The sequence below is a fragment of the Capsicum annuum genome, chromosome 5 (genome assembly GCF_002878395.1).
Source record: "Capsicum annuum cultivar UCD-10X-F1 chromosome 5, UCD10Xv1.1, whole genome shotgun sequence".
NCBI lineage: Eukaryota > Viridiplantae > Streptophyta > Magnoliopsida > Solanales > Solanaceae > Capsicum > Capsicum annuum.
Genome location: NC_061115.1, coordinates 155,115,597 through 155,187,685, shown reverse-complemented (window position 1 = coordinate 155,187,685; position 72,089 = coordinate 155,115,597).

The following is a 72,089-nucleotide window of genomic DNA, read 5'->3' as shown; positions in this document are numbered from 1 at the left end:
TTCCCGTTTTGTTGTCTTAGAAATAAGAATAAAATGTGAAATTGCTATCTCTTGAACATCATCCTAGAAATAGGGATGTTAGATTAAGGTTTTGGGTGGCTTTAGTTGGCAACACCCATGAGGTATTCGAAGGATCCATGAGTGACATTTTTGATGTTTTGTGGAAAAGCTAACATTGAAAACCTCTAACCTAGCCTACTCCCTCATGCACTAACTTGAATTGAATGTTATTTTCATATATCCACACATACTAAATTGCCCCTAGAAAAGCATAACCCCAAGATCCATTCTAAATTGATTATCCTCTAATTGATTTTAGCCTTAAATTAGTCTCTCAAAAGTTCAAGAATTGTCTTTACATTCGACAAGATTAAAAACCCCCCCAAACCATTTTGTATCATAGGTTTGACCCTAGCAAGTAACTTTTATTTCGAATTTGCTCAATCGTCACTCACATTATTCCTCGTGGATTCGACCCCGACTCTTAGCTGGGTGAATATATTGACAACGACCGTCTTGCACTTAAATTGACTTGTAAGTTAAGCGTTATCAATAATACATTCATATTCTACAAATTATAAATACGCCCATGGCTAAGTGCATGAAATCAAACAACTTATGAAAAAAATACATCAATAACAAAATAATAGGATAATTAAAACAAATACTTAATTAAAATAATTGTTGATATTATTTATTTATTTTTAAAATAAAATTACTTGTTATATATAAGTGGCTAGAAGCAGACAACTTTGTCGACATATTTGCTTCTAGCCAAGGGGCAATTTTCGAATTTCAAGTTATCCATCAAAGGACATTCTATTATATTAATTTGTGCTTTAAACCGAATTTATTGAAAAGCTTAATAAGTGAACCTTTTCACTTTTTGGACATGAAAACCAACCTATGTTTTATTTTCTACTTGTGCCCCGCTATAAACTTACTTTCTTATGCTGTGGGGCCATTTAATTTTCCAATTTCCTACCTTTCTCTTTTGATTTTTTGCTTTTGTCTGAACACACATCATATGTACACTTAATTTTATATGGCAATTCCTTTCTTTTTATCTTCTACAATATTTTGTCATTCAATTTTTCCTCTGAAATCCGTAAAGGGTAATTACTCCATTATATTATTTTATTAAAAATTATAATATTTTATCAAAAATGAAATATGACAATCGAAATTTTATCCATACCTCATAAATTAAGATAAAATAGAGTAATATATATCATATAAAACTTAAGTGAAAAATATTATAAATCACAATAATTAACAACAAAAATATCTATAAAGAAATGGTTGGCTCTCGAAATTCATTTTATGCCATATAAATTAGGACTTAAAGAATAGGTCAAACACATCGTCAGGTAACTAACTTGGCACGAACTTTCACTTTGGCACCTAAAGTCGACGTTGTTCATTTTAAGACCTCAACTAGCGTCTCGTTTGACACTTTTTGCATGATCAACAAAAATATATGTTGCGTGTATATTACATACGCTATGGTGTATAAAATGATCAATAATAATAGGACATTTGTCATTTTTATCAAAATAATTTTTAAATAATTAATTTAAATAAAAAATATTGTCAATAACCCTCCCCCATCCCCGCGACCAGATCATCTTCCCCAACACCACACCCCCAAACCATCTGTCGTCACCATCTACCCTCAAATTGTCTTCTCCAACCCTCCCCATCCCCCTTCCCCCTCCAAATTATCTTCTCCGACCCACCCACCCACCCCAAATCACGTGTTACAATAGCCCCCCCTAAAATATCATCTTCTCCAATCCACCGACCCCCTCCCCAAATCACTTGTAGAAACAACCCTCTCCCCCCCCCTTCAAAAATTTTACCTCCCCCAACCCCCCCCCCCCCCCCCCCCCCCAAATGTGTTTCTGTAAGTCCCGATGAGAAAAGAAGAGAAATTTGCAAATATATTTTAAGTACACGAATTTGAAATCAGAGAAATCTGGAAAAAAAGATGATGCAACAATAATAATGCAAAGTAAAATTTTCATTCCCACCCAACACCAAATTCTGCCTTTTTTTTAGCTTTTTTTTCTATTAAATTATTAATCTATTCATTTTTAATGCTTGAAATAGATGAGAAATGATTAAAAAAAGTGGTGCTTATTATCTAATCTTCACAAACCCTTAAATATGTTTTCTAAAGTGAATTTTGGATCTTATAATCTTATCTTCTAATTTACATAAAGATGCGTATTCAATTTTTAAATCTCTCTCAACAATTTTTACCATTAAATAAGTTTAGGATTGAGAAAAATGATGGATAAAAATGAGAAAGAAAGCATAAATTAATGGGGGTGAGTTAATATATTGTTTATGGGCCAACTTAGACGCCGCATCAGTCGAAAAAGCCTTCCACGCGCCTTCAGGTAAGTGAAATACGCGCGCCATGCCAACTGTGCAAAAACTACCAAAATGACACATCGGGATGCTAGTTTAGACGCTTAAAATGAAAAACGTCAATTTTAGGTGTCAAAGTGAAAGATTGTGCCAAATTAAGGGATTGTCAATGTGTTTGGCCAAAAGAATAACATATGTTATATCAAAATTTTGTAACAGTACTATAAATCATATATAATAGGTAACAATTTAAAATATTTTTAAAACATATAAAAATTTTAATTTACTCAAATTTTTATTTGTATCACATAAATTAAAACAGGAGAAGTAACATATATTAGGCTCGTACTGGTACGAGTTATGTGTCTAGTGTTTGAACAAACGGCTAGTATGTTCTCCAAACATATAAACAATATTTACATTTGAAATATTTCCTTTGGTTTCAATTTACTATTGCACTATTTGATTAAGAGAAAATACCCAATTACCTCCCTGAACTATGCTGAAAAAGACTGACACACCTCAACTTAAAGGGGGTCCTATTACCCCCCTAAACTAATTAAAAGTATCATTTTGATACCATTAGTGCCTACGTAGTGCCTATGTGGCACATACATGGCACACACGTGTACCTACATGGATACTTCAATGTGTTGTGTCACGTATGTGCCACATAGGCACCACGTAGGCACTAAGGGTGTCAAAATTATACTTTTAATTAGTTCAGGGGGATAATAGGGCCCCCTTTAAGTTGAGGTGTGTCATAGCCTTTTTGGGTATAATTCAGGGGGTAATTGGGTATTATCTCTTTGATTAATGACCACATCTTTGTAGCAATAATTGAACATTTGAATTGTGATACGATATCATTTTAAGTGATTATTTTTTATTTTAGTTTTTGAAATATATATTTGACAACTCTTTAGTTTCAATATCTTTAATTTAAGATCATAAAATTTAATTATTTTAAGAAAAACTTGTGACTATAAATATGGACACTTAAATTGGGATTCATGAGTAATATATTTACGGGTTGTTTGTGCAATGATTTTCGTAGTGATTTTTAAAATTTTTATGTGTTTGGATCATTTACCTTTGTTCGTAGTTACTTTATATCATTACGAGTTGCGGAACTGGTTTGCACAGTCCCCAATGTGTTCGAAAGTGATTTATACGAGTTTGTGATTTTAAATAGTCTCAAAGTGATTAGTTTGACTTTGGTAAACATTTGGTGATCTGAGCTTTGGTTAGTGATTCTGACAGTTTCATTATATCCAGAATGTCGATTTTAGATTAGCAGTGTAGTTAGTTTGAGCCCCGAGCCTTCATTTTGTATTTTGACTTATTAATCAAAAACTAGTTAAATATAACCTAAGAGGGGTTTTGAGGGCAATCTCATTGTAAAAAAAAACTCTTAACCAAAATCTGATAGTTTCATTGACTCTGAAAACATCAAGATTAGCTTAGTAACATTATTAGTTTGTCTTTATGGGGTCCCGAATAAATTCTGAGGGTTCATTCAAAGAGTTTTTAAGTATGAGTTTTGTTGGTTTCAGCTGTTTTATTGGTGCAACATCTTCATCTTTGCATTTGTGACCCCTCTTTTGCATTCACAAAGTTACAACTTGTTCCTTCATCGTGATAGTGGTTAACTTAATCGCAAAGAGTAATTGGTGTATAGGGTCAATTTCTTATTTGCGTTCATGGCCAGTGGCTTGCGTTTGTGAAGGTCTGGGTCGAGGCATCCTTTCGTTCGCAATCAAGGGTCCCCGTTCGTGAAGGATATTTAACCTAGACATGTAAATATTTTCATTTTGGCCCCAAATATTTTCCTCCATTATTAGACTTTGAGAGCTCGAAATGAGGCAATTTCAAAGAGGTTTTCGAGAATTATTTCATGGATATGTTTCTAAACCTTGAATTTATCATTTTCCATTATTTTCTTTGCTATATACCTTCAAAAATTTAATTTAAAACTTGATTTTAGGGTTTTTACTCGGTAAAGTATAAAATTAATTTTTCTTCGATCTAAGGTTCGATTTCAACTCATTTTCAGTTGGTTTTTCATATTTGGATTCCTCTTTATATGAGAAATATTATTCTAAAATAAAATCTTGACTTTACCCTTATATTTTTTTAAATGATTTTTGAAATGGGTTTTGAACCCCGAAAAATATATAGTCGAATATTATTAGACTTTTTTGACTTGTAGATGTCATATTTGAATAGATTAGTCATGTTTGGAAATGATTTGAGGGAGCAGACTTTTTGATTGATTCTTTGAACTGTGTTTGGCATTGTAGATCTTCTTTAAAGGCAAGTTAAGATGTACCTTTACTTTTTCTGAATTATTTATGTGATATATGCTTGTTTACGTGTATTTTATGAATCATTTAGAATTAAGGGTCTCGCTTAGATGAAATGGGGAGAATCTCCATGTGTAACAAAGCCTTTTTATGGATTGTAGACATATAATTGCTTATCTTAGTTAGTTTTATTACTTGTGAATACGCTTAGAATAGATTGTAGATAGATAACTTGTTGGTCTTAAATAAGTAGATAGTGAGTGCCTATTTAAGAGATTGGATCGTGTTTGGTGGACTTTATTATGTTGGTTGGGTCTTAGTGACCTTAGGTTATAATTATGTTACTATGGTTCTTTGATGAAATAATTGAGGTTTAGTGAATGTTTAGGGTATAAAGAAACTTGTAATAGTTGAGGTGATTGTCAGAGATCAGTATCTTGTATAGAGCATGTTGTTAACTAGAGTAGTTTTCCTTTTGGTTATTTAGCCTAATGATATCATCTTTAGGAAAGATGGATCTAATGTAAAGACAAGTTAGGTTTGGGTAAGTTTCGTTATATATTGTTGTTTAGATTGTTTACTATTTTTGTGTTGTCCATGCGTGAACTTATATGAATATTATTACTAATTTGAGAGATTACCATTATTGTGATGCCTAAGTGGGGGCTTAATTTGATATTATTAGTCTTAGTTGTGCATTAAATTGTCTAATTTATTATTGTATTTTTCAAGTGGGGTGTTGACTTATTTTTATAGGCCTTATTTGAGCATTATTTTCCCCTATCATTATAGTGATGACTGAGTGAGGGACTTGAGTTTTGAATGATATTATTAATGTCTCACAATGACTATTTATTTTAGTGGTGTCATGTGATAGCTCATATAATAAATTATTGACATATTGAGTTGATACTGAGCTCATGTATACCTATATTGAATTGATTATTATCTTCATACTGATTGGTCATTCCTCATTTCATTCATACATATTCATGGGATTCGTACCACTGAGAATTATTAATTTTGTAAGAAAATGAGACACTTTATAAAATACCTACACTAAAGGATGTACAGGTAGGGATGATTGAAAAATGCTAATTTTGTAAGAAAATGAGATATTTTATAAAATGTCTATATCGAGGGACATGCCGGTAGGGTTCGTTAATATATGATGTTGAAAGAAGTATATGGGTTGTGAACCCCCCCCCCCCAATGGGTCTTGTTTGACGTGCTGAGGCTCGAAAGGTGTATATGAAATATCCCACCATCATCACATCATTTGCATTGCATTGCATTTTTTGGTATGGTTAAATATTTTGTTGTTTATTTACTTTTGTATTGTATTACCATGATTGAACCTTGTTCTTGATATTGTGTATTGAGCATTTATTTCACTATATTACATTATGGTATACCATTTTTTGTATGATTTAGAGGTGAGATATTATGAGACGTGGGGTATGACTATGGCTTGATCTGAGAGACTATTATATCACATCTTTTGGTAGCATAATATACTCACATTTAAACACTCTCACTATTTTATCCCAGATTGTTGGTTAAACGTGTTGATTGAGCCTGATATACTTTGTTAGTAAGTGTAAGAACTCATAAAATTTTAACTATTTTATTTTTTACCTTCTCGCGTGCGTAATGCCAATTTTTGCTTGAATTATGGTTAGGGATGTTAAAAGGGTGTTTTGGAAAAGTTGTTAAATTTTTTGAGGGGGTTCGAGGTAATTTTAGGACCCTTAGGCAGTGAGGGTCTGAGATAATGGCGTGCCACAGAGGATAACTTATACGATAAGAGCATGGCACGAAGGCTACCCTCTACAATAGCGGCGTGCCATGCCGCTTTCATTTGGGGTGAGGGGATTTGGACTTTTCACCCCTTATACGACTACATAAAATAGGACCTTTTTCTTCTATTTTCAAAGATCAAATTCCATTCTTTCTCTCTTAAACTCAAACCCAAGAAAACTCAAGGGTTTCACAAAGGATTCAGTATTCAGGCTCTAAACTTCGAATTGTCTTGAATTTCGTATGTATTTCAGGCACGTTGCTGATCCCTAACTTGTATTTTTACATTGTGAAATTAATTTATTGGATATTCATGTGATTTAAATAATTGATTTAAAATTAGGGTTGAGGGTTTTTTATTGTTTTTGTTTGAATTACTTGTCCCATGTTTTAAATTAATTATTGATACTTTAAATTAATATTTTTGGGGCTGAATTGGTGCATTGTTTAAATGGTTGGAATGGGGGACATGGGTTTCCCTAAATTGATAAAATTTTGGCTTGATAGTGGCATTAACCTCAACCCACTTTATAATCTTGATTTTGAATATGGATAATTGCATGGTTTAACTTGTTTTTTATCCCATTGCATTGCATTAAAGAATAAATGGATATAAAAATAGATTTGGATGGCCTCGGTGGCCATGGCTTGGATTTTAAATGGAACATGAGAGTCAATTTAGTTTTATGGATTGATTTGGCATAACTATATGAGCTTGCAAGCATATTGGTATAGCGATACCAAGTCGTAAATGCCTTAATGAAAGACTCCTAGGTTAATAGTTAGTTATGTGTAAACTATTTTTAATTTGGGCTCAAAGGAAATTGTGTAGCTCAACATGAAGGTGTAGGTCCCGGACGGAACAATACTGGAAACCACATTTGCCAGTGTAGGGGGTCTATATGACTGTGTGCTTGGTGCACACATTATATATATTTTTTGGAAGAGCTATAACCTTTGTGTCTTTAGCCTTTCCTTGATTTTTCCCTGGGTTCATGTAGCTAACACGCACTAGGGCCCTTCCAATAGGGAGAGCTAGACCCATATATCCCATGGGTACCTTTAGGATGGAGCGAGCTACACAGTTTAGGTTAAATCTTTAACTCTCATGTCCATGGCCTTTGTATCTATCTCGACATCATATATATATTTATATGGATGTGGTGTATATATTTTATGAATGGATTTTGGTAATTTCATTATTTTATCTTTATCCCCTGAGTTACATATTAGTGCTCTCCCCACTGACTGTCTCTGGATATTGTACTATTTCATGATGTAGGGAAAAAGCTTTTCTATTACTCTTGTGCAGTGTTAGGTGGTTGAGTACTTATGTTGATCAGTTGTAAAGTAGTGAGCCTCCATCTTTTTGAAGGCCCAACCATTTCATATTTTCTGTATGGTCTTAGTATTTTATTTAGATTCTTTTAGTCATAGCCGGGGAAATGTCCCAACTCTAATCTGGTTGTAGAGTCTTTATGGATAAGTGTAGGTTGGATATTTGTTTTGATTCTTAGAACTATCTTTTGATTTATTTATCCATATTACTATTTTTGGTTGGTTTTTGCTATTTATGTTTATGTGCTCTTAAGACAAGGCTAAGGGGTGGTCTTTGGCCTACAGTGGGCTTGAGGTACCCATTACGGCTAGGCCTGGGTTTGGGTCATGACAAGATTGGAATTAGAGCACAATTCAGGGTCGTTGGGTGTCCCACAAAGTCGTGTCGAGTAGAGTCCCTTTTATGGGTGTGTAGCGCACCCCACTTCTAAAGAGAAGGCTACAAGGCATTTAGGAATGTTTTTCTTTCTTGTGTTCTATTCTCGGGCTATAGAGTCTAACTGCTATGAAACTCTTCTAACTCCTGGCTTACTCGCATTTCAAATTATGCCTCCTTGGAGATCTGACGATCATAGAAGATTTGTTAGAACCTCTATCCTACCTGGGAAAAATATGGAGGGAACTCACCTAATTTATGGAGTGCAGACCCAATCTAGTGTCCCTGCTCCTTATTGTGCCGCTCCACGTAGAGTTCTACTAATCCCTATTGGTTCTTCTCGATCTTCCTAGGTCAATGATACTTATGCTCAGTCACCTCAGGGAGATATCTCTAATGAGGAGTTCCGTTAGTCTTTTGACATACTTGCTTAGTTGGTGGCATCACAGTCCCGATGGTCTGATCATGGTGGTCCTGCTGTTAGTTTATCTAAGGTCACTCGGGTTGGATGGTTTATGAGGCTGAATCCCCCAACCTTTATAGTTTCTAAGGTTGAGGAGGATCCTCAAGGGTTTATTGATAAGATAGAGAAGATTTTTTAGGTTATACATGCTAATGCTTTAGAGAGTGTGGAGTTTGTTGCTTATCAGTTGAAAGATGTGGCTTATCAGTGGTATGCAGAGTGAGAACTGATAAGGGGTATTAATGTTGAAAAAATAGTGTGGGATGACTTTTTAGGTACTTTTCTTGATCACTTTTTCCTCAGGAGTTGAGGGAAACTAAGATTGAAAAGTGTATGAACTTGAAGAAGGGTAAGATGAGTGCTAAAAAGTATGCTCTGAAGTTTCAGTAGTTGGCCCATTATGCCCCAGAGTTCGTGTCTAATATAAGATCTAGAATGAGGAATTTTTCTTCTAGTTTTTTCGGTGATTTGGTGTCGGAGTGTAAAGCTACTATGTTGCATAATGATATAGACATATCTAGGATGGCGATTTATATACAACAAGTAAAGGATAAGAAAAAAAGTAGGTAGAGATGGAAGAGAGGCAGAGCAAGGTACAAATCATCAGAATAGTGGGAAAGATAGTAGATAGTGGACTAAGAGGAAGAATCAAGGAAATTTTTATTCGACGGCTAGTGCTCCTTATCCTAAGCCTTTAGATGATCATCATTTTTAGGCCAGCAGTGGTCCTAAGGCACAGAGTGCCCAGTTTCAGGTTAATGAGGCTTAGTCAGCCCCATCTTATCCTTCTTGCTATTTTTTAAGTAGTTTTACCATGGATATTATGAGGATGGAAGAAATCAGTGTTATAATTATGGTCAGATTGGTCATATGTAGTGAGATTGTCCTTCAACCAGAGTTGGCACTAGGGCTAATAAGGTCCCGATTTCTACTTTTTCATCTCTTGCACCTAAGGGCACCACTTAGGTATTGTAACTGACCAAAATTGTCTCTATTCTCTTACTACTCATTGAGAATCCAAGGCATCTCCTGATATTATCACGGTATGTTATAACTCTTCTCTCGTGATATTTATTGTTTGCTTGATCTGAGTTCTACTCTGTCTTATGTGACCCCTTATATGGCTGTACACTTTGGTTTTGGTCCTAAAAATATTTTTGACCCCTTTTCTGTGTCTACTCTGATAGGTGATTCTATTATTTCTAGAAAAATCTATTGAAGTATTGTGGTGTCTATCTTTTATAGGTAGTCAGTGGTGAATTTGATAGAACTTAATATGGTGGATTTTGATGTTATCTTAGGGATGGATTGGAATTATTCGTGTTACACTTCTCTGGATTGTAGGACCCGAAAGGTCAGTTTCTATTTTCCTAATAAACCAATGATTGATTGGGAAAAAAGTTCCTTTTTATCTAAAAGGAAGTTTATTTCCTATCTTAGTGCTCAGAAATTGGTTTCCAAAGGTTGTCTGTATAATCTAGTTTAGGTTAAAGATTCTAACTCTGAGAGTCCCTCTTTGCAATTTGTCCCTGTGGCTAATGAATTTCCTGAAGTTTTCCTAGTGATCTTCTTGGAATCCCTCCCAATAGGGAAACAGATTTTGGGATTGATCTTCTACCGGATACCTGTCCTATTTCTATTACTCCTTATAGAATAGCTCCAGCTAAATTAAAAAAGCTTAAGGGGTAGTTAAAGGATCTTCTTGATAAGGGTTTCATTCATCTTAGTGTTTCCCCATGGGGTACTTCTGTGCTTTTCACGTGAAAGAAAGATAGGTCTCTTCAAATGTGTATAGACTATCATTAGTTCACCAAGCCATGGAGAAGTTAAAGGTAATTATAGAACTACTTACTACTACTCAAAGTCGCCAAAAGTCTTATACAGATGAGAGGCGAAGGGATTTGGATTTTGAAGTAAGTGATTGGGTATTCTTGAAGGTGTCTCCTATGAAAGGAGTTAAGAGGTTTGGGAAGAAGGGGAAGCTCAATCCCTGTTATATTGGTCTATATTAGATTTTGAGGAGAATTGGTAATGTCGCATATGAGTTAGATTTACCAGTGAGCTTGGCTTCGATTCATCCTATTTTCTATATGTCTATGCTGAAAAAATGTGGGGTTAACCCTTCTTTAATAATGCTTATTGAGGATGTTGGTGTTATGGATTTGTTGTCTTGTGAGAAAGTCCCAGTTGAGATATTGGATACACAATTTCGTAGATTGAGGACCAAGGATGTAGCTTTAGTGAAGGTTCTTTGGAGAAATCAAAAGGTGGACGAAGCTACATAGAAAGCTGAAGAAGATATGAGAGCCAAGTACTCGCTCTTATTCACCATGTTGAATAAAAGTGCGTAAGGTATAAGTTTCATTTCCCTCTTGTCGCATTTCAAATTTGTCATTTGATTCTAATGTATTCTTGCTATTATCGTGCTAAAAATGTCCTAACTCATTATCCAGGGATGAATGCCATAAAATTTTAACTATTTTATTTTTGACCCTCCCAGCATGTGTAGTGTCAATTTTTGACTTGAATTATGCTTAGGGTTGTTAAGAGGGTGTTTTGGAATTTTTGGAGGGGGTTTGGAGTTATTTTGGGACCCCGAGGCATTGAGGGTCGATGATAGTAGTGTGCCATAGTGGATAACCTCCGTGATAAAGGCGTGGCTCAGAAGCTACCCTCCGTGATAGCAGCGTACCACGCTGCTACGTAAATTTCATCCAGCTTTATTTTTCTTCATTTAGGGTGAGGGGCTTTTGGACCTTTTACCCCTTGTACTACTTTTAAACATAAAAATGGACCCTTTGCATTCATTTTTCAAAGATCAAATTCCATTCTTTCTCTCTTAAACTCAAAACCTAATAAAACTTAAGGGTTTCACAAAGGATTTAACATTCAAGCTCCAAACTTTGAATTGTCTTCAATTCCTCATGTATTTTAGGCATGTTGTTCATCCCTAACTTATATTTTTACATTATGGCATTAATTTATTGGATATTCATATGATTTAAATGATGGGTTTGAAATTGGGGTTGAGGGTTTTTGATTGCTATTATTTGAACTACCTTTCCTATGTTTTAAATTAATTATTCATGCTTTAAATTAATATTTTTGGGACTGGATTGGTGCATTGTTTAAATGGTTGAAATGGGGGACATGTTTTTCCCCAAATTGATGAAATTTTGGCTTGATAATGGATTAACCTCAACCTACTTTGTAATCTTGATTTTGAATATGGATAATTGCATGGTTTAACTTGTCTTTGCACCAATTGCATTGCATTAAAGGACAAACAGATATAAAATGGATTTTGATGGTCTTAATGGACAAGGCTTGAATTTTAAATGGATCTTGGGAGTTAGTTTGGTTTTATGGATTGGTTTGTCATAATTATATGAGCTTTTAAGCATATTGGTATGATGATACCAAGTGGTAAATGTCTTAATGAAAGACTCCTGGATTAATGGTTGGTTATATGTATACTATTTTTAATTTGGTCTTAAAGAAAATTGTGTAGCTTGCCATGAAGGTGTAGGTCCCGAGGGACCAACACTGGAAATCACGTTTGCCAGCATTGGGGGTCCATGTGACCGTGTGCTTGCTGCACACATTATATATATATATATATATATATATATATATATATCACTATGTCCTTGGTGTCTTTATATTTTCCTTGATTTTTTCCTGTGTTCGTGCGGCTAACACGCATTGGGGCCCTTCTAGCAAGTGAAGCTGGATCCATACAGCCCATGGGTCCTTTTGAATGAAGCAAGCTACATAGCTCATGTTAAATCTTTCACTCTCATGTTCATGGCCCTTGTCCCTAACCTGGTATCCTATATACACATATATAAATATAGTGCATATATTTTATGACTGGATCTTAGTAATTGCATTATTTTATGCCTATCCATTGAGTTACATACCAATTCTCTCCCCACTGACCATCCCTAGACGCAGTATTGTTTCATGATGTACGGTCCGAGGGCTTTTCTATTTCTCCTATGCAGCGTTAGGTGGTTTAGTACTTCTGTTGATCAGCTATAAAGTGGTGAGCCTCCATCTTTAAGAAGGTATGGCATTTCATATTTTCAGTATTATCTTACTATTTTATTTTATATTCTTTTGGTCATAGTCAGGGGCATGTCCCAACTTAGTTGTTATTCTGATTGTAGAGGCGTTGTGGACAAGTGTGGGTTGGATATTTTCTTGGATTCTTTGAGCTATCTTTTGACTTATTTATCCATTTTACTATTTTTGGTTGGTTTTCGTTATTTATATTTATGTGCTCTTGAGGTAAGGCTAAGGGGGTGGTCCTGGCCCACGGTGAGCTTGAGATACCCATCACGGTTATGCTCGAGTTTGGGTCGTGGTAGTAAGTCTTCCTAAAAAATGATTCTCCTAAATTATTGATCATAAAATATTTAGTGTTGACTCATCTAGACTAACGTGGCTACCTTATATATTGGTAATCCTATTACCGTTGTGTTGGGATACCCTGTTTGGATGAAGTACCATATTATCGATTGTATTTAGAATGATGGGGAACCTTGGGTAATTGGGGTGGTGGTCCTCATCATCACTTTGAATTAAGATTGATTATCGATGATACTTGCTAAAAACATGTGTTTCATACTCACTCTTGCTTTTCTTTCCCTTTTCTTGTTTTTTGCACCCCGTGCAAGTATTGGACCCAATAGCAGTTTATAGATTATGTTTATTTGGTGTTGCAGAGATTGAGGTAGTGACTGGCAGATTTTGGAGATTACCCAAGTTTCTCCTATTTTATCTTGTGCTTATTTTGCATTTAAGATATTTTAGACTATTTGATATTGAAAGTGGTAAGAGGTGGGGTGAATTACTCTGTTTCTTTGATATTCGAGTTGCTTAGAAAAACTGTCGACTATGAAGCAGTAGTGAAAAGTTCAGAAAATAAAGTGTTGAAAAAGGAATGACACCAGATATTTATATTAGTTGGGACCTTTAATAGGTCTTACTCTTGTCCCCTTGGGTTGCAAAGGATTCTACTAGTTCTTTATTAATCAAATCAAACTACAAGACTTGAGTTAAGCTTTTTAGCTAAAACTCACACTATTTTCTTCTTTCTCAATTTTGATACAATGTCTCACCAACTATGTGTTTCTCTCCTCTCTTTTTGAATATACAGTAGTCCTCAAGAGAATACAATGCTAGAATAAAGTATATCAAACAACTAGAAAAGGTCGATACAAATATATATCTCTTCATTAATCTTCCATTGCTTGAATAGTAGTGGTTGGACTACTACTAGCCGTTGGAAAATCTGAATTAAAAGGCAACCCAAGAGATTTCTCCTTGGAAATGGGATATGAGAATTCTATTTTCAAGAATAATATTGAATCTATAATATATTAAAAGTGTAAAGACCCTTACAAAAGTGACTTGAACTTTCTGCCCTTCATTAAAAGCTTCTTCTTTAGACAGAACTATTTTTTCACTATTTTTTAATTTATTATTTAATTATTTTTATTATATTAACTAGACTTTCTAAAATATATGGTAGAAGAATTAATTAATACATTTCTTTCTACTAGACTTTTTAAACTATATGAGACTCCTAAAATATATGGTAGGAGAATTAATTAATATTTTTTCCTTTCTACTATTCAATTAAAAAAATACTCTTAAAATAGGACTCTATTATGGAAATACTTCTATAAATATTGAGTTATACGTTAAACTAGAGAACAAATCGGTTTGCCTATTGGGAGAATATAATAGGACTCTACTAAGGAAATACTTCAATAAATATTGAGATATACGTTAAACTACAGAACAAACCAGTTTTTCTATTGGGAGAATATAATTTATTCTAATCTAACTTGATTAGATTGCATGTCTAGATTGGTGGATGCTTGATTTTCTAATCGACCAGCAACTTCTTCACTATTTTTGTCAGCATAATAAAATTCAACATGTGTGTATATATATATCTTCTTTGTTTTCATTCAAAATCATTCTTTAGGGTCAAAATTTTCGCTCAGACAAGAATTAATTGAATCAAAATCGAAGCTTTGTGATCACTATTATATTTTTTTTATAGTTTACAGGTCGTAGATGAATGTCTGTTGGCTTTGAAGAATTTCTTGTGTAAAGGTTAGGTTTAATTGTATTGTTTTGATATCTTTATTATCTTATTATTTTATTTTATTTTACAGATGCTTTATGAATATGGATCATCTTTGAAATTTTTTTTTACGTAAAGGTTAGGTTTAGTTATATTATCATAATATCTCTATTAGTTTGTTATTTTGTGGTTGTTTACAGTTCGGAGATGTATCTCGATCGGCTTGTAGAATTTTTTGTGATAAAATTTAAGTTTAATTATATTTTTTGATATCACTTTTATCGTATTATTTTGTTACAGTTTACAGGTGATGGATAAATGTTGGTCGGCTTTGAGAAATTTTCTTATGTAAAGGTTAGGTTTAGTTGTATTATTTTGATATCTCTATTATCCTATTATTTTGTTATTGTTTACAGGTGATAGATGAGTGTCGGACGACTTTGAGAAAATTTTTATGCGTAAAGATTAGATTTAATTGTATTATTTTGATGTCTCTATCATTGTAATATTGTTTTGTTGCAGTTTACAGATGGTAGATGAATGTTTATCGACTTTTAAAAATATTTTTGGTAAAGATTAGGTTTTATAAATAATGCTCCATCTTTACATACTCAAAAGATATTAAATTTAATTATTATATTCATCTTTATTATTTAAACAAATATCCTATTTAGTGTAATGTTTGAATTCATTAGAGTGAGGTACACGCGCAAGGTGCGTACACCTAAATTAGTCATATTAATGATCCTAAACTACCCAAAATCCCCTTTCCATAGGAGCAGCAACTCATTTAATACAGGGTACAAGGTTTGGTACTCCTTTTCTTTGATGAAGAATGCTATAATTAATTCTTAGTAAAGGACATATTTCTTTTCCTTTTTGGCTGAATCTTAATAGATCTTCCTTTTTTATCTTTAGCCAAGAATCCTTGATTATTTCTTTTACCATATTCGTGCAAAGATGTCATTCATTAAAATCAAACATTATCAATCTCCCCATTTTTGATGGATGACAATATTTAAATAAATAATCTATTTGACCTCCCAGTTAAGTGCCAAAATGGTGGTTCCCCCTGAATTGTTGCATTCTGTTCACATAGTAGCTCCCCCTGAATTATTGCATTGTCCTATAGTCAACTACCTGTAGCCTTTTTCCCCCTTTGACAGTAATAAAAAAAGAAGAATCGCAAGCACATAAACAATGTCTTAGTAAGGAGATTGTTAAGAAGCAATAACAGGAGTAGGATTCTCAAAACAATGAAAGAAGTAGGTCAAATTTTGAGCAGTGGTATCCTTCAGAGTTGTGAACTAGGTGGTGATAACACTAGAGAGAGAGTCAGTAGTGGTCTAAATCTTGGCAAAAACTTTTGTGACCTTTTTGATAACCTGATCCAATCTTACCTTGAGACGAGCAACATTTGTACTTGTTTTCTTGCTAACATCTTTGATTTTATAAATATAAAAATGTGAGGAAAGAAGGAGATCTTCGATGGATTCTAGCTTTAAAACAATCTCAATTAGGCAGATGGAAACATTAAGTGAAGAAGGGATAGAAACAGGGAGAGAAAAGGACTTAAACTTAAGGGAAGATGGAGTACCAACAGAACCACCATTAGACTTGGGAACCCAATTATCATCAGCTAACACATGGCTCATACTGCCAAAAGCTTTGGTATTATAACATTGTTTAATAATCATTGAAGGAACAAACTCAAAAGGAATATTGCTTGCTTCCAAAATACGGGTAATGATAAGCCTGGCTTAATGGATCAAGAGTTGCTTTTATCATGTGATTTATAATAAATGAGAAGATATTTCCCTTACGCTCAGAGATGATATAGTAACCAACCAAGGTATTACACTGAGATTATGTGGATAGAAAACCACCACAGGGGATACGAGTAATAGCAACAATGTGTGCAATAACACAAATTTCAAAAGATAGAAACTTAGCAATAAGATCAGACGGTAATGAGTCAGAGTTATCAAGAGCAGTAGACCATTTAGCTTGCTCAAAAGAGACATAAAAATTAGAAGGCCAGTAGTTCTTAGAGAAAGTATAAAACCAGAGAAACTAATATCAAATAGAGCATTAAACATTGCACAGTCAATGAAAATTCTCTTACCCATAACAAGGCTTTTGAATTCACCAGCACAAAAAGAATGAAGATTAGCATAAAATAGTCTAATAAGAGATTCATAAGCATACTTTAGAGTGTTGAAAGAAATATTAGCCCATCCTTAAAAATCAAATAAGGGTTTAATATGACAATACAGAGACTCCAAAAGATCCAGATCTATTATTCTATCATGAAACACGAATAATTCCTCCATAGAGTGGAAAGGGGTTAGTTTAAAGGTCTCCCAAAATTAGTATTGACATTGAGAGAACTGTCAAAGTCAAATTTTACCTTTTTCTTAGACATTTACAGACATCAGGGGAAGAAGAACGCTTACCCAAAATAAAAACAGAAGATTCTAATGAGGATTAAAGGTTTTGATCGGAGACATCAGAGTCAAGAAGAACAGGAGAGTAGGCCTTTCCTTTTTCCTTAAAGTGAGAGATTTTCCTATTAGCAGAAGAAGGGGTTTTTGAATACTTATCCATCAGAGAAGAGATGAAAAGAAGTGAGTGAAAGAGATGGAGGATTCGAGAGAAATATAAAGGATAAGAAAAGAGAATATGGAAAGGAAGAGACGCCTAGAAAAAACAAAGAGTTGCCATAATTATTTTCCATAAATAGAATTTATTCCAGGCGACAAAAAAGAGGAAGTAAGAAAATACGCACACATCAATCAAATCAATCATTACTTAAAGGCACTTTTCACACAATCGAGAAATGAAGAAAATCGTTAAAAAGGTTTTGCAATAATACCAAGATATTTTATTACAAAATAAAATCTTTCCTCCAACAATAGTTTTGTACAAATATCTGGTAATTGAAATTCAGTGCTAACAAAATTTATCTCAATACCACCTTTTAAAACATGATATCTATAAGATCATGCTTAGTATCAATATGTTTTGCTCTAGAATGATGCACAAGATTTTTAGATAAACAAACAGCACTGGAATTAGCACACCAAATTTTCACAAGTTTAACAGAAATATCATAATCATTGAGTTGATGAATCATCCAAAGTGCACAATATAAGCTAATAGAAATATATTCAGACTCAGTAGTAGAGAGGGAAACACAGTTTTGTTTTTTTACTGCTCAAAGATATGAGGGAATTTCCTATAAGTTGGCATGAGCCATTAGTTCTTTTTCTATTACCCTTGCCACCTACATAATCTACATCTGAAAACCCCTTTAGTTTAAAAGTATTAGATTTAGGATACCAAAGTCCAAGGTGCACAATTCCAATCAAATATCTAATAATTCTCTTAAAAGTAGTCAGATGAGATTCTTTAGGAGCTAACTGAAATCTAATATATTTACAAACACTGAATAAGATATTTGGTTGACTAGCAATAAGATAGAAAAGAGAGACAATCATACCATGATATTTAGTTTCATCAATAGTCTTACCATAATCATCAAATGCAAAATAACATATAGAGCTCATAGGAGTGACAGAGGATTTGACATCATTCATTCCAAATTTATCAATAAGTTATTTGGTGTATTTACTTTGATAGATGAAGATTCTTTCAGCTGACTAGTATATTTGCAGTCCAAATAAGAATGTCAACTCACCCATCACATCTCAATTTTATTTTGCATTAACTCAGAAAATTCCTTGCACAAATAAGCATTAGTACTTTTAAAGATAATGTCATCAACATAAATTTAAATAATTAGTTTTCCAAAGGATGTTATTTTGATAAAAAGAGTTGTATCACCTTTTCCTCTTCAAAAGTTATGATTAATCAAAAAATTATTCAGTCTACCATACTACGCTCAAGGAGCTTGTTTTAGACCATAGAGAGATTTTGAGAGTTTAAAAACATGATATGAAAAATTAGGATTTTCAAAACCTATGGGTTGTTTTACAGAAACTCATTCATCAATGAACCCATTTAAAAAGACACTTCTGACATCCATATGAAATAATTTAAAACCTTTTTAAGAAGCATAGGCAAGTAAGATTTGAGTTAATTCTATCCTGGAAACAGGGGCAAAAGTTTCATCATAGTTTACTCCCTCTTATTATGAGTAGCCTTGAGTGGCTAGACGGATTTTATTTTACACAACCTTACTGATTCATTTATTTTGTTTCCAAAAACCTACTAGTTCCAATGACCGAGGCATTTTTGGTTTTAGAACAAGAATTCACTCATTTTTGTCAAATTTCTCAAGTTTTATTCCATTGCTTAGACCTAGATATCATTTTCTAGAGCCTCATTACCTTTCTTTGGTTCAAGTTGAGATATGAGAGCTATATTTGTGTTTATTTATTGGAACCCCTTGTCTTCATACCTTCTTTTGGATCACCAATTATAAATTTCTTTGGGTAATCTAATTCGTTTCTCCATTTATTCAAAACTGTTTCTATTTAGAATTGATCTTGAAGTAGTAGTTGCCTGATTACTCTCGATGTTAGTTGACTTTAAGGTAGAGTTAGCTTCAGAGGGAGTAGTTTTGCTTTTATTTACCAAATCAATTTCACCATCTATAGAGCTAGCATTCTTCATAGAGATATTAGCATCATCGAAAACAACATGCACTGATTCTTTAATGCAAAGAGTGCGTTTATTGAAAATTCTATAGGATCGACTGGAATTGGAGTATCCCATAAAAATACCTTCAACAGTTCATGGATCAAAACTACCAATGTTATACATACCATTGTTGTGAACAAAATATTTGGATCTAAAGACATGAAAGTGTTCGATGTTGGGTCTCTTGTAATTCCAAAGTTTATGAGGAATTTTCTTCAGGATAGGTCTGATGAGACACCCGCTGAAAATGTGACAAGAAGTACTAACAACTTCTGACCAAAATTTATAAGGCACAGAATGTTCACAAATTATGGTTCATTCCATGTCCTAGAGAATTCTATTCTTGCATTTAACCACTCCATTTTGGTGAGGAGATCTTGGAGAGAAGTTATGAGTGTAGCCTTGTTGTTGCAAAAGATTTTAAAATCTTTATTCTTAAATTTTCCTCCATGATCACTTCTAATAGAAAAGATATAGTAACATTTATCTCTTAAATCTTTTCACATAAAATTTTAAAATTCTGTAATGTATCATCTTTGTTAGAAAGAAAACATAACCCAAGTAAATCGAGAATGGTCATTAATAATTATAAAGGCATACCTTTTACCACCAATGTTAGCAGTTCTAGTAAGACCGAACAGATCTATATGAAATAGCTGCAATAGTTTTGTAGTAGAGACAACATGTTTAATAGGAAAAGAGTTTTTAGTTTGCTGACCAAGTTGACAAGAATCATAGATATGAGTCTGTTTATAATCAAGCTTTAGAAGACCAGTGACAAGCTCATATTTGGCTAGCTTTTCAATTTGTATCATGCTTGCATGATCAAGTTTTCTATGTCAAATCCAAGGATATTCATAAATGGAGACAAGATAGATGTGTCCTTCTGTCCTTTTGATAGATTCCAGGACATACACATTTCTATGCCTATTTATGATAAGAAGTTGCCTGCCATGTCTTTCAATTATGCATCCATCCTTTTTAAATCTTACTTCCAGACCAACATCGCACAACTAATTTATGCTTAGCAGATTGTACTTCAAGTTTTTGACCAAATAGGCAGTAGTGATATCGCATGAATCATTAAAAGGGATAGTACCAATAACTATTACTTTGCCTATGGAGTTATCCCTAAAACTTTTATCACCTCCATCAAAGTTAGCTACTATTTTAAAGAGACCTTTGTTTCCCATCATATGATTTGAACATCTACTGTTAAGATATCATTTTTCTTTAGAATTTGAGTAGAGTTCCTGCAAAATAGATGTATCACTTATTTTTGATACCCAAGTACTCTTTGGTCCCTTTAGGTTAGTACTTAGATTTGTAGACTCAGTTTTGGGTCTCTAAATCTATTTGTCAGGATTTCTAGAATGAAACCTGCAATTATAGTATTTATGACTAGGTTTGGCACTGTGATAGCAAAAATTAGAGCACCATTCAGTGGTTGAGAAGGTATGGTTAGTATTATGATTGTGAATAGTTCCTTTAGTAGACTGACTGGAGTTATTTGACCATTGAGATCTTTAACAGTCATAATATCTATTATGATAGGTACTATGACTGTGACTGCTTCCTTTGGTCGACTTACAGGAGTTAGTTAATCATTGAGATCCTTCACAGCTATAATATCTATTATCATGCATGGATCGACTACTATTAAATTGTTAGCTGACTTAGAGAAATAGTCGACTAGTTTAATCTGATATTATTATGACTGGAAAATTTTTCAAAACTATTAATTTTAACTTTTAATTCATCAAATTCTTCTTACAAAACCCTTTTTCAATTTTACAAACTTCAAGTTTTAATTTTCAGTTTCATCTTTCCCTTAATAAAGTCCTTTTTTCATCTTGATCTTTATTTAGATCAACTATGGTAAGATCTAGCAAATTTTGTAATTTAGAACATTTATTACAAGAATTAGTTCTTACCTAATTAGATTCTCCAATTGCTATGAAGCAGCAATCTCCAATGTTGTTATTTTGATGATCTGATTATTCCTTATCACCTCAACAACTAAAATCCTTTTGACTTTCTTCGGAGGGTCCTCTTTTATTTTTTGAACAATCATAAGAAATACAATCATATGTACCACAATTATAGCACTTACCTTCATTCCTGTTGTAGTCAGCATTTTGTTTTCCTTTTGAGTTAATTTGATTCTCCCCTTCTTTAATTTATGGATTTTCTATAATTGTTAAAAATTTTCCTGGTGATTAGAGCAAGGTCATCTTCATCCCAGGCATAATTTTCTTCTTTATCTGTACCTTTAAAGGTCATGGTTTTCTTTTTTACATCTTGCAGTTGATCCTTCTTATTCAGGTGAGAATATTCAAAGCAATGAGATCTCATCTAACTTCATCATTAGGTTATTTTGCTTAAGTTCATACTTTCAAGAGCCACAACCTTAGAAAGCCATTGAGTTGGAAAACTTCTGAGAATTCTGGTGATCTGATCTACTATAGGGTAAGTTTTTCGTGTAGCCTTGAGTTCTCTAATAATTTTCCCAAATGTGGCAAATGTTTCTTCAGTTGACTCCCCATTTTTCATCTTAAAAAGTTTATATTCATAAACCAATAAACCTACAAAAGTTTTTTTGACCTTCTCAGTTCCTTCATAGGCTCACTTCTAATTTACCCACATTTTCTTAGTAGTTTTACAACATGTAGAGGTGTGCAAAAACCGAATGGACCGACAAACAGAACTGATAAAAATGTTATCGAGTTATTGATATTGGGTTATTAGGTTAATGTTTATTATTGGTTGTATAAAAATACTTATTGGGTAAACGGTTCAGTTTCAGTTTTAGCTTATTGAGTTATCGGTTAAACTGATAACCAAATGAGGATATACTAAATTACTGTTTTACCTCAATTTATGTTATTTATAAATAATTATATTACTTTATTTATAATTTTATATATATACATATATATATATATATACATACATATATTTTATACACTTCTTATTCACAATTCAGTAATTCACAAAGTATTAATCTATTCAGGATAGCAAAACACAATACAAAGCAAGGGTATTGTTGTATTGGAAAGCTTGAAGCATTCAATAGCTTACAACAACTAGGATTTAGTTTTTTCTAAACTAACATTCAATTCAAGTTTGAAGATTCTTGTTAACGAAAACGCATTGTGTAGGAGTTTGGCGGCAACTAAGATTCTATTTTTTAATGTTAGTTATTACTATTTCTATTTTGGAAAAGGGAAAATATACCCTTGAAATATGATAAATGGTACGTATATATCCTCCGTCATACTTTGGATACACATATGCCCCTAACGTTAATAAAATGATACGTATATGTCCATCACACTAACGGTAGGGGCATATGTGTATCCCAAAGTATGATGAAGGCTATATACTTACCATTTATCATAGTTCGAGGGTATACTTTTCCTTTTTTCATTTTAATTTTTTTACAAAAAAGGTATAAATATACCCCTGAACTTTAATAAATAGTACGAATATATCTTCAGTCATACTTTGGGTACAAATATACCCTTGTCGTTAATAAAAAGGGTACAAATATATCCTCGAACTTTAATAAATGGTAAAAATATACCTTCCATCATACTTTGGGTACAAATATATCCTTGTCGTTAATGAAAATGTACAAATATACCCTTCTCATTAACGATAGAACACGTGTCAGCATCGTATTGGTTAACCCTTTTTAATTTATTTTATCTGTGAATAACTTAATCCATCCTAAATTATAACCCATACCCGATCCAAATAACCTCATCCAACCTGTGATATAATGAGACCTTGGTTTGGCCGAGGAATGTCCAAACTCTACAAGTTTTTCTCATGTTCCTATTCTTAAAATGTTGTCTTCTTGTTCACTTTTTGAAGTTGGTTAACAATGGTGTAACAATGAATTTAAAGCAGGTAACAACAACCATGAATCAAAAATAATTTCTAATTCATCGACGCTCATGAATCAGAAAAAACAAACAGCAGTTATTCATGAAGAACATTAAACAACATCAAAATATTTATCTAACATCAGAACATTAAACAACATCAAAATATTAGACAAATCTCTACTCGGTTCTAAATGGTAGATGGATCAAAACATGAATTGAACCAACGTATTTGTTAGGGTTTTTTGGATTAGTGAGAGAGTGTGAGTATGGGAGAGTGGAAGAAAGAAACACGCATGATATGTCTCTTGAGGCTTCTCTATTACATGGGTCGGGTCGTGTTATTTGGGTCGGATATGAGTTATAATTTAGGATAGATTAAATTATTCACAGATAAAATAAATTAAAAAAGGACAACCAATACGATGATGACACGTGTTCCATCGTTAATGAGAAGAGTATAGTTATACCTTTTCATTAACAGCAAGGGTATATTTGTACCCAAAGTATGACGGAGGATATATTTGTACCATTTATTAAAGTTTGAGGATATATTTGTACCTTTTCATTAATGGCAAAGATATATTTGAATCCAAAGTATGACATAGGGTATATTTGTACCATTTATTAAAGTTTGGGGGGTATATTTGTACTTTTTTTGATTTTTTGATTTTAAATTATTAACCCAAATCATATACCCAACCTAATAAACCCACTACCCTATCCGATCTCAATTAAAGTCCAATAGACACCTATCTAATAGACATATTTTTCTTATCCCTATAACGATATACACGGACAATACAATAACACTTACTACTATAAATTTCAAAAGAAAAAAATATATTAATCCATAACACCAAATAAACTGAATCCCTCACATTTCATTTTCAGTGAAATTTCATCGAAAAAACACTACCCACCATCGTTCAACACCACATAGCCACCATCTACGTTGAACTAGAAACACTCCACTAAAGGACCATTGTCGCACCCCTAGCTCTAGCCATCTAGGGCCTAATCTCCACTCTGTTCAATCATTAAACACCAACTAGTAGCAGTGATCAGTCACTGTAATTTGATGGAATTTGCGTTTAAGAGAAAAATAGATGGAGTATCAGATTTGTAACAAAAAATAGAGGTTGGATTGAGTTGATTTGAAATTGCGTTCGATGGGTTTATTGGGTCGGGATTGGATTCGATAGTTTATAGGTCGGGTAGTGGATTCGAGTTACTTATTTGGGATAAAAAATTAAAATAAAAAGGGACAAATATACCCCCTCCCTCCAAACTATGATAAATGGTACGTATATACCCTTCATCATACTTTGGGGTACACATATGCCCCTACCGTTAGTGTTAGGAGCATATATGTACCATTTCATTAATGATAGGGGAATATATGTACCCAAAATATGATGGAGAGTATATACGTACCATTTATCATAGTTCGAGGGTATATTTGTCCCTTCTTCATTTTTATTTTATGAGTATTTTCTTATTAGTTAAACTGAAAATCGAACCGTTAAAGACCAAAAATCGATAAACCAAAAGCCGATAAAAAAAGTATCTTATTGGTTGGTTATTGATTTTGCATAATTAAAAATAAAAAACCGATAAATCGAACCAATAACGCATAAAATCGAACCTAATCGACCGATACACACCCCTAAGTCAACATGAGATCTTCTCATATTCTTCACTATTAATAGAATTATATAGCATATTTTTGGCCTTTGAGTCGACTTGAATAATTTTCATTTGTTCATCAGTATAGTCCTCCAGAGTAGGAATTCTATTAGTAGAAACATCACCATTCTCAGGTTTCTTTCCATCCGTGTCTTTGTTGGTAGAAACAAGTGGAAGATCTCCAATTTTGATCACCTTCCAAACTTTGATATAATAAGATTGATGAAGGTTTTCATCCTTATTTTCCAATGAGAAAAATATTTTCCACTAAAATAAGGAGGTCTGATTTTAGAGGTTCCTTATGAGAGTAGAACTCCAGCAACTGTTTGACCTATAATATTTCCTCACTTTGTTGTTAAGAAAATAAATGTGAGTCCTTGTTTTAATAACAATTAAAAGTGTTTAAAGGTGGGGTGAATTACTCTTTTTTTTGGCAGTTGACTTGCTTAGACAAACAGTCGACTATTGAAGAAGAAAAATTCAGACAAGAAAGTGTTGAAAAAAAATTACACCAGATATTTTATACTGACTGGGACCTATAATAGGTCTTAATCCATAACCCTTGGATTGTAAGGGATTCTACTAGTTATTTGTTATTCAAATTGCAAGACTTGAGCTAAGCTTTTGGCTATAACTCACACTATTTTCTTTTTTCTCACTTTTGATACAATACTTCACCAACTATATTTTCTCTCCTCTGTTTTTGAATATACAGTAAACCTTAAGAGAATATAATGTCTAAATAAAATACAACAAAAAACTAGAGAAGATCATGATAAAAGTATATCTCTTCCTTAATCTTCTACTGCTTAAATAGTAGTGTTGAACTACTACTAGTCATTGAAAAATTTGAATTACAAGGCAACCCAAGAGTTTCCTCCTTGAAATGGGATATCAAAATCCTATTTCAAAGAATAATATTGGATCATATGATCCTTAACTATCCGAAATCTCCTTTCCTTAGGAGCTGCAACCATTTAATGCAGGGTACAAGGTTTGATACTCATTTCTTTTGATGAAGAATGTTGTAATTAATTCTTGAAGGACATATTTCTTTTTCTTTTTGGCTGAATCTTGGTAGATCTTCCTTTTTAATCTTTAGCCAAGAATCTTAATTATTTCTTTTACCATATTCGTGCAAAGAAGTCATTCATTAAAATCAAACATTATCAATAGTAACGGGTGAGAAAGGCTAAATAGCATCATATGGTTATAAATTGTAATTTTTAAAAGTGTAACTATGAATAGGGGTTGTTCATGTATTTGGCCAGAGAAATTTTATTAGCTCAGCTGATTGGCTACCTGAGTTTTTCTTATCGATCCTACACTGTTGTGATGGATTTAGTACTAGAATATTGTTAGATTAACTCGTTTATTATCCAGCAGGTGGTGATGAGCCAAAAAAAGAAAAAAACTTTTGTTATTGAAATTTGACAATATGAAATAATTGGACAAGAGAATGCACCTATTTTATAACTGTGTAATAAGAAATATGATTTTACATTGAACTAGTATTAGTACCGCGTGATGAGCGGATAATGTGAAAGAAAATTATTTATGTAGATTATTATCTTTCATTTGAACACATTAAATGAGTTGAAATTGTTTCTCATATGCAATACTCAAAATAATTGTAAAATCGAAGATGAATAAATTTACTTGTATTGGTGGTTAGATCGAATTAATAAATACATGATAGATTTCAGAAATATTCTTATCACTTAATATTCTCTTCGTCTATTTTTATTTGTCCACAGTAAATGATAGGGATTATTTTACCATATTACTCTTTGAATATAATAAATTTAATGTTTTGAAAAATTTATTAGATTATGAATCATATTTAATACTAAGAATAAAATGGATAGAAATAGGTACACTATTCATTAATTTTATAAACTGAATAAATATTCTTCTTCGATTTGTAATTGACTTCAGCCTTTAATATTTTTTTTCTATAATTGACTTCTACATTTAATACGTTTTGGTATATAAATATCATATTCAAAGGAGCACTTTTCTAGATCTTATCTCCCTACTTTTTACTTTGCTATTTATTGATTTTCACATCTAATAATTTATTTATAATTAAAATTATATAATATTTATTAATACGTGATTTATGCTTCATCAAAAGTATAAGAAAAAAAAGCTTCTTACTAATTTATTAAACATAAATTTAAAAATTATATCAGTTAATTAGTTGTTAGGATTTATTATAATTTTTTTGAAAAAAAATAATGTTATTGAATATGTATTTGAAACAATAAGACTATGATAATTACACAAAGAATACTACTATTGCTTAAGTACATGCCTAGTATAGTAGACCAGAAAAACACTGCCATCATTTTAAGAATAATACAATAGCGTTTTGAGACCAAACAATTGGATAAGGCAACAAACAGGAATTTGAATTGACAAGATCCTAGAATCAAACACGATGGATAGGAGTTTAAATCACGAATGAAACCCTTAATCTTAAACCAAAAAATAAAAAGAAGATATTATATGTTTACTTTGAAAAAAGAGATGTTGTGTATATTTGCTTGCCAATGCATATATATATATACTTCCTATCTTCTTTTCTTCTCGTCACATGTATGTATTACTAAATCATCACAGAAAAAATGAAAACACTTGCATAAATGACTTATTTTATGCATTAAGAAAAAAACATTTCAATAATAACTTAAATTCAATTTTACACACAAACATAGGGAGGCTTGAACAAAACTCATTGTCCATCCTAGTCTGCATTTCACGAAGAGGAATCACTTTTTTTTCCATGCTGCTACTGCATTATAGGGTTATATTTTAAATATATAGTATGTTTTGTAGGGTTATTTTATTATAAAATGACTTTTGAGTATACTATTCTTTTTCCATATATATCGTATAACTGCTAATTAATAAAAAATTTCAAGTCTCTTTCATAGTAATATTGATTATATACCTTTTGCAATTAGGGAAAAAGTATCGTTTCTACCTCAAACTATACCCGAAAAGTCGAAGTCACACCTAAACTGTACTAGTGACCTATTACACACCTAAACTATAAAAAAGTAAAACTATTTACACCCTATCAGGCTACCACCATTTGCATGTGGTGTAGTATTTTACACGCGCTGCCACGTCAGCACCACGTCAGTAAAAAGTATCATTTTTTTTTATAGTTAAGGTGTGTAATAGGTCACTTATATAGTTTAGGTGTGGATTCGACTTTTCGACTATAGTTTGGGGTGGAAACGATGCTTTTTCCTTTAATGTTTTTAGCTGTTTACTTTTGTTATTTAATAGGTTGGACGTGCCTAAAATAAGTGTAACACGCCTTAGAATGGGGGTCACGAGAAGGTAATAATATCACTTTTATATAGTCAAGGTGTGTAATAAGTCACTTATATAATTTAGGTGTGACTTAGACTTTTCTTGTATAGTATGGGGTGAAAATGATGCCTTTTCCCTTTGCAAATACATCGCTTAGGTGTAAGCAATAAATTTGTTACTGTCTTTTCTTGTGATACAATGCTCATCTTAAAAAGATCGAGTAAGATAATAAAAAGCTTCATATTTTACTCTTCAATCCAAATTGCATATTTGCTCCTTAATTATATAAATTCTCTTGATAAATAGGAATGCTTATTTTTTTCAAAATATAGATTATTGAAAAAATAGGAGTAAATTGTAAATTGATTTTCAAGATAATTAAGTGGCATAACTTTGAAAAGCTTTTGGAATATATTTACTGTGAAAGTAGGAATCAATTTTAGTTGATTTTCACCACAATGGGATAAATAGGAATGCTTATTTAAAACGGAAAGAGGCCAAAAATGCTCTTCAACTGTGTGAAATGATGCAAAAAATGTCCTCCGTCTATCTATTGGTCCTAAAATGCCCTTCATGTCTACCTATTGGGCCTAAAATGTCCTTTTCGTCTACCTATTGGGGCTATTTTGCCCTTTTATTTAAGAAAAAATTATATAATACCACAACTTATCTTTATTAAACTACATAAAATCCCTTTTATTTTTATTAATATTAACCAAATAAATAGTACGCAATATCAATTTTTCGTTATTCTAAATTGATATAATAAATAAAAAGAAAAACAACATAAACAGCCATTTAAAAAAAAAAATATTACATATACATAGTCGTATTAGCTGGTTGTCAAATATACCATATAAAATATTTATTTTTATAACATATTCTAATATATAGAAAAATAATTATACATTAAATTTTCATATTTCTTATTTATTGCCTATTTTTTATATGGAAGCCTTTGTTCATTCATTTTTTATATACTATATCAAAATTTTATGTTTTTCATTTTTATTGTCTGCTTTCATGAGGCCTCCATAAAAATATATGATATATTTATATCATAAAAATTCTTGGTATATTTATATATTGTATAAATTATATTTAGATCACAAAAATACATGATATATTTATACCATATAAATTATATTTATACCATAAAAATACATGGTATATTTTAGATATAAAAATTTTATAGCATGTAATACTGAAAATATATATTTATATTTAATAAATAATTTTTTAACAAGAAAAGTACTTCCGATATAATGAGATATATCATGAATATTTATCCCATAATTATATCAAAAATACAATAATAATCTAACTTTGGCATAAATTATATTAATAAAACAAAAATACATTGGTATATTTGTACTTCCTACATAATGATTTTTAGTCCATAAATATTTATCCATAAAAAATTGTGGTTAACACATTACATTAGAATTTAAAATACACAATAATAAAATAATACTAGATGATTAACATACATGAAAACAAAACAAAACATACATGAGCAAATAATGAAATACTTAGTTTGTTTAAAAATATTTGAATTTTGAATATAAGAGAGAGGGATTTGAAAGCGAGTATTATATTTTCCACTTTAATTTGAAGATTGAAAATATATTTCTTAAATTAAGGTGAATTGATAATTAGTTATAACATTAAATTAGGAATTATAATTATTTTTTTTGATTTTTTTTAAATGACTATATATGTAAAAAAAAACTTTTACTTTTGTAATATTTAAAAAGTACTATTATTTATGTAATTAAGTTATAAGGATGATCTTTTCATGTAATTTATTGAAATAAAAAGGCAAAATAGGCTCAATAGATAGACAAGAAGTGCATTTTAGGCCCAATAGGTAGGTGAGAAGGGCATTTTAGGCCCAATTAGTAAACGAAAAAGACATTTTAGGCCCAAATAGGTAGACGAAGGACATTTTTACACCATTTTACATATTTGATGAGCATTTTAGGCCTACTCTCTACTTCGCCTGAGGTAGTAGTATGGTTAGCGTACACTCTACCCTCGGAATACACTGGGTATGTTGTTATTGATGGACAATTTTGGCCCTTTTCCGTATTTAAAATATAGATTAAACTTTTGTTTTTTTATGCATGTAAAATACTTTCTTGATTTACTTAATTGTAGTGAAACATAAATATCTTTTAAAATAATATTATTTATATTAATTGTGTACATATTTTTGAATGACATTTTTTTATAATATTTTTAATTCTGGAATGATTCTTTGGATATAATAATAATTTTCATACAAGTTGCTTTATTGATCATTTACGAATTGGTTATTCTCATTGATCTTTCATGTAATATTTTTTTTTTTTTGATATACTCGATTGTAATTAAATTAGAAATATTTAATTTTATAATTGATTATGCTTTTAATTGATTTTTCTTGTAATTCTTCTTTGTTTACTCAGTTGTAATGAAATCATAAATACTTTTTATTTAATATTACTATTTATTTTACGAATGACATATTTTAAATAATTATTCTATTTTTATTTACTCAATTGTAGTGAAATCACAAAATTTATTTTTTATAATATTATTATTTATATATTTAAATTAATTATTTATATCTTTTGAGAGATGACATCTTTTTCATATTATTTCTTATGTTGAAATGACTTTTTGATCAAACTTAATTATTTTTTACCACAATATAAATAAATATGAATTAATCAATAATCTTTAAAATAGGTTTTATTGTAAATTGCTAGTTCTCAAGATGTCCGTTGGCATACCCTCATGTCAGAGTCCTCACAAATTTTTGGTGTAATTAGAAAGCCACACATGTCTATTGCCCTTTTCATACATATTGTTACATTTGGCCTCATTTATTATTTTAGAATATTTTTATTTATAGTTTTTTTTTTTATAAATCTCTTTTTTCTTCTTATTACTACCTCCGACCATTTTTACTTATCCACTATACTAAAAATAGATATCCAATAACAGTTATTAAGTTTGAAAAATTAAAAGATAATTTAATCATTTGTGTTAACCATAGTTATTAACTATAGTCATTACCTAATACATTTTTTAAAGAATTGAATTTATTATATTAAAACGGCGATATAGTAAATTTAAGCCCATTATTTATTATTTCTTAAGGTGTGTGCTAAGTCAATAGTGAACAAGTATTATTGGACCGGAGGAGTAGATTAGTTGTTCTTTTTAAATTATTTCTTATATTAAAACTTAATTATTTTTCTTATTTATTTTAATAAATCAAGAAAAAAATATATTTTTTTTCTATATTATTATTAAGTTTTACTTATTTATTATATTAAAATTAATTTTTTTTCGGGGGAGTAGATTACTTCTTCTTTTTTAATTATTTCTTATATCAAAATTAATTATTTTTCTTATTTATTTTAAGAAATAAAGAAAAAATTATAATTTTTTTCTATATTATTATCCATTTTTACTTATTTATTATATTAAAATTAATTGTTTTTCTTACTTATTTATTTTAATAAATCAAAAAAGTTTTATAATTTTTTTCTATAGTACCGTTATTATTATTATTATTAATAATAATAATAATAATAATAATAATAATAATAATAAGTAATTACACGAAGAACTAACCACCAACTTTAATTTTTTAATACATAATTAATAAGGATAATTTCGCATGTTTTACTCCTAATATATTAAATTCTTATGTTATTTGTCAAGTCAAAGAAACAGCTAAAAAAGGAATTGAGTAAGTACCCTTTTCTCTCTCTTTTTCATTTTGCTTTACCCTTGTACTAAAAATAAATTTTCTTTTTACTTATCATTTTAGCAATTCAAGTGAGGTTTATTATTTTCTTTGAATATTACTCCGATCATTAAGAAGTAACTATTAACATAATAGTTGTCAATCATATACTTTAAAAATATGATTATCGAGATAAATATGCAAACACCTTATAAATAGGGGTGTGCATCGGTCAGCTCGGTTCGATTTTATATATTATCGGTTCGGTTTATCGATTTTTTATTTTTAAATATGCTAAACCAATAAGCAAACCAATAAGATATTTTTTATCGATTTTCAGTTTATCGGTTTTTAGTCCTTAATGGCTCGGTTTTCGGTTTAATTGATAAGCAAATACTCATAAAATAGAAATAGTAGTAACTAACATGAAAAAAAATAAAATTGAATCTTAGTTTCAACCAAAAATCCTACATAAAGTGTTTTAATTTACAAGAATCTTCAAGTTTGAACTAAATGTTGTTAGGAGAAATTAAGAGTTTGTATAATTGAAATAATAGGTTTGTTAATTGGTAGAAATTAAAGAGAAATTAAGAGAAATATATAATAGGTCATATATATATATAGGGTTATCGATTTAACCGATAACCCAATAAGAAAAAATCAAACCGAACCAATAATCCAATAATTTTTTTATAAAATCATTAACAAATTGTTAACTCAATAACCCAATAAAAATAAACCAATAACATTTTTATCGGTACGGTTTATTGGTCGGTTCGGCTTTTTGCACATCCCTACTTATAAATAGCTTTTTAATGGTTGTACTTAATCAACCAATGTAAAAGAAATTAAAACAGATAGAGTGCATTATTTTTTATTTTACATTTTACTAAAATTTATGCAACTTTACCGTTATAGCTTCATTTTCAATTAGGGCATTTAGTAACTATTCTCTTTTTGGGTGTGTTTGGTATAAACATGGTTTTTTAATGAAAAATATTTAATAATATTTCTTAGAAAATTAATGTATTTGTTATAAACATGTATTTTAATGAAAATTATTATTTAAAAAAAATCAAAAAAATAAGTGAATTTCTTACTTATTTTCTTATATTCAGTATGTAAGTAAAATATCGCTCAAAAATCATTTAAATATAATTTAGATATATAAGTACTATGAGAGGTGGGTGTGGTGGGGTGGTGGGGATGAGAGCTATCAGTGTGGGTGAAAACAAGGTGTATTGAAGAGCGAAGGGCTCAATGAATGTAAAATACGGAATATAATTTTCCTACTTTCACGAAGTCATTTTCGTAAGTCAAAAAACTTATTTTCCTGGAGAATTTTATTTTTTTCAAAAATCTATCCAATTAAATATTTTTTTAAAAATAATTAGAACACACTAAAGTCATCATTTATTTATTTTAAATTGAAGTCTATGTCTCTTCGTATTTTCTAATTCTCCTTCACACTTCCTTTCTCATATATATAGTCCTTTAAAAATTATCTAATCACATAAAAGAAAAAACTTTAATAATCATAATGACTTATCAAATAAGAAATTATCAACAAATCACAAAATTAAATTAATTATGTAATAGAAAAATGTGACTTAATTATATTTTCTCTAAAATTAAATTTAATATTCTTGTATCATTAGCTTGGGCCCGAGGTTAGCACAGGCCTTATGCAACTAATATATATATATATATAGATAGTAGTGAAATCATAAATAGTTTATTTTTTTGTAATATTATTATTTATATATTTAAATTAATTATTTACATATTTCAAAAGATGACATCTTTTCATAATATTTTTTATTTCGAAATGACTTTTTGGTCAAACTTAGATTTTTTTTTTTACCATAATATAAAATAAATATGATGTAACTAATAATTAACAAAATTTATTTTTGTTGTAAGAGGTTAGTTCTTAAAATGCCACTTGGCAGAATTCATGCAACTATTCTCCTTTATTATATATATAAATATGGAACAAATATGAATTAATTAATAATCAAGAAAATTTATTTTTGTTGTAAGAAGTTAGTTCTTAAGATGTCACTTGTCATAACTTCATGCTAGACTATTCTCCTTTATTATATGTATACAAATATGAAATAAATATGGAATAAATAAGAATTAATTAACAATCAACAAAATTTATTTTGTTGTAAAAGGTTAGTTCTTAAGATGTCACTGGGCATGACTTCATGATAGACAATTCTCCTTTATTATATATATAAACAAGTATTAGTACCCGCGCGATGCGCGGTTGATATTAAATAAAATTAATTATAAAATTATTATCCTATTGATTTTATATAATAAAGAAATTAATTAATATCGTTCTCATATTTGAAATTAATAAATTTATGCAATACGAAAAATAACTATTAAAATATTGAACTTGATATCATTAATTACATAAAACTTAAATATTTTTTTTTGAAAGTTAGTATCCGCATGCAAATAATATTATATTATATTATAATTATTTGAGAATATTTGATAATATTGTGATCTATATTGATTTATTTTATAAAAAAATCATATAATTACAAAAGAAAATGCATATTTAACATAACTATTATTAGTTAAGTGACTTACTTCTAAATTTGGTTAGAAAAACAAAGAACTAATGAAAGATATGCTTTAGAGTTATGCTCATGACGCTTCTCTGTAAAATTTTAACTTGAAATTTAAATTCTTTTATATTAAATATTTTAATTTGCACCCTCTTATCAAGAGGAAGAAAGGAGTTTTCCCTTCTCTTTTCTAGTCTTAATAGATTTTTGCTTCAAAGTAGATTTTGTATTCCTTTGCACGATCTTAGTCATAGTATAATTTTTTATAAATTTAAAATATTTTTATGTCAAGGCAAATATTTTGAGCAAAGTCTCAATAATAGTCAATTTTTTCTCTCTCATATTTTTTATTACCATTTTTTCAACAAATAAATTATAATGTTATCTAAAGTCCTAACCTGTTTGCACGATTTTACAGTGTTCACTTATTCACTTATGATAATGGACCAACAAATATTAATGAATCTTATTGTATATTATTTTTTTGAATAAATGATTTAGTCCTTCATAGGTTTGAATATTCACTCTTCAACTCTATTTTCGATCAACCCTATCACACTTTCTCAATTTATTCAATTTGTATGATATTATAAATATTAATCACTATCAAAATTGAATTTTCTCTCATCTTAGAACATTCAACTAATACTTAACTCCTCGTGTTCATCAGTACAATAAGATATTAATCTTATTTATCTTTATCCTTTATATTGTACAAAGTAGCTCAGAATAGTTACTGGACCAAAAGATCTACAATATTTTAAAATTGGAGTTACAAATATAAAGATAAACATGATTGAACTCATTGCCTGTTTATATCAACTAAAACAAAAAAAAATAAGAAAGTTTGTAGCATAATTATTATAAATAACAAATGATAAATGACCTTTACTTTCACAATAGTACAATATGCTATGTAAAAGTACAATAATATTTGCAGTAAGAATTTAAATATAATGAATTTGAAAAAATCAATATTCATAAGTATTTGATTTATTGAATTTGAGCATTGCCCATTGAGCATCAGCCATGAGATACTCACCCAAATTTTGATCTTCGAGATATAACTTTTGAGATAGTAATCCTAGTGTCGGGTAAATTTCATGGATAGTTATACAACTATCATATTTTTACTAAGGTCACTTAACTATCTTTCCTAATATAATATCACAAACTTTTAATATACTGTTAAAATCACACAATTTAATTTACAAATTAATTGTTAATCATAACATATAGAAATATAGTATAGAAAAATCAAGTGTTAATTCTAATATATAGAAATATAATGGATTAGTAATTTAATATCATAATTTATTAATTTTAAAATCATATTATTATCTCACTAAAATCTAAAGCAACAATATTTGCAATCCAAGAAAATCAACTATCTAATATCAATATTAGTTTCTTCAAATTTAATGTATTACTTGTAAATTTTTATGTTATTGCTAAAATTCTCATTGCGCATTTCAACCAAGATAAATTTTTATAAGTCTTTAAAAATGTATGACATATTAAAAAATCGCTAACTTAAATCTACAAAGAGTACAAATTATATTTTTTTATAAAAAATAAAGTACATGAATACTAGCTCATAAATTTTTCACCAAACACGTAGAAAATAAAATGAACATGCAACATAACCTGTATATTTAGTTGACTTGATAAATCAAGAAAAATCTATTCTAAAACAATACTCAAAGTAAATTGAGATTCTAGCGATTATCACAACAAGATAAGTTGTGGCAGAAATCACTTGTACAATTCATCTACTCCAACATGTTATGGCAGAAATTAATTAGTTTTTAATTAGTGTAGCCTTCTTATATAGTGGTAAATTGTTATGGCTTTAGAACTTCTAGATTAATTGCATTTGGTACAATATTCTTTTCCATATATATATGTATATAATTGTTAATTGATTATTCGTGTTCTAGTTCTATTTCTCAATCAATTTTGTCATGCTTACTTAATTGACTTACATTAAATGAAATCATAAATATTTTTTATCATATAAATATTTATTTTATGGTAATACTTCAATTGCATATATTCTAATTTATAAGTAGCCCACGCCTACATTTCATCATATAAAAATTATTATAATTTTTTATTGATATTTTTATTATTAAGAAATATTTATTCCTAATTCATTTTATTGTTCTGCATGTTTAAATTTTTATATAAGATAATTTAATATTTTTTAATTAATTTTTGTTCATCAAAACGAACTATCTTTTTCAAATTTGGTTATTTTAAAATCCAAAATTATTCTTACAGACATATATAAGGTTATATAATTGGTCAATTAAAGAATAACTTTGTAAGGCAAAATTTTATTGGACTTCGAATATTAATTAGGACTATGTAATTTTATTAGTTATTTTCAATAAACATTATGCTATCTTTTCTGTGTAGTAATATTCATTTTTAAAATTTTTTAATATTTATTTATTTTCAATCTATCCTCCTTTTAAATTCAAGACTATCCTTTATTCATTTCATAATATAGAATGATAGTGTAATTACTCATTGATAGTTATTCTTAATTATGAAAATACTTTCATTAAATATGAATGCATATTGTTTTAAATATAGATTACTTCAAATATATCGAATAAAAATACTTCCAATAAATATGAATGAATATTTTTTTAAATAAAAATTACTTGAAATATATTGAAATAAATTTCTCCCATTTTGTAGTCCAAAGTTACAATTTGAGTGATGACATCTTTTTCATAATATTTTTAATTTTGGAATAACTCTTTGATTATTATATTTTTTTTTTCATATAAGTTGTTTGATTACTAATTGGTTATTCTCTTAATTGATATTTCTTAATACTTTCTTGATTTAGTCAATTGTAATCAAATCATAAATGTTCTTTTTTATATAATATTATTATTTAGATTAATTATACACACATTTTGAGTGATAACATCTTTTTTCAGAATATTTTTAATTTTGGAAGGACTCATTTGTCATAATAATATTTTTCATATAAGTTACTTGATTATTAATTAGTTATTCTCTAATTGATTTTTTGGTAGTACTTTCTTGATTTACTAAATTGTAGTGAAATTATAAATATTTTTTAAATAATATTATTATTTAAATTAATTGTGTATATTTTTTGAGGGATAACATCTTATTCATAATATTTTTTTAATTTTGAAATGACTTTTTGATTATTATAATCTTATTCATATAAGTTACATGATTACTATTTACTAATTGATTTTTAGTAATATTTTTTTGATTTACTCAATTGCAGTAAAATCATAAATATTTACTTTTTATAATATTATTATTTATGTTGTTTAAATTAGTTGTTCACATATTTTAAGGAATGACATCTCTATTGAAATATTTTTTATTTTAGAATGACTTTCTGATCATAGTAATTTTTTCCATATAAGTTGCTTGATTATTAATTAGTTACTAGTATACTTAGCTGCGCAATGTGCGGATTATTGTAAAGAAAGAAAAAGGAGAAAGATAATTGTAACAATCTTGACACTAATCTTAGAATCATCTTGAATAGTGCTAATAGACTAAGAAATTATACTAACACCGTAACATGAAAGAGTTGAACCGTCAAAAACTGAATTCAACTTAAATTAACCTTGGTGATGTCCATAATTCAATTTAATAATTTGCGCAATGCTACCATCATCGGGAAGGTTTCCCAATATACATACTTTTAATAATTTGGCATAATTGCTATGCTTCTCATAGGTTGCATTCCACTCCTTGGACTCACCAAGAGTGCATTGAGAAGTCAAGATAGCTGCAGCAGCAAACATTGGACACAATTACACATCTTTGTCTATTTGATAAACAAATGTACATTTATAAGTATCTTTACAAACAAAATATACTTACAAAGGCTAATTTTTGGCATTGTTGTTATGCTTCTCACAGGTTGCATTCCACTCTTGGACACACCAAGAGTGCATTGAGCAGTAAAGATAGCTGCAGCAGCAAGGAGTAGAAGGACCTAGTTATGAAGTTCACTCATAAAAAGGACATAAATGCCAACGAATCTTAAGGATGATAAATTAAAAGAAGAATACTTAGAAGAAGAATATTTTGGAAGCTACGCATTACATAATTTTATAGGTATAGCAGCTCACCTAGCGCGTGGATGTTTTCAAAATAGAAACTAATTGCAAGTCATTTGAACACCCATTTTTGAGCATCAATTGACATCCTTCTCTATTGTTGACAGACATCTAAGTTGAAATAATTGAGCATAAATATAGATGCCAAACAATGCCAGAAGATAAGACATTCAACCACAAAGACAAAAGTTCTTCGGTTCATAGATGATTTGAAAGTTCCTTAATCAAAATGAAGAAATACGAAAAAAAGGGATAGTCGAGTGGCAGTAACTCCCCACCTTCAACCAAAAAGTTAGAGATACACTAAGGCGGCAAAAGTGAGAACGTTCCACTATCAGAGATAGTGTGTGGGGGAGTTTTGAGGGATGGGCTTTAAACCATATGAAGAATTGTCATGAGAAAGGATGTATTGTTTTACTGTTTACTCCCCCGTCTTTATTAAGATATCGATAGCAAGGTCAATTGATGTACCAGAATTGGACGTCAAATAAATAAAGTCTCACATCAATTGGATGGCACTAATATTATGATTTAGAACACATAAATTTCACATTGTAACTGTTAGAATGAGTAGAAATAAGACACTACATTATAGTCCTTTTCCAAATAGAATTTTATATGCTATTCTTATTTCAACTCACATTCTACCAGTAACAAATGGAGCAATTGTGGTTTGCAGATAGAGAGAACTGAAGATCTTTTAATCCAATAGCAATGCAAAAATCAGAAGCATCAATGAACACAGTGCTTAGAAGGGTACTTAATATAAAAAGGACAACATGCTAGCCGAAAAGAGTGAAACTACACTTGCTGAAAATGACAATAAACTACAAGTCTGAATAAAAAATAGAAAAGACCTTTACCACGGATGTGGTACTGGCCAAAGCAAACGCTGCCTCTATTCGAATCCTTCAAAAGGCCTAAGCCATCCCCAAGTATAAGAAGGCAAAATAGAAGGTAAATAATGATTATACCAGGCTTTAGAAGAAAGCACTAGGAAAGAAGGGCAAGGGGAGAGATGTAGCTTTTCATTAGTAGCTAATGATGAAATCACACCTTAGAATCACTAAGGAAGTTGTGGAGAGCATTAACAACTGGAAAAAAGTTGTGTTAATGCTTCTAATATTGCTATAGCCTGCGCCTGAGTGATCACGTCTCTGTCCTTCTCCAATTGATTTATCTTTGGAATAACCTAAACGTTATCATAAGGATGAACTTTTTTTAAAGTAAATCAAATAAAAATTAAGTGGGAATATTAAAATATAAACAACACTTCATGAACCACATAGGCTAATACTTACCCACATCTGGACTGGTTGATTAAAATGACTTTCAGCAAGATACTCCAATTTAGGATCTGCCTGGAGCAACAACAATGGGGAATCAAAGTTGTAAACCCACAACAAGAATAAATTTTTAGATACACTAAATGCTGAAGAAACAAAAAATGATGAGAATAAGGAGAAGAGTATGTAAGACACAAATAAATCAAACATACGTTGCACGTGTATCTATATTAATCGTTGTGTTACCATTATCATCTGAACCGTCGGGTTTAGAACTTTTCTTGGGTTTTTGAAACCATTTTGCTGCAATTCTAGAATGACAATGAAATTCAAGCAGCTGCTAAGTTTCTCCATTCATAGGCAAAATTGGATGGTCGTACATGCCATCAAGCTCATGCACTCGTATGCTCATCATGCCAGGCCAGCCATTACCTTCTTGCTTTTTCGTGTCAGGATTACCATTAGTTATAGTATCACTTGAGTCGAGTCTAGCTGTGCATTCCCTCAATATTTCTAACTCGACCATATTTATTTGTTATTGGTATGGTGGACACGCATCATTTAATGACAATGATGGCGGTGCGATGAAAAGAAAGATGTTAAGCTCTCACTAGCTAGTTAGATTTCAAAATTGGTGGAGAATAAGTAATCGCTAAAATTAGATTAATACATATGTTACATATACTCTGGTACGATTATCAGATTCCTCAAGTAGCAGCACCTATTTTATACTTTAGACATAATATAGTGTCCTTGTAAATTGTAATATAGAGTACAATTGTATTTGTTTGAGATGTGAACGAATTTACACATATTGATGAATGTATTTGCGTTCATTTTATATCGTGACTTGAGAACATGGAATCTTTAGCCATTTTGACTCAAAAACTTGCGAAGACATAGGTAGAATGGGAAGAGAGTTTATACCAATAATAGGTTCTCTTCTTCTGCATTCAGATGATAAACGATACCACTGAATTGAGCATTTTGAAACATCAATGGCTTCAGCTGAACATGACTGGACTCTTAAGATAGAACGTAACATTTCACAACCAGTCAACTCAAAAAATTTAGATTTATTTTGCCCAGCTCTTCTGCTCATTGGTAGCTACAAACAATGAGGAATCATCAGTATTCCAGACAGAAAAGGTGTAGAAGTACTACAGGCTTAACAAATTCTACTGGACATAATATATAGGTAGATAAAAATGCCAAAAGGTTCCACACTTGCATCCTCTTAGATGTAATAAAAAATATTAGAATTTAAAAGCCTTACATGTGATGCCGAGAAAACCAATATATTTTCTTAATATCTTAGAATAGTCTTATATTCTAAAGGTCATACAAAATATAGATGATAGAATAACTACACTGTGCATAAAACGACAAAAGAAAAAGATTAGCATCACTACGCTTGTATCAATAGCAACAGGTTTCCCTAGATAACCCATTTTTGCTTCAAGCTCATCAATGCTTATACTGATCAAAGACAAAATGGCTGGTATACGGGCCTTGATCACAGAATTTAGCTGCTGGAAAAATAAATATTTGGTATCAGCATCGTGTAACAAACATCAATTGCACAAATTAGAGATAAATTTTTCTAGGTATAAGCAACTCTGATAGACTGTATACTTTTGAGAGTAGTTTTGTCAGATACTCTAAACCCATTTTGTTGGCCAAATATCTATACTCGGGACTTGTATCAAAAAATTCATGTTTCTTATGACTTTGCAACAACCATAAAAACATTTTTATTGAGATCGGCCTATGAACAATTGACAAGTCCAATCCAAAGATGTTGTAACCGATAATATCTTCCTTCCAAAACCTTCATAACATAATTGGAAAGTAAATAAAGGAGGAATGTCGGTATATATGATAGAATACAGTCCAAAAAATATTGCAGTCATCCAAATTAATGAAAACACTAGCCACAAAAAGGTGACATAAAACTGTTGTTGATTACTACAGAGACTTTTTGGGTGTATTAATAAGGAGAACCTGATGAATGTTTCATAATCTTAAGGGAACTACCTGATGATCTACGTTTCAACTTTCATTTCATTTTCGTTTGTTTCAAGAAATCTATCAATCAAATTCTATACTTTTTTTTTCTTTTGATTGTTTTCCACTAAAGAAATATAGATCTTGTTCATGGATTCACAAAAATGTGCAAAAGCTCTATTTGCCTCTACATCCTTCAGTAATTTATGGCGTTCAGGAGCCATAAATGTATTCTTTACATTCAACCACTCATCATCGTGAAATCCAACATGGTATAACTTAGCAGAAAGTTTTTGTCCCCAATACACAGTCTCAAAATATAAGCCTGAAGCAAGGATTTTTGCACAACACATAATGATAATAAATATATGCTTTATCTTCATACTGTGTAGAAATAAATCTCACATTTAAGTGAGATTCTCACTTCGAAACATACATAATACCGAACTCCACAGAGTAGATGAATATTGCACATAACCTATGAAAGAATCTTCGTGACTCTTAAGAATAGTTCAAAAGTTTTTGTAATTTAGAAGATTTATTAGGTATAAGCTAGTGTAATATAAAAAGCTCATTGATAACGATAGATCAGGAATTAAAAGATGTTGATTAATACAGAAATATACCTCCCCTTCAACAAAGAAAAGCCATTGTTAAGTAGAAAGGAAAAACATCCAAAGCATTTGTTCCTTTATCCATCAAATCAAGATTTGTCAACACATGAATTGTACGGTCACTGGTATTTGAGTAACTTAGTGCTCCAAGAAAAGGCTAAATTAAGCAAACAAACTATTTATGCCAGAGAAGATATGAAAATATTACTAGTTGGGTCAACTTCTCTAGCAATCTTTATAGCATCAGATGTTGCAATATCCTGATTGGCCGAGGTAATAGCTAAAAGAATATAATTTGCCTGCAATGCAAGAACCAAAGTTTTGCCGGTCAGTTCCTATCAACTGTCGAGGGTAAAATTTACAAAGTAAGCAATATCATCAAAGTCAAAAACTTCTGTGGGGAAGGATCATAATTCACTAAGTGTTGATTTATCATCTCTAAGAAGCTAGAAACATGGTTATATTTTGTTACTCAACAAAGAAATTCTCTGCTTCTCAACATATGAGTGAACCATATCTTCAATTTCCTGAACTATACTTTTAGGTTGTCCCTCTGTTGACAACCATAATTGATTCGTTAGTAATGGTCCTTCTAGATTCATTTCCAAAAACTGCAAAGATAAGGATCCAGCTAGTGCCTCAAAGTTAACTTCCTTATACCCCTTTTTTTGTATAAACCCCCTTCCTAAACAAAACAAAAGACTAAGGAAAAAGGATAAAGGGTAAATAATACAATGTGCAAGTATATTATCCTCCCTAAGGTCTTATAGTCAAGATTCATATAACAAACCTCAACTTGTTTGCCATTGAGGCATTCTTGTTGTTATTGTTGTTGTCATTGTTGTATTCTTTTAGAATCTTATACTAACAGGCTTTATCGTTGGCTCTATTACAGTTTATCACCTCATCCTGAAATATTGTTTTTCTTTCTCCAGATAATCAATATTTTTATTCTATCTTATCAATAGACAGTCAATAGCTGTACTGCAGGATAATTATGATTCTTAATCTGATTCCAAGACAAGTTGATTCCTAACAAAATAATTAAAAAATTTAATAAATAGAGTCACAAGTTTACTTACACTATTGGAAAATAGTTTACCAATAACACTCCTAAAGCTCATTTAGCATTCCAAACTAACTGGGCAGTTTTTAATGTATTAAAATATAAGGGACTGGAGACTGCTCCTCTTTGCCAGTTTGTTGTGTATCAGAATATGATCCATCATAACCTCTTTCAATCTCCTTTGTTCTTCCCTCATACACTTTTCTTGATGAATAATTAGTCCTATATATCCTGTCTAATCTCAGAAAAAAAAGCAAGAAGATATGTGTATCATAAGTAAAATATTTATAAATTGCACTTGATATACCAATGGAATTATCTCATTATATATATATATATGGTTCTGCAGCTAAACTATGAACATGTTTACTAAATTTAAAACATTCATGATCACAACACCTGAATCTTGAAAGTTTAAAATAACGTGTCAAATCAAATTACGAAAAACTTCAAATTGCACTATATTTCTAGCTTCATTTGTTATTTTCCATCATCATCATAAACTAAAATCTTTAGCCCTTTCCTATCTGTCACACATGAAAGCGCAACATATAACTGTCCATGTGTGAACACTGGTTCCTTAAAAAATAATCCCACATAAGATAGTGACTGGCCTCGACTTTTATTGATCATCATTGCAAAAGACACAACGACTGAAAATTGCTATCGTTGAAACTTAAAAGGTATTCTCGCATTTGATGGAGTCAACATCATTCTTGGGATAAATACTTTTTCTCCAGCCATTTTACATGATAAAACCTTGGCTTCAATAACTAGAGTTTCAAGTCTTATGATGACCAATCTTGTGCCATTATGTAATCTTGATGACTGATCTATATTTTTCAATAACATCATAGGAACACCTACCTTTAAGAGTAATAAAGTGATTTAGAATTCTTGAATATTTAATACTATTTAGAAATTTCGGTGTATGCACTTGGTCCAAACCAGTAAAAGCATGATCAGTTATACAAATTGTATCAGAACTCAAGTAGGTCTTCTCGAGATTGTGATTGAGTAAAGCCATATATTAATTGACAAATTCCACCATATCGAGAGTTGGAGCAAGAATTGCTCTTTCCTGAAGGTAGTCTATGTTATTAGAATGGCTGAGAAAATCAGGATAAGTACTTTTGATAATTGCAGAAATTTGATCATCACAATTATGTATAAGAATATCATTAGGCAATCAGATCTTTTCAATGCCATCAATAGAACTTCTAATTTTTCCATCACCAATTGCCAAAATCCAATCTAAAAATTCTTTTAACTCTTCTAAATGTGGCCCTAACTGGTTTCCCTGCAATCTCATATTCCTTGTCAATTTCAAAACTTCAAAGTGGGGCCATAAAAAAAGAGTTTAAAGTAGAATTAACAATATCTTGTCGAGTACCTTTTGTAATGACAGGAAAAATTTATCTGAAGTCACTACTAAGAACAACTATTTTACCTCCAAATGGTTGATCCACATTGGAAGTGTCTTCAAATCTAAGAATATCTCTAAGAGTTTGATCAAAAGCTTCAAAACAGTATCTATGCATCATTGGCGCCTCATTCCAGATAATCAACTTTGTCTTGATGATCACCTTTGCTAGGGGATTACCTTTCTTTATATTGCAAGTGGAATCTTCGGTTGGATTGAGGGGAATTGCAAATCTTGAATGAGTAGTTCGACCTCCTGATAAAAAAAAAGATGCAATCCTACTTGATATAATAGTTAACACAATATCTCCTTTAGATCGTATGTCAAAAGATAAAGTCCTCCAAATAAATGTCTTGCCAGTTCCTCCATAACCATATAAGAAGAACAATCCACCTCTATCTTCATCCACTGCTGTCATAATTTTTTGATAAATAGATTTTTTTCATTTTTCAAATTCAGCAATAGACTTTGGTGTTCATCCAACAAAGAACGTCTATTATACCTCAATTCATCATGAATTAAATTGTTGTTATTGTCAACTTCTTCCTCATTGTAAAGAGGACTTGGCATTATTGGAAATTCTTGAAAACTTCTTCCGCAACCTTTCAAATTTTTTCCAACTTCTGTACGATTTTTAATTCATCATCGCATAGATGTGCATCTGAAAGAACATAAAAAACATCATCTCAATGGCTACAATATAAAAATAAAAGTTACATGATTACATAAAAAATCATTATCTAATTTAGTGACAATGATAGAATTATATTTTGGTTCTTTGTTTTAGGGATCTCTTAGAATAGTGTTTTTCAAATTTGTCTTGTAGATTTCAAGGAAACATTCCCCTATAATATTATTTTATATAGTAATATAAAGATCTTAACTCGATAGGAAAAAATATATCAAAATATATTTCAGCCATTTCTCATTGAACTACAATTGATGAATAGATATAATCACTTTAATTATTCAAGTTTTCAACAATTGTTTATCACTATAAAGATAATTTATCTCCTCTTTGAAAGCATATATTTTAAATATTCCAAGATTGAATAATTCATTTATCATTATCACATGCACACTAAAATTATATAAGATATTATCAAAACTTGAAGATATAAGAATTATATTCGTACCTGGATTATTCAATAATCTTCTTTCTTCATGAAGAATATCATCTTCCTATAATCACCATGTTTCTTTCCAAATATTTTCTAGTCATGACATCGAATTCGATAAAAACAACACAGAAATAGCTACCTAAGATATGATGGCATAGCCCAATTACTTGCCTTCTTTATGGCATCCACATATTCTTTATCATCATCCAATATGGCAAGTGCATAACATGCATCTCTAAAACTGGTGTGATCATGATTGTTGATAAACTTAATATCCTTATAACATGTTGGACTTATAATAATATTCAACAACAATCTAAGGTAGAATAGCTCACTAGATCCAGGAGGAACAAAGAAAATCCTTCCAATCTTAAATGCAGAAGTTTTTTTTTCCTACCATCGTTTCAAATCTAATTTACACACAAACTTAAGAGAAACTTCTGCACAAGTAAGTTGTCTTTCTTTAGGAAATCTTTTGTTTTTCTCAAACCAACTTTAGAACATTGATTCCCTTACACTAGGTCTATTGACAATATTATTGTAACACCCCTTGCTTTTTCTTAGCTTAAAATTCATCCCTAGAATGTTAAAGACTTACTTTAAAGATGAATAGACTTTTATACATGTATAATTTTCAAGATTTTGACATTTCATTCCTAAAAAAATTGAATAAGATTTCCATCGATACCAAATTCGCCCCAATCAGACACCTGGATGAAGAGTTAGAGCCATTTTAGTAAGACAGTGTACCGCCTGATACTCCAGCGCATCGCGGAGGCAATACAAATGACATTTGTCATTTTTCAGTGAGACAACGCGATACCACCGCATCGCACCACTAGTCTTTTTCCCAATTATCACTTTTTTAGTATGACTCCGCGATGATGGTGCGTCGCGCCTAAGGAAAAATTCGCAACCAGTGAGGCATAGCGATGGCGTCGTATTGCACCAAACCCCCAGTTCTCAGTTGTCTAGTTTCCAGTGACCTGGCACGATTTTACCACATTGCGTTGGCATGCAAAATTGGGTTTCCAGTGATAATTTTTAATACGCTTCCCAGGGGTAGTTTGGTATTTTTCCAAAGCCCTAGTCAGTCTAAACACGAAATTTAAACCCTAAATACCCCATTATCTTATTATTTCTTCCTTTCTCTCAAGAATTAAAACATTCTCTCTCAAAGAAGCTAAACCCTAGTTCGAGAAATCAAGAACAAGCCTAAGGATTTCCTCCTAGAACCTTCAAGAAAGAATCTTCCAAGGTATGTTAGATGTTGATTCATGGGTCCTTCTCACCCATGAAGTCCAAGAATTCTTTTTCAAAGTATCGTTTCCATGAATTTATGTTCAGTTACCTTACATTCCTAAGTCAGTCCTTACCTTATATGTAGAGTACTCTATAGTTTTAATGCAGTTATTTAGGATAAGAATAGTTCAATCTTACGTGACCAATATTCAGCCATCAACCGTTTAGTTAATCAGGTAAGCTAGTATGTTTATCCATTCGTGCTCAGCGCTCGTGTAAATATTTTCAGTAGTTTCAGGTGAAGTGCTGTGAAAATTTAGAGAGTATAGCTGAGAAAGTATTCAAAAATATGTCTAAGCTTGAAAATTTGTAGCTGCAGTGCACAAGGCTTAGTAACTCTATCTTAGAAGGTGTTTTGTAGGCCTTACTCCATGTTACCAAATTAGAGCCATGTTATGATTTCTTTTTCAGATGTCTTATTCAGACCATGCCAAGATTTTCTTGCTCCCTAAAGTCAGTAGAAATCTATAGAAAGAGTGTCAAGAAATGCTCCAGTCGAGTATAAGTTTTTAGCATGAGTTAGTCCGTAAAACCAGTACTACAGGTTAGCAGTCAGGAAGATAAGTTTGTATGGTTTCCCATCTTTCCATCTAGTTGTACTATCCAAAGTTTCATGAATACGACCATTCCAAGATAGAGCATTTTAGTAGTAACAAGTTCAGCCTAGTTCATGTATCATGTCTCGATTTCAGATCCTAGATATTCAGTTACGGTTTAGGTCCCCATGAATCATCTTAGCTTTTCCTCAGTATCTTAGTCAAGTTAACATTCTTCGAGGGACATAGTTCCCTAAGGGGGAGATGCACTATAACCCCCGAGTTTTCATGTCCTAAACCTTACATTTTCTCTTCACGTTACGAATCCAGTTGGAGTAATGGATACTCATAAGTTGACTCTTTCATTCCAATCTCAGCCATATGACCATCCCCATGTCATGATGCGTATCCAATAAATTAGTACAGTTCATGTATTTGGTTCATGTATCATGATTCAGACTCAGTCCTGTTCTCATACCCTATTCATTCATGTTCAGTAAATGATCTCAGGCTTATTCGTATTCTTAGCCTAGGATAACAGTCTTTCTTAGCTTTACCCAGTTCTATGTCAAACATATGATTATAAACTTGGTATTCCTTACCGTTACACGTTCATTAATGCATTCATAAATTCGTTCAGCCATGTACTTCATGCATCAGATATGCATGGTCAATATGTAAACTCAGTGTATCAGTAGTTTCAGTCATGTACTCATGCTTCAGTCATGCATGTTTAATTTGTAAACACAATCTATTAGTGCTTCTCAGCTTAACCAGTCTTATTCGAGGACAACTGTTCCCAAGGAGGAGATATTGTAACACCCCGTGCTTTTTCTTAGCTTAAAATTCGTCCTTAGAATGTTAAAGACTTTCTTTAAAGATTAATACACTTTTATACATGTGGAATTTTCAAGATTTTAACTTTTCATTGCATGGTAAATTGAATAAGATTTCCATCGATACCAAATTCACCCAAATCCGACACCTGGGCGAAGAGTTAGAGATATTTTTGTAAGACAGTGTACCACCTGGTACTCCAGTGCATCGCGGAGGCAGTCCAAATGGAATTTGTCATTTTTCAGTGAGACAATGCGATACCAACGCATTGCGCCACTAGCCTTTTTCCCAATTGTCACTTTCCATTATGACTCCACGATCATGGCGCATCGTGCCTAAGGGAAAATTCACAACTAATGAGGCACCGCAATGGCGCCGAGTCGTGCCAAACCCCCAGTTCTCAATTTTCTAGTTTCCAGTGATCTGGTGCGATTTCACTGCGTCACACCGGCATGCAAAATTGGGTTTTTGGTGATAAGTTTTAATAGCTTCCCAGGGGTAGTTTGGTATTTTTCCATGGCCTTAGTCAGTCTAAACAAAAAATTTAAACCCAAAATACCCTATTATTTTATTATTTCTCCCTTTCTATCAAGAATTAAAACATTCTCTCTCAAAGGGGCTAAACCCTAGTTCAAGAAATCAAGAACAAGACTAAGGATTTCCTCCAAGAACTTTCAAGAAAGCATCTTCCAAGGTATGTTGGATGTTGATTCATGGGTCCCTTTCACCCATGAAGTCCAAGAATCCTTTTTCAAAGTACAAAGATGATGTATTTATGATTTCCATGTTCGAATTAGATTGAATTCATGTTTATAATATTAGTTGAGTCCAATCCATGATTTAAATGCAAGTTTCATGAAATTAAATAGCATGTATAACAAATATTTGATTATCTTGATAGAAATTTAAACTTATAAAGTGATTAATACATCTATGATGTTGATTTGATTTTCAATCCATGATTATGATAAGATTCATGAAAAATAAAATAGTAGTTAGGGGGAATTATTTAAATTACATGCTAAACCCTTGAATTTACAATTAAGTACTGTATTCATGATGTTTATGTGATGACCATTATCATGTGAAATACTCATGCTCCCCAAGTATTTGCTAAAATACTTATGTAAAGTAGATAGAGGAATCATGACATGTTATTATGTGATCCTATTCATGTACAAGTTAATGCATTGCAAGTGTTTGATAAAATGCTTATGTGAATTGACTAGTGAAGGCATGACATGTAATTATGTGATCCTATTCATGTACAAGTTAATGCATTACAAGTGTTTAATGAAATGTCTCTATGAATGAATTAGGACCAAGTGAACATTGTTATATTATTCAAGATTATGCTTTGCTTTACTATTCATGCTATCGAGTCTTGGGGGTGTTTGATACCCGATAATTTAGCTATTTATCTAGAGCCAGTGTCAGTTAAAGAATAGTATCAGTCATGTCACGATCAGTACACTCAGTCTATTATAAAACTCAGTAAAAACCATGAACAATAGGAGTATAGGGTAGCCCTCGAGGGATTATAGCTGAATATATTACCTTTGTAGCATATCTTTTCTAAATAAAGTTAAAAAGTATTTATAGATTACAAGCAAACCTAGAAATAAAATCCCTAATAAAATAGGAAAACTTGACTAAACATACATAATAATGACTAAAAACATCATATGAGTAGGTTTAGGTTACATGGAAACCCTAGGGAATAATTTTGAAATGATCCTGGAAAATTGAGGTCGGTGACCACTTACTAAGGTCACCTACGGACTATATGTGGTCCTTGTTAAGTGCCCTAACCTCCAAAAGTGTTAGAAACTCTCTATACTTTATGGTTCGTCAACCTACTCTGGCATGTACGGACTGTAGGTGGCACCTACAGGTTATAGGTGCCCTTAGTAAGCATTAAGATCTTTTGTTTCCTACTTTGGAGCCTCTATACTTCAGGTTCTAAAACCTACTTAATGAAGTAGCACCTACTCAAAGTAAGTTCCTAGGTAAGTGGCCCAAAACTGTAAATTTTCATCTTTTTCATTCGTTTAGCATCCAAATCCTAGTTTTTATTCCCCTTAGCATGCATAAAATAGTTCCCTATACATGCATATTCTCTAAGTTTAAGCATCACAAGTTCTATGAAATCATAGCACATCATGTAGCCTATTGTCTAGTTTTCTGATAAGTTTGGCATATTGGGTGGATACTTGATTACCTTCTAGTAAGATAACACGTGGTATTTTTTTAGCATGATTCAGTTTATCCTTTTTGAATGTTGGGCAGATATATTTGGTACTAGATCTTATGGAAGACAACATGAGTTTAAGATCAACTACCGTTGTTTCTATGAGAGCATACTTTATATTTACAGTATTTACTTTATCTTTACAATAAAACAATCGATAGTCTTTCTTTTCTATTTAGTCTAACAAAAGTCATATACATAAATGAGTCATAATTATTTCCTTAGATCTTTAGAACAAATATATTGTAACGCCCTGAATCTGATACCCAGAATGCTACACAGTGCTTATGACCCAGAAGGACCATAAGCTAACCCATAACTGATATCTGTACCTGTATACTGCATAAAATACTTTAAAATGGCCATAAGGTTCAATACTGAGCATAATCTGAATGATATAACATCTGTGTGGGGTAATAGAATACCCAAAATAAAACTAAACATACTAAAGTCTGAAACATGATAGTCTAGAAAGCCTTTAACTGACTAAACTATCTGAGTAAGGAGTTGATAGGACAAGTCCCCAACTAATTCCAACTAATAAACTAATTAATGAGATAATAGGGAAATAATCATGTTCTCAAAAGATGAGGACTCACTTCTAACTCTGTCTGCAGATATCTGGAATATACAGTTGCTCTGGAGCTCATCTCTCTGAACCTATGGTATAAGACACATAGAGTAAATGCATCAATACTTTAAATGTACTGGTATGCATGTGAGGTAGGATGAATGCATGGGGTTAATATGCATGAACAATAATAATAACTGACTAACTATCATGAGCGTGAGAATACATGCATGAGACATAACAACTGATACTAATAATGTGATAACGTGATTACTGAATTTGAATATAACTGATAACATGAGTGACTATATTTGACAATCCTAAATTTGATGGAATTATCTATGTTCTATACTGTATCTAAGTTGACTGTATCTGACAGTCCTGAGATCTGAAGAATTATCTGAGTTTTATTACTGAAACTGATTGACTATATCTGATAGTCCTGATTCTGTACCATGAAACTGTGGGAAATAGTTATCTAACCGACATACCCCTGATACGCCATTATGGATGAGTTAGGTCGAATCTATAACCCCAATTGGAAGGGTGTCAATACCGCACCACCGATAAGGAAAAGCAGTGGGCGACCCTTATCTGATAGTGTCCCTTATACGAGAATGGTGGGGCCATTATCTAACAGTTCTTATCCACCTCATCAACTCTCATCGACAGTATTGATGTCTCAATTTATGCTTGCTACATAGTTCTGAAATGCAAGGATGACTGCTAAGGATCACACCTTTATCTGATAGTGTGTGTCCCCATCCTTGGGTACACTCGATATTAATTTCTGCTCTCATCTGAATGAACACTAAACATGATTTACTGAACTGAACATGAGCTAAAATTATGAATTCTGTTGACAGACGGAATACTACTGATATCTGACAACTGACTGAGGTCATGAGATTATGGAGATTTTCCTGAGTCATAAGACTGTCTAAAGTCTAAGGATTCATAGCTTGACTGAGAGTATCATGAAAACATGACATGACTCTAGGCACACAACTAATGTTTCGGATATGAGTACCCCCAGGACTCAATGGATGGAAACTGACCAAGCATAACTTACTTGCACATATAACTAACATCATAATCCATAATACATTTATAGAAGCATTTCGTCAAAACATGTGATAGGCATAACTTGTACATACATGGGGATTCCATGGTATCATGCTAGTTAGGAACTTTTCCTTCATTTAGGCATTTAATAAAACATATTATAGGCATGGTGCATGCAAACATTATTGTACAATTATTAAACATCATGGTTTAATTCTAATTTCATCATTCAAGGGTTTAATAATAGGTTTTCATGAATCTATACCTATAATAATTTAACCCATATAGAATTTATCACCCAACATGGAGTAGAATTCAATTTCTCATTATCCACATGAACAAGAACATCCCAATTATGAAATTCATAAGAAAATCCATAAACTTGAAATTAGAAAAGGGATTCTTGGGCTTCATGAACGAAAAGAGTCCATAAATGAACACTATGCATACCTTAGTTCGTGATTTTGTGAAGATTGATGGACAAACTTTCTTTGAATTAGATCTTCTATGAAAACCCTAGCTTGTTTTTGAAAGTTTTTTGAGAGAAGAGAGTGTATTTTGGTTGAAAAGTGGCTGAATCACGTGTTAAAAGACTTAAATAGGGGTGGGAAGTTGACCCTTTTAACCCAGGATGCATCATTTAATTTCAGTAAAATTTCCTGAATTGGACCCTTGGCACGATGCGGCGCTATCGCATTGTATCACTGGATTTTTACAATTGGGAAATTTAGGGATGAGGCGACACAGAGCCATCGCGTTGCCCCTTCTTTTGTGACCTGGAACTTTGGTGCGACGTAGAGGAAATCGTGCTAAGACACTTAAAAAGGACTATTCTGAATTTGGGCCCTGGCACAACGCGCCATAATTGGGGACACCTACTAGAATTTGCCAAATGTCATTTCCTCTTGTGGCGCGGTGTGCCACTGACTAATATGGTGCTATTTTACAATAAGAACTTAAAATAGTCATCTTAAAATAGTCATAACTTCTAGCCCAGTTATTAGATTTGGGCGAATCTTATATCGATAAAAAGCTTATCAAATTTCCCATATGACAAAAAGTGAAAATTTTGAAAATTCCTCATGGAATAACCATAATTAAATTTAGAAGATAATACTACACATTCTTGAGATGAAATTAGCTAGAAAAAGTATGGGGTATTACAATATCTCCCACTTGAGAACATTCGTTGTCGAATGAGACTGACTGAGAGGAGAGAAAAGACAACTGACGTACATACTGAACATGGATAACTTGAACATGATCTGATGATTGACATGACTGACAAGATGAACATATAATACTGAACATGTATATCTGATGCATGTGCAACTGATTCATGAATGCATGACTGAGTGTTCAGAAGAACTAAATTTCTCACAATAAGAATGCATGACTAATGCATAATTACATAAATGAACTAATACATGCGTGCATGACTGAATATGCAATGGTACTTGATACCAAGTTTTTAATGGGAACATGAGCATTAAGCTGCATACCAAGTTTGTGATGAACACCAAACATGAAACTGAGTAAGCTTAGGAGAACTATTACTTTGAGCTTGATCTGAGTTGGCAAAGAAGAGGTGAGGATAATTGGTACGCATGTCTGCCTCAGTTTCCCAAGTAGCTCCCTTTACGGATTGATTTAGACAAAGAACCTTAAGTAGATGGACTTCTTTATTCCTCAATCTACGAGTCTGATAGTCTAAAATTTTAACTGGAATATCTTCATAAGAGAGAGTGTTCTAAACATTAATGCTCTGAATAAGGACTACAACTGATGGGTCACCTATGCACTTCCTGAGAAAAGAGACAAGAAAGACTGGATGAACTGAGGCTAGATCTGAAGGCAATTTGATCTCATAAGCTACCTTGCTGAATCAACTCAGAATCTTGAAGGGACTGACATATCGGGGACTGAGTTTTCCTTTCTTGCCGAATCGTTTCTCTCCCTTCATGGGAGAGATCTTTAGATAGACATAGTCACCAATCTCAAACTTGAGATCTTTTCTACGAACATCTGCATAAGACTTATGTCGGCTCTGGGCAGCCCGGAGTCTTTCTCTAATCAACTGGACTTTTTCTAATTGGAGACCTACATCTCCTACCATAGAGATCTTGGCATAATCCCATATGATTAGCGTTTGGCATAATCCTCGGCTGAATAAGAGGTATAAACTTGAAGGAAATGAGCTGATTTGGTTATTTTGTCTACACTGACCTTGATTGAATCATGCTGATGATGAGTTCGAGGAAAACCCATGACGAAGTCCATGTTCACAACTTCCCACTTCCAAGTAGGAATACTGAACTCCTTCATGGACCCACTAGGCTTCTGATGCTCTATCTGAACCTGCTAACATGTAGAGCACTTAGCCACAAACACTGCAACATCTCCCTTTGTCCCACTCCATCAATAGATTCCCCGCAAGTCGTGATACATCTTTGTAGCCCCTGGATGAATAGAGTACGCGCACCATGCACGTTTGCAAGAATTTTCTGCCTTAAGTCATCTACACCTGGAACATAGAGACGACCTTGACAACGTAAAACACCATCTGCTCCTTGGGAGAAAACCTCTACTTTATGATCCTTGACTAACTCTTTCAACTTGACAAGGCTGGGATCTCTATCTTTTTTTTTTCACCTTGAAAACTAGAGATAATTATGACTACTCTGAACCCATATATCACACTCATTGTATCGACTAAGAGAACGCCTAGTCTGGAAAGCTGATGGACTTCTTGATCTAACTTTTTCTTACTGTCGTCAGTATAAGAAACACTACCCATGGATAGTCTACTGAGAGTGTCGTCCACTACGTTGGCCTTGCCCGGATGATAAAGGACACTCATGTCATAATCTTTCAAGAGCTCTTACCATCTTCTCTGACAAAGATTGAGATCTTTCTGAGAAAAGATATACTGAAGACTTTTATGATCTGTGAAGACATCTACATGAACTTCGTATAGATAATGCCTCCAAATTTTCAAGGTAAAAACTAAGGCGGCTAACTCAAGATCATGAGTAGGATAATTACTCTTATAGGGTTTAATATGTCTGGAGGCATAGGCTATGAGCTTACCATGCTACATGAGGACATAACCTAGACCCACTCTGGATGTATCACAATACACTACGAAACCACCTTGACCATCTGGAAGAGCTAATATTGGAGCTTAGGTGAGTCAAGTCTTCAACTCCTGAAAACTCTTCTTGCAAGGATCTGACCATCGGAACTTGAGTTTCTTATGAGTCAATCTAGACATAGGGGATGAAATAAAATAAAATCCCTCAACAAACCATCTGTAATAGCCAGCCAAACCCAAGAAACTCCTAATATCTGATGGAGATATAGGGCGAGGCTAGTTTTTTACTACTTTGGTCTCTTAAGGATCTACTATAATGCCATCACCGGAAATAATATAACTAAGGAATGCTACTGACCATAGCTAAAATTCATAATTACTAAATTTGGCAAACAACTGATGATCTCTAAGAGTCTGAAGTACTATTCTGAGATGGTTTGCGTGATCACGCTCACTGCGGGAATAGACCAAAATTATAAAGACTATGATGAATATGTCTAAATACTTCTTGAACACACGGTTCATCAAGTCCATGAAAGTGGCTAGGGCATTGGTAAGACCAAATGACATGACTTGGAATTTGAAGTAACCATATCGAGTATGGAAAGTTGTTTTCAAAATGTCATATTCTCTGACTCTAAGCTGATAATAGCTGGATCTGAGGTCTATCTTAGAGAAATAACTGGCACCGTGAAGATGGTCAAACAAGTCATCGATTCTGGGAAGAGGATACTTTTTCTTGATCGTGACCTTATTGATTTGACAGTAGTCTACACACATCCTAAAAGAACCATCTTTCTTGTGCACAAATAATACTGGAGCACCCCACGGGGAAATACTGGGCCTAATGAGTCCTTTATCTAAGAGATCCTTTAATTGTTCTTTCAGTTCTCTGAGTTCTACTGGTGCCATTCTATATGGCAGAATAGATATAGGTTGAGTATGTGGAAGAAGATCAATACCGAAGTCTATTTACCTTTCGGGAGGAATTCTTAGAAGATCTTTGGGAAAGACATCTAAATATTCGCCTACAACTGGAACTAATTCAAGGCTGGGAGTTTCAGAACTAGTGTCCTTAACTACAATAAGATGATAGAAACATCCTTTAGATATCATTTTTCGTGCCCTAAGGTAGGAGATAAGCTGACCTTTGAACACTGAAGTACTACCCTTCCACTTAAGGATGGGTTTATTTGGAAACTAAAACTGGACTATTCTATTTCTACAGTTGACTGTGGTATATCAGGAATGAAGCCAATCCATGCCGAGAATAACATCAAAATTAGTCATCTCAAATTTGACTAAGTCTGCTAAAGTGAGTTTTTGAAATATCATAACCGAGCAGTTCCTGTATACCCATCGGGCTATGATGGTTTTATCCACTGGGGTAGAGACAGAAAAGGGCTTTACTAGGATTTTGGGACTGATTCTAAAATTACCTGCTATATAGGGAGTAACAAAAAACAAAGAAGCTCCTGGATCTAGCAAAGCTAAAACATGCACATGAAATATATGTAACGTACCAGTAACTACATTAGGAAAATTTTCTTGATCTTGTCAGGACTGAAGAGTATAGAGATAATTTAGGTATTGCCCACTTGTAGCACTGGTGGTGGAACCCTACTAATTCGAGCGGCTGGACTGAGATGAAGAGCAGAGATGACTCAGATAACCTGACTGAGGGCAGTCTCTGACTCTGTGGCCTGGCTTGCCACAACAGAAATAGGCATCGCTACCAGCTCTGCAAGCACCCTTGTGGTTCTTACCACCAGTCTGACATAGGGGATTAGTTCGGGTATTACTAACGCTTCCCTAAGACTTAGAGCCTGGCACTCTATCTCTGTTACCCTCCCTGAACTTAGGAACTGGAGCACTAGATGAAAAAGGGGATAGAAATGATGACTTAGGATGAAACTGGGAATGGTTTCCTCCTTCTAATTTAGGCTAAGAAAAGTTGAAACTGCCTATCTTTGCTCTCTTATTCTGCTTCTCCCTCTGCTTAATCTTCTACTCCTCTATATACTGAGCATGAGTCATAAGCCTGGATAAAGTCATGTCATTGTTCAGCATGGCAGATATGGAATTATTTACCACGCTATCATTTACACCTAAAGAGAACTTACTTATCTTGGCTCTGCTGTCTGCAACCACATGACGGACATATCTGGTTAATTGAGTAAACTTAAGAGAATACTCTTTCACTGTCATATTTTCCTACCTGAGGTTGATGAATTCTACCACCTTAGCTTCTCTAAGATCTTGGGGAAAGAATCTCTTTAAGAATGCAGTGAAAAACTTCTCCCACTCTGTAGGACCTGCATCATCTGACCTCTCTGACTTCTATTATTTGAACCAAGTATGACCCATACCCTGCAACTGATATGCAGCTAGCTTAGCACTCTCAATAGTAGTTATCCCCATGATATCTGTCACCTTCTGAGCTTGATCAATGAAATCCTGAGGGTCCTCATCTACCTTTGACCCAAGGAAGATGATGGATTCATTTGGGTGAAGTCCCAAATCCTAGCTGCGGTTAAGTTGGCCACTGGGTTGGTTAGAATGACTACTTTCCATTCATTTTGAGTGGCAACTGACTGAGCAAGAGTAGTGAATACAGACCTGGACTCCGCATGATAAACATGATCGCCCAAAGGATCTTCGAGCTGGGGGGCTGATACCAAGTTTGTAACGCCCCAAATCTGGTACCCAGAATGCTACATGGTGCTCATGATCCTGAAGGACCATAAGCTAACCTATGACTGATATCTGTACCTGTATACTACATAAAATACTTTATAATACGGAAACATGAACTAAAAGGCCCTAAGGTTCAATACTGAACATGAACTGAATGCTATAACATCTATGTTGGATAATAGAATACCCAAAACAAAACTAAAAATACTGAAGTATGAAACATGATAGTCTAGAAAGTCTCTGACTGAATGAACTATTTGAGTAAGGAGTTGATGGGACAAGTCCCCAACTAACTCTAACTAATAAACTGATTAATGAGATAATAGGGAAATAATCATGTCCTTAAAAGACGAGGACTCACTTCTAACTCTGTCTGCGGATATCTGGAATCTTCTGTTGCTCTGGAGCTCGTGTCTCTTATCCTATGGAATAAGACACCATAGAGCAAATGTTTCAGTACTTTGAATGTACTGGTATGCATGTGAGGTAGGCTGAATGCATGGGGTTCATATACATGAACAATAATAATAACTGACTAACTATCATGAGCGTGAGAATACATGCATGAGACATAACAACTGACACTAATACTGTGATAACATGATTACAGAATTTGAATATAACTGATAACATGAGTGACTTTTTCTGACAGTCCTGAATCTAATGGAACTATCTGAGTTATGTATTGTATCCAAGCTGACTGTATCTAACAGTCCTGAAATTTGAAGAACTATCTGAGTTCTATTACTGACACTGATTGACTATATCTGACAGTCCTGATTCTATAACATAAAACTATGGGAAATAGTTATCTAACCAACATGCCCCTGATACACCATTATGGCTGAGTTGGGGTCCAATCTGTAACCCCAATTAGAAGGGTGTTAATACCGCGCCACCGGTAAGGACAAGCTGTAGGCGACGCTTATTTGATAGTGTCCCCTATACAAGAACGGTGGGGCCCTTATCTGTCAGTGCTTATCCACCTCATCAACCCTCATCGACAGTGTTGAGGTCTCAATCTGTGCTGGCTAAATAGTTTTTGAATGAAAGGATGACTGCTAAGGATCATACCCTCATCTGATAGTATGTGTTCCCATCCTTGGGTTCACTCAGTGCTAATTTCTACTCCCATCTAAATCGACACAGAACATGATTTACTGAATTGAACATGAGCTGAATTTTTGAATTCCATTGACTGATGGAATACTGCTGATATCTTACAACTAACTGAGGTCATGAGATCATGGAGATTTTCCTAAGTCATAAGACTGTCTGAAATCGAAGGATTCATAGCTTGACTGAGAGTATCGTGAAAACATGACATGGCTCTAGGAACACAACTAATGTTTTGGGTACGAGTACCCCTAGGACTCGATAGAAGGAAACTGACCAAGCATAACTTACTTGAACATATAACTAATATCATAATCCATAATATATTTATAGAAGCATTTCATCAAAACATGTGATAGGCAAAACTTGTACATACATGGGGATTTCATGGTATCATGCTAGTTAGGCACTTTTCCTTCATCTAGGCATTTAATCAAATATATTATAGGCATAGTACATATAAACATCATGGTTCAATTCTAATTTCATCATTCAAGGGTTTAATCATAGGTTTGCATGAATCTATATGTATAATAATGTAACCCACATAGAATTTATCACCCAACATGGACTAGAATTCAATTTCTCACTATCCACATGAACAAGAGCATCCCAATCATGAAATTCATAAGAAAATCCATAAACTTGGATTTAGAAAAGGAATTCTTGGGCTTCATGGATGAAAGGAGTCTATGAATGAACACTATGCATACCTTAGTTCGTGATTTTGTGAAGATTGACGGAGAAACTTTCTTGGAATTAGATCTTCTATGAAAACCCTAGCTTGTTCTTAAGAGGTTTTTGAGAGAAGAGAGTGTATTTTAGGTGAAAAATGGCTGAATCACGTGTTAAAGGGCTTAAATAGGATTGGGAAGTTGACCCTTTTAACCCTGGATGGATCATTTAATTTCAATAAAATTTCCTGAATTGGACCTTTGGCACGATGCAGCGCTATCGCATCGTATCACTGGATTTTGACAATTGGGAAATTGAGGGATGATGCAATGCGGAGCCATCGCGTTGCCCCTTCTTTTTCGACTTGGAACTTTGGCGCAACGTAGAGGAATTCACGCTAAGACACTGGAGAAGGACAATTCTGAATTTGGGCCCTGGCGCGATACGCCATAATTGCAGATCCCTACTAAAATTTGCCAAATATCATTTTCTCTTGTGGTGAAGTGCGCCACTAACTAATATGGCGTTGTTTTACGATGGGAACTTAAAATAGTCGTAACTTCTAACCCGGTTATCGTATTTGGGCGAATCTTATATCGATGAAAAACTTATCGAATTTCCCATATGACAGAAAGTGAAAATCATGTAAATTCCTTATGAAATAACCATCATTCAATTTAGAAGCTAATACTAGACATTTATGAGATGAAATTAGCAAGAAAAAGTATGGGGTATTACATATATAGAGTCTTTATAGTCCCAAAAAACATAAAATTATGTCTATCAAAGTCTTTACAGTCTTCTTCAAGTATGTCTACTCTATGAAAATCTCTATCCTCTTATACCCTTTGTAAAACATTGCCATGTAAATATGACTATATGTACGAGTAGATGTGCTACCACTAGACCAAAAAATATCCACGACAGATCTACCTCTACTAAACCCCTACTAATCCTTTATAAAGAAGGCATGTAACCCGTGGATGGAGATCCATTCTTTTGTACAACAAAAACCAAAAATATTTATATAATACATTGAAGCATCAAAACATTACTAGCACATTATGCTTGCAACTCAGGAGGAATAGTTCATCACTCTGAAAATACCAGAAGATTTTTTGCAATAGTAGAATACCCAAGGCTTCACTCATATCCATTTTGGTGCTATTAGGGAAGCATTGATGTATCATAAAACAAAGGGCCACCTAGTAGTGGCAGTCCTTTCCCTTCTTGATAACTAAAACAACGAATACTAGCACATAAATTTGGGTACCTGAGAAATCACACTAAACGCCGAGACGACCTTTTTCACTATATTTTGAAACTTCAACATGCCCATCTCTAATTCGTATTTGATGGAGCCATTGAAGATATAGGTCCAAATTATTTAATCACCACAAGCTAGAGATGCTATCCAAGCAATTCTCCTCTACCAGGTAGTTTGGTGGATCTAGAACCATGCCATAGATCTGCCCCTTAAAGGTGGTAAAAATACTTTGTTTCTAAACATAGATTCCACCAATGGAACGACTTCGTGTACCAAGATCCCAAGACAAATCCCTAGATATGAACTTGTCAAAGTACTCCCAGATTTATGTGTCACAAATTATGAGAAGTTCAGAGACGATCCTCAACCTCTCCAATCCACTGAACCAACCTTTGCAAAAAGAAATGACAACGTTTTCACCATCAATTTTGACTACTCTTATCTCAGAAATCCTCTGCAAATGACCTTCTCTATCTATATGTACCAAACTTTTGATGACCTCACATATGTTGACAACCCAAAAACTCTCTTCTAGTTTTTTGATAGCTTTATGTATGAGCATAATTGAGTTAAGTACTTAAATTATGAGGGTCGCTATAATATACGACATAAATGTCCTTTCTCGAGACACTGTCCATGGAGAATACGTTGCAATTGTAACATGTGCAAAAAGGATATCTCTATCACTCCATAATGAAATAAAACCACCCAAACTAAAAATAATCCTGAACTTCAACTCTTCATGATATCTTCAACAAGCTACAGTCCCAGCTATATCTTCCCACCAAATCCAACATTCGAACCCATGATCCAAAACCACCATATGTTATCCTATCAAAGATGATCGAGCTCTCACCAAACCTGCCAAACATACTAGAGCAGTAGAAATAGGCTTCAGACTATTAAGCTTAATAAATTCCCACTAGGGACATCAATTCTTCACTTTGTTGACAAATGACAAATATAAATGGCTTTACTTATAGAACAAATTCATATTCTAAAATACGACTATACTAACCTATGACGTACCTAAAATTTCACAATATTTCAATAAATATACCCTCTATGGAGATTAGGCAAACCCTTTTCCACTTACCCATCTTATTCATCCTTGTCCATATTATTCACTTTAGCTCCAAAAGATAAACCAGAGTTTGATATTGCCAAATATTGATAGGAAATAAAGGATGCCATGGAAGCCCAAAGGTGAGACAAGATGGCATGAGACATGGTCAAAAGGATGAAAGACTTTAGTTAAGTTCGATATGATGCTGATAATATGGCCTGAAAGAATGTTGCCCTATGATGTGATCCCATCTGCTCAGGTCTAGACCTTATAATCCCAAATGATGAACTAGATATCAAACGTCAAGATCCACTAGATGAAGACATGAAATCTATCAAAAGAGGTCTTGTTAGTGATGAATGGTTATTTCCATATGTCTTCTCCAAAGATGGACTAATCATACTAGATTAGGTTGTCCCAATGCTTTATAAAGAAGAAACTGTAGATTTCATTCCTTAGCAACCTATTCGTAATGGCCCTATTAGGTAATTTCTAAAAACCGTCGATGAATTCTATGGATTTGACCCTGAGGAGGACCAAGATCACTCAACCAATATTGATCATCTTGATGTATGCTCAGAAGTTGGTGATAACTATCATGTCGATTAATATATACTAGGTAATGAAGATACATATATTGATACTCCTGAATCTTATGTTAAATCTCTAAAGGATGACTAACCACCCATATTCATAAACCATTTTAAAGAGCCAGAAATATCTGAAATAGTAGAGACCAAGATAGGATGACCGATGATTTAGTCCTAGAAAGAATCTGTATAAACGATAAAAATACATGATATTATCAGTTAACTAAGACAGAAAACATGGCTATTAAGGAATATGCAACCATAAGCATTATTATCCAAACCAAGAAACAAGAATGGATATTTGGACTTCGTGTCCTTTTCAACCTCCCACAGAGATCTACCACCCCAAATGACACACCTAAAGCCTTTTAAATATAACCATGCTTCAAAACTATGTGTTCAGCTATGAATACAATACTCCACTATTTTAATCTCCTAATTTCTTCGTGAGACCAACACACAACCATAAGAGTTAGAGTATAACCACATATTTCTTCCATGTTGAATGCTAACTCAGAGTTAAAGGTGCTAGCCTAAGATATAGGACCCTATACATTACATTTGTCCAATAACATAACTCCATGTTATCATTATAATTCAGCATCCTCCAGTCATAAATCAAGGATACTAATCACATAACACTATCTTTTGTGTATCTATCAGTCACAACATCCACACCTATATTTTCTACACCCACTTCAAGGATTTCCAAACTTTAATCACTATCACAAAGGTTTCACCACATCTTGCCTTCTTAAATAATTCAGCTACAAGAGTTTATCTTACTCTCCCACCTACATCTATGGACCTAGCCTAAGAATCACCCCCATACATGTCACGTCAAGAACATCCACTCCATTATCTATTCCATAACTAAACTTTAAGAGTCACTACCATACTCCCAGAAGAAGGGTCACTACGGAACTAGAGTACAAAAATAAAGAATAGAAGGGTTACTCCTCAATCATGTCTTTTACTAGGCAGACTACAAGAGTGAGACCCATGAAATGAAACACGGTACAATAGGCACAAAATACTTCGTAGCAACCACGTAGAACATAAATAGAGGGTTATTCTGGCATAAGCATAACATACCGTAAGTTCTTCAGACTGGTATTGTGAAAAAGACGAGTGGAGATATCATGGGTCATATATCATGAAGCTGAGACTTATATATGTTCAAGAAATAAGATGAGGAATATTGCTTGAAACTACTGCCTCTTCTTCTACGAACTGAGAATGGTCGTGAGCTTGCATATACAACATCACTTTGTCCTAAGAAGGGACATAAAATTAACCGATAGCAAGTAGAATGTATAGTTCCTTTGAGCTAAACATAAAGTCAGACATGATCTTATGGGTTCATGAGCATCATAACATAGAGCTTAAATATTTAGAAAATTGGATTTCTGAGAATCATCATCGCTTCTAGGTTAGGGGTTAGAGCATGGACATATATGGCATAGAGAATGTTAACCTTAGGCATAGCCACTCTAGAATATGTACAATATTGGTAGAATACCATCTTAACCGAAATAAGAGGGAATCTCTAGAATATGAGTAGATTCACTACTACTCTTCCCTAAAACTTAAAATCATGAGAAAATTCATGATCATCCTTAGTTCACCATCCTATCCTTGCAGACATACTCTCTTACTAAACCTATTTGCACAACACTCCCCATCGTGTGGTATCATTGTGTACATAAACTAGGTACACTAGGAACTTACATACATAAAACCTCATCTAACGAGATACTACCTATAGTCCAACATATTCTTATAAACCTAATTCTTTTATTTACCAAATGACTTGACCCCAAATCTTGGCTCTAATACTAAACTTCTTGTATACATCACAATTACCTACTCTAATATTTCCCAAGTTATCAACCTAACCTTTTCTACATATCTTATCAATTCTATCAATTTACTTTTGCAATTCTTGCATCGCTACCCTCAAGCTAACATTCCTCCCCTAGTCAACATCTACAGTTAAATCTTACGGTCAAGAAATATCATGCACCACTAACGAAGTACCTAGCATAACATACTAGTCCACTCCATAATGAGGCCACCCTAAATTTCTTATTCGACTGCCGATAACCTATATATAACATATCTAAAGGGAACAACTTTTCTTATACAATAAGAGAACAGGATCACCCTACGGAGAAATACTAGAGCGGATAAGACATATATCAAGAAGGTTCTTTAATTGCTCCTTAAGTTTTTTCAACCCATCCAAAACTAATCTATAGGGAGGGATCGTGATAGGACCGGTGTTCGGAGGAAAATTAATAATAAAATCAATTTCCCTATTAGGAGGAATAGCAGAAAGATTATCAGAAAAATCTTTGGATAACTCATTGACTATAGGGATAGATTGCAAAGAAGGGCCCTAATAATTTGAGTCCTTAACCTAAACTAGATGATATAGTCACCCTTTGAAAATCAATTTTTGGGCTCTAAGATACGAAATAAAACTTCCCTTAGGAACTAGGGAACTCCCTACCCACTCAATACTTAGTTCATTGGGGAATTTAAAACTGACTCTTTAGGTCCTACAATCAAGAGATATATAGCACGAATGGTGTCAATCCATACCTAAGATAACATCAAAATCTAACATTTTAACTATATCAAATCCACTAATGTCTCCCTATCATAGATAGATACCACATAATATTTATAGACTCTTCTAGACACAACTGAGTCACACACCAGGTAGGCACAGAAAAGAGATCAGGAATAAACTTTAGACCCAAACCAAAATAAATAGCAACATAAGAGGTCACATAAGAAAGGGTATACCCCAGATCAAGAAAGCAATACACATCATGGGAGAAAAGTTTTAGCATACCAGTAACGACCTTAGGAGAGGCCTCTAAGTCCTAGCAGGTTACAAGGTCATAAAGATGACTCTGACCAATGCTAATATCAGGGGTAGAGCTCTTTCGTTCAAAAATTGAAGTAGCAACTAGAAACTTATTGTCCCAGTAGCAACCCTTGAAGGGAACTACCGCTGTATGTGACCAAGCAGACCACACCTATAACACTAATTCCTTCCCTCGTCATACTGGCCTTAATGTAATTGACCATAAAACCTACAGGGAAGATAGGGTGGGTTTGACTGAGCTCCACTGTCCTAAAATTAGGCTCACTATTCGTTAAACCCATAGTTGACCTATGAGCAATAATCACCAGAAGACCTAAGGTAAGGATTACTAATAGTCGCATGGGAACTCCCCTTATTTTTCTTCTTAGGCTACTACCTGCTATCTCTACCACTATCTCTCTAACCCTTCCTTTGCTTTAAATATTTGAACTTCTTAGTGTACCTATCCCTCACCTTTTTGTGATTTGTTATTCCACTATTAAGATCACACTTGCATGATAGAGAGGTAACTATCTAGGTTATAAGATGAATAGAATAGTGGAACTCGACATTAGAAATATCTCCCTGAGGCAACTGAGCATAAGTGTCAGTAGAGAAGAATCAGTTGGGATCGGGGAACTCTACGAAAGCATTCAAAAGCAGGGACCCTAGACCAAATTTGTACCCCATGAGTGGAAAGAGTCCCACTCAACATTGTCCATAAAAGGGATGGAAGAGTCCCTATGAGCATCTAATCTTCGAGAAAGCATTATCTAAAATGCGATTAAGTAGAAGTTCGAGAGTTTTCAAGACCTTAGACTCTAAGGTCCAAAAACAGGATGCAAGAAAGGAAAACATTCCTAAATTCCTTATAGCCTCTCTCTTATAAGTGTTGCATGTTGCATACCCATCAAAGTGACTCTACCTGACATGGCTTTGTGGACATCCAATAACACAAAACCTAGGCTTCGATACAAACATTGTTACAACCTAATCCAGGGATTGGCTGCAACGGGTATTTCAAGTTCATTAAGGACAAAAGTAACACACTTTGCCTAGACAAACAAAATAAAATACAAATATTAGCTGATGAGTTCTGAACATATAATAAGATAGATCCAATATAAGCTCCAAGGAGCCTAAGAATATCAACTATAATTCCAAGTCCGAGTAATCCATAAAGCCTTTATGATAAAAATAAAATATACTCTAAGTCTGTACATGCCCCCAACGATAGCCAAAGAAACCATATGAATAGTCCATGACATAAGAGAATAGCAAAACCATGAAATAAAGCTATTATAGAGAATTGAAGCTCACCACTTTAAGTTAACTACTGATACCTTAAAATCCTATCACTGTTTAGGAAAAGTAAAAATATCTCTGGTGCCTACATCATGTGGAGATATATCATCTAGAGATGGCTAGTGTGTGAAGCATTAACATATAGCTCAAGATAAGGATAAAGTAATGCCAGTGAAAAATTCAACTTTAAACCCAATGTATATGTTCACATTTATGAATATATATATATATATATATATATATATATAATAGATGCTGGGGAAAGGAATAAGGTTTAGAATGATAGTGAAACATTGTGCTGGACTATGTAACTCAACCATAAAAAAAATGCACCCATGGTTTATATGGATTCAGATTCCCCTACTGAAAGGGCCCCAGTGCGTGTTAGCCGCATGCACTGGAGGTATAAAAAAGGTCAGGGAATACCCTAACCCCATGTCTATCAAGGATACAAATTTATTAATAGTGTAAATTATGCACACTATTATTAAGACCAACCCTTACGTCGGAAAATCTGAGTATATAGTGTAAGTCCTTTAGGACCACCATATTCATGGCTTTGCTACATAACCCCCATTATGACCAATTAAAACTAGTTTCACATAACCTATTTATTAACAAATGAATTATAGATTAAGGCACACCACAGTTATCACCATACCATTCTTTTGTAAGCTTACAATTATGCCATTATGATTTTATTAACTTGGCAGACTGACTAAACCCTCTTTATTCATTAAATCAAGTTGGAGGAATGCATCAACCTCCTTTGGTTTATAAAATCAATGTTGGGATAATTCCTCAGACTCCTTTGTTCATTAAATCAAAACATGGCCAATAAGGCCTTAAAATTCCATGTTCATTGTTTAACCATTTATGCAATGCAATAGTATCATTGAATAAATCAAAATAAGCAACAATTCCACAATTCAAAGACATTTACGCAAGTGGGTTGCGAGAACACAATAATTCAAAATAATTTTCCAAGTTCAAAATATCAATTTGGGGGAATACCTCAACCCCTGCTCTAATTCCCACATGCATGCATCCCATTGCTCAAAACATTTAATTTAAAGCATGAACAACTCATGAAATCCATGGAAAAACAATTCAAGCATCAATCATTCAAAGTCCTGAATCCATGTGAAGACCCACATTCAAATCCATACAACTAAACCTTTTAAAACACATGATATTAATAAAATAAAATTTGGGAAAGAGTAACATGCCTGAGATATCAAGATTTACGGAGAGAAATCAACCCTTAAAAGTTCTAGATGCCAATTTCTTGAAACCTTGCTTGTTCTTTCCTTAGGGATTCGAAAGAGTTTGGTAGAGTATTTATGACCGATATGTATTGGAAATAATGCACCAAAGGTATTTTATGGTCATGGGTTCTATGTAAAGTAAAAGGTAAATAACTATAATGCCCTTAAAAAATATCTTGAAAATTGACTGCCCAGTAGCTGCGGGTCACTTGATGGCTCATAGTGACTGGATATGAGTCATCCCTTAGACTCATAGTCTGGGCAGTATCATAGGGTATGCACACTGGTCTGACTATGAGTTGTACCCCATAACTTATACTCAGACATTATGACTTATATGGTGTAGTCATTGTCAAGGCAGTAATATTTAGGTACCCTTACAGGTTAGTCTATGAGAACCACTATATCACTCAAAATAGTTCTTGATGATGTGTTAGGTGATAATCATGACCAATATAAAGACTTAGCCAAACACTCTGGTCTGGCTACAATTGAAGTCCTATGACTTGTAATGATACCCTACAATTCATAGGAGTTATAGTCTGGGCAGTGACCTTAGAGGTCAAGAAATTTTCTAGGGCCAAAATTTGGGGTGTTTAATTTTAGAGTTTAGAATGTTGAATTTGGTATGGTTGAAAAGTTTTTCTGAACATAGGATTCCATATGAATCCCGATCCCACAATCAAAGTTTGTGAGGACTTAGTAAATTTTTCTACAGTAACTGCTAGTGTAGACAAACCTTGGCCTTTGCATTCTTAAGGCTTGGCTATGTGCATGATGGTCAGGATTTCTTGACCTTCACATTTGCAAGCTATTCTTTGAGTTAACCAAAGAGTTATTTTTATGGGTATTGTGATTGAGAAACGGGGGACCACATTTAGAAAAGGTAACCCTCTAGCAGTATACAATCCCTTCTATCTGATTTCTTTATTATTTTCTTGGTTATTTTTCCTACTTTTAACCCTAGAAGCTCAATAAACATGTGGGAATCATAAGTTAGAGTTGGGGATAAGTAGAGGGTATCGAGGTGATTATTCCCCTCTACTTTCTTTGGTGATTATTTTGACTAATTCAATTTTTGAATTTCATTTACGGGCTCCACGACCTATTTTGTACCCAATTTTAGGTCCACAGTTTTTTAATACAACATGGGTATTATTTTATTCATACTAACATGTAGATTCTGATTTTGATAGCATAAAAATAGTCTAGGATTAGGAGTAAAGAAAAGAAATTTATGCATGACTTGAGATTGGGGTTTGGCATCAAGGTAGGCTTCAGTCTACTTATCTATATAATATTATGTATTGTATATTTTTTATGCTAGGTAGGATTAAAGGCTATGTTTACACCTAGATCCATCATGACTTAACCTAATTAGAGGATTTAAGATAGAAATATTACCCGTACCTTAACTTAGAATACCTATTAAGGCTATAGGATCCTATTGAACATGGTTATAGAGTTGATTAACCATTGATTCGTATAAGGGATCCATTAGTAAAAGACTTATCATATTACTTAGTATTTTGGACAATATTTTCAAATTAGATCCTTTTAGTAGGTTTATGCCCTTATTTACCCTAGTTTTCTAGTTTATGGCATTAATATTGTCACAACTCGATTTACGAGTCATGATGGTACCTACTTTATCTCGCTAGTAGGTAATCCGAGCCATATCCCAAAGCTATAAGAAATGGGTTAACTTGGTGGAAAATACCCAAAAAGCAAGAAATTAACAATTAACGACTTAGATAACAATAATACAACCATAATAGTTTGATAAATAAATGTAAAAATAAACAACCATCCCAAAACTCAGTAATGTTAGCCAAGATCTATTACAAATGAACTCTGAGTACTAAATAGTCAAATACAATCCATCTCGAAGATAAAAGACTAGACATACATATGTAGAAGGAAAATGGGTAACTACGAATGAAAGAGCTCACCCAATATTTGAAATCAACCTTGCACGAGCATCGAATCAGTGGTTGCATCTAGTACTCAGAAATACACCAAAGGGTACAAAAGTGCAGTATCAGAACAAAAACCATGGGTACTCATTAGGCATCATCGGCCGACTAAGAAAAATCATGATATAAATATGATAAGATAAAGATAAAATAAGTCAAGTCAAGTAAAAGGGGAAAAACTGGAAATAAGATCAAACATCATTGTATTTAAATAATTAAATACATATGAAATGGTAGCATAAACATCATACAACTATAACTATAAGATTGACCACCATAAGTTAATCAGTGTGGAAAAGTAAATAGCCCAATGCAAGCCCACATAATCTTGGAGGGTACAATCACGGAAACTAAGCAACCATAGCCATAAATTACCAAATTATCATCCCATAACTAAGATTCCATCTTTATTGTATCATCCCGTACATAATTCCAAATGTCAGACTTAAACTGAAACTCAAGTCAATCTTTGAGAACACCACCACTCCCTAAAGCGGGTCAAAATAATCATTAATACGAGTCATAGAATAATGGTTCTTCACTATCACCTTATTAAGCTTCCTATAAAAAATACACATGGAGCTATTATTCTTCAGAAACAACATAATATATCCCCAAGGAAACATACTCATTCTAATGAAACCATTACTAAGAAGATCCTAAAGCTTAGAATTATACTTCTTAAGCTCGGCAGGATCTATACGATAAGGTGCCATATAAATAGGTCGGGTGCCCACATCAAGATCAATAACAAGCTCAATATGATGCTCGGGAAGAAAGCTAGGAAGATCGATAGGGAAAATATTAGGAAACTATAACTGTAGGAATAGAGCCAAACGATGGACTCTCTATATTAACATCATAAATATAAGTAGATAATACTCAAAATCCCTTAAAATAAGCCTCCTAGAACAAATAAAAGAAATAATCCCCATCGGTTTATAGCTAACATCTCCCTGCCATATGATCAGAGTAGCCGAGCATGGCTAAGGTAACACTCTTGGAAAAACAATCTAGGATCGAAAATAATGGAATAACCATTCCATGCCTAAAATCACATTAAAATCCACTATATCTAATAAAATAAGGTCATCTTGAGAATCAATCACTCAAGAATCCACAACACATGGTCTAAAAACCCGATAGACTATTAAAGAATAACTCGTGAGAGTAGATACACGTAATAGAATAGACAATGAATCCTAAGATAACTCTAATCATGGGGCATAATAAGAAGACACATAAGAATAAGTGGATAAAAAATCAAATAAAGAAAATTCCAACT